The sequence below is a fragment of the Pelodiscus sinensis genome, chromosome 1, assembly GCF_049634645.1.
Source record: "Pelodiscus sinensis isolate JC-2024 chromosome 1, ASM4963464v1, whole genome shotgun sequence".
NCBI classification, from domain to species: Eukaryota; Metazoa; Chordata; order Testudines; family Trionychidae; genus Pelodiscus; species Pelodiscus sinensis.
The window spans coordinates 304,659,701-304,726,220 of record NC_134711.1 but is presented as its reverse complement, the minus strand read 5'-3'; the positions used below and the strand labels follow the sequence as shown (position 1 = coordinate 304,726,220).

General features: G+C 45.3%; 1 protein-coding gene across 2 annotated transcripts; it reads left to right on the top strand.

The window, feature by feature from the left end:
• Nucleotides 1-19,727: 19,727 nt before the first annotated feature.
• TMEM123 (transmembrane protein 123) lies at nucleotides 19,728-62,652 on the top strand. 2 transcript variants are annotated; one of them, XM_075919297.1, is made up of 7 exons: nucleotides 19,738-20,038; nucleotides 33,035-33,088; nucleotides 38,618-38,674; nucleotides 43,428-43,457; nucleotides 52,330-52,497; nucleotides 55,990-56,143; nucleotides 60,377-62,652. In XM_075919297.1, exons 1-7 carry the CDS (start codon nucleotides 19,957-19,959, stop codon nucleotides 60,399-60,401), a joined length of 570 nt encoding a protein of 189 aa, XP_075775412.1. In that variant the 5' UTR covers nucleotides 19,738-19,956; the 3' UTR covers nucleotides 60,402-62,652. The 2 variants fall into 2 exon arrangements, with proteins under 2 accessions (XP_075775413.1, XP_075775412.1); XM_075919298.1 differs by lacking the exon at nucleotides 33,035-33,088 and having other exon boundaries at nucleotides 19,728-20,038.
• The last annotated feature ends 3,868 nt before the right edge of the window (nucleotides 62,653-66,520 follow it).

The following is a 66,520-nucleotide window of genomic DNA, read 5'->3' as shown; positions in this document are numbered from 1 at the left end:
CTCTTTTTTCCTTCACTACTCTATAGAGGTTCTTATACTGCTTGTTGTCAGCAAGACATGAGAAGTCATTCTTCCGCTCTACTCTGCGCTGGTTAGGCCTCAGTTGGAGTATTGTGTCCAGTTCTGGGCACCACATTTCAAGAAAGATGTGGAGAAACTGGAGAGGGTCCAGAGAAGAGCAACAAGAATGATTAAAGGTCTAGAGAACATGACCTATGAAGGAAAGCTGAAAGAATTGGGTTTGTTTAGTTTAGAAAAGAGAAGACTGAGGGGGGACATGATAGCCGTTTTCAGGTATCTAAAAGGGTGTCATAAGGAGGAGGGAGAAAACTTGTTCATCTTGGCCTCTGAGGATAGAACAAGAAGCAATGGGCTTAAACTGCAGCATGGGAGATTTAGGTTGGACATTAGGAAAAAGTTCCTAACTATCAGGGTAGTCAAACACTAGGGCTGTGTCTAGAATGCATCCTTTTTCCGTAAAAGGGATGCAAATTAGACACATCGCAATTGCAAATGAAGTGGGGATTAAAATCCCCCCCACTTCATTTGCATAAACATGGCTGCCACTTTTTTCCGGCTCGGAGCTTTGCCAGAAAAAAGCGCCAGTCTAGACGCGGATCTTTCGGAAAATAAAGCCTTTTCCAAAAGATCCCTTATACCTCTTAAAAAAAGGAATAAGGGATCTTTCGGAAAAGGCTTTATTTTCCGCAAGATCCCCGTCTAGACTGGCGCTTTTTCCAGCAAAGCTCCGAGCCAGAAAAAAGAGGCAGCCATGTTTATGCAAACGAAGAGGGGGGGATTTAAATCCCCGCTTCATTTGCAATTGCAATGTGTCTAATTACATCCCTTTTACGGAAAAAGGATGCAGTCTAGACACAGCCTGGAAGAAATTGCCCAGGGAGGTTGTGGAATCCCCATCTCTAGAGATATTTAAGAGTAGGTTAAATGAATGTCTATCAGGGATGGTCTAGACAGTATTTGGTCTTTCCATGAGGGTAGGGGCCTTGATTCGATGACCTCTCGAGGTCCCTTCCAGTCCTAGTATTCTACGATTCTATGATTCTTTTCATCCATAAACATTTTTACAGACAAAGAGAACGTGATGCAATTGACCTGGCCTTGGGATCCCCTCCTGGAGGCCCTATGGTCCGACCATAACCTGCCTAGAGAGACAATAGAAAAGTCCTCCAGGCAGACTGGAGTGGCTGTGGGAGAAGCAACCAATCAGGGCCAGGAAAGTCCTATAAAAGCAGCCGAAAGACCAGATATCAGTCAGTGTGGGTATGTCTACACTACAAAGTTAGTTCGAACTAACTTAGTTCGAATTAGTTAATTCGAACTAAGCTAGTTCGAACTAACGCATCTAGAACTAAAAACTAGTTCGAACTAGCGTTTTGCTAGTTCGAACTAGTAAGTCCACATTGAGTGGACTCTGAACAGGGCTTAAGGATGGCCGGAAGCAGTGCCGGCAGGGCATAAAAGGAGGACTTAGAGCATGGAGATGCTGTCTCAGGCTAGCCGAGGGCTGCGCTTAAAGGGTCCCGACCCCCACCCCGGACAGACAGTTCTAAGGGGTGCCCCGCTTGCAAAGAAGTTCTGGCTTGGAGTGCCCTGAGTGCCCACACTGGGCACATCACACCACTCGGCCATCAGCCCGGCTGCACTTGCCGCAGGCTGCCATCTGGGGAGAGGGAGTAATTGGGGGGCTGCAGGAGAGCTTCCACCCCCAGAAGCCCGCAGAGCCAGCCCAGTCCTCCCCATCGGGGGCTCGTACCCCATTCCTCCCTCACCTCCTTCCACTTACCCTTCCCTAGCCCCCCTTCTTATTGATGTACAAAATAAAGATAACGTTTCTCCCAACATTGACTCTGTCTTTATTGAAAAAAACTGGGGGAGACTGGGAAAAGGAGGTGGGAGAGGGGAAGAGAAAGGCTGGGAGAGGGGAGGGCAACTAACATGATCAGGGGTTGGGAACAGGTCCCAGATGAAGAAAGGCTACAGAGACTGGGACTGTTCAGCTTAGAAAAGAGGAGACGGAGGGGGGACAGGATAGAGGTCTCTAAAAGCAGGGGTTGGGTGGAGAGGGTGCATTCAGAAAAGTTCTTCCTGAGTTCCCATCAAGAAGGACTAGAGGACACCAAAGGAAAGGAATGGGTAGCAGGCTTCAAACTAGTAAGAGAAAGTTGTTGTTGACAAAGCAAATAGTTAACCTGTGGAACTCCTTGCTGCAGGAGGCTGTGAAGGCTACAACTAGAACAGAGTTTAAAGGGAAGTGAGATCAAGTCATGGAGGTTGGGTCCATGGAGCAGTCTTAGCCAGGGGGTAGGAGTGGTGTCCCTGCCCAAAGTTTGTGGAAGGCTGGAGAGGGATGGCACGAGACAAATGGCTTGGTCATTGTCTTCGGTCCATCCCCTCCAGGGTCCCTAGGGTTGGCCGCTGTCGGCAGACAGGCTACTGGGCTAGATGGACCTTTGGTCTGACCCAGTACGGCCATTGTAAGCTCAGGGCTCAGTGTCGGGGGTCTCAGTGGACCCCCTTGATTTTCATGCACACCTGGTCCTGGGTGGCCAGGCTGGCAGCTCTCCTGCCCTAGACGGCCACTTTCCTGTGCCTAGTGCGGAGATCGTGGACGAGGTCCACGATGTCCGCACTAGCCCAGGAAGGTGCCCGCCTCTTGCGGTCCAGGGCAAGCTCCCGGGAGCCGCCAGCCTGGTCCCGGCAAGAGGGGGTGGGCTGGGGGGCATCGGGTGGGTGGCTCTGTGCCGTGCCAGGTGCAGGGTCTGCTAGCTGGGTGCTGGCAGGCTTGCACCTGGCACGGGCACCGTAGCCAGCCCGTGCCCCTTTAAGGGGTCCGGGGCTGGGAGGGGGGCATAGAGTTTCCCTGGTGTTGGCCAGAGTGGCCACCAGGGAAACCTGGGGAGGGCTAGCCTCCCACTAGTTCGAACTAAAGGGCTACACAGCCCTTAGTTCGAACTAGCTAGTTCGAACTAGGCGTTAGTCCTCGTAAAATGAGGTTTACCTAGTTCGAACTAAGCGCTCCGCTAGTTCGATTCAAATTCGAACTAGCGGAGCGCTAGTGTAGCACCTATTAAAGTTAGTTCGAACTAACGTCCGTTAGTTCGAACTAACTTTGTAGTGTAGACATACCCTGTCTCTGGAGGCCACAAGGTATGCAGAACCAGGAGACAGGCTGCCTGAGAGAGTGGCAGCACTGCAGACAGCTCCTTGTGAAGAGCTATTGGCAAGTGCTGGACTGTGATGGGACTTTGAAATAAAGCCCTGAGGTAAGGGCAAAAATGCCATATTTTGGTGGGGTAGCTCTGGGGACACCACTCTCTTTGAGTGGGGAACAAACTTGAAAGGACATAAGAGAGCTAACCAAGATAGGCGCCGATTAGATGTGTACCCTGGAAGGGGTTTTGATGAGCACACACAATGAGTGAGACTCGGCCAGAGACTGTGTCACCGAAGTCAGACAAGAGAGTGCAGGCACATGTGCTTAGCCAGAAGGGGTACTCAAGAGAGGTGAATGCTGCTCTGTTACAGAGAGCAGTCCAATATTGTCATTAATTCCTGTTCATGGCTTGTTCCTTCATTAAAACCAGTTGTGTCTCTGCATATGATGTCCTTTGTGGACCCCGGGTGAGGTGAAGGGACATGGCTTCGCGCATAAGGGGTGTGGCACTTCCTCCCTCCGAGCTACCCAAAGTGTGTGGTGCTCCAGCAGCAATTTATAGGGTCTTGGGCTCTGGCTGGTTTCTTAGTATACCTGCGGTGCAGGAAACCCTATTCAGACCTAAAGGGCAGACACCAAGTCTAAGGGCCTTATGCCCAGAACCTCAGAGGTATTTCGGCTCTTAGGGTATGTCTACACTGCAGTGTTTTTCCAGAATAACTGCCGTTAGTCCAGAAAAAAATACTTGCGTCCATACTGCTATTGCATTCTTCTGACAAAAAGTTGAAAGAACCAAGGGGTTCCTCTTTCACGAGGAAGACGTCTTTGTCTGAAAGAGCAGAAGAGGGAGTTCTTTTGAAAGAAGAGGCCTCCAGGAAATAGCACAGGTGCCCTGGTGGCCACTCCGTCCAAACTAATCAGAACTCTATAGTCCCTGTCTCCGGCCAGCTCTTAAAGCTGCAGGCACCTGGGACAACACTTGTGGCAGGGGGCTGGCCCAGAGAGCTGCACCTCACTGCGTGGCTGTAACTGCCACACTAATTGGGACCCATGGCCCAGCCACAAGCCTCCTGAGACCTCTCTGGCCCTCACAGGGAGCATGACCAGGGCTCCCAGGACTCAGCCAGAGGCCCGAAGAGGTTTGTGCCATCGTGGTCCGGGGCAGAGATCCTGGCCTTCCTGTAGGTGTGGGGTGAGCAGGAGACCCTGCAGGATCTCAGCTCCCAGTGGCACAACGCCGACATATACGGTCGGATGGCCAAGGCTCGGGCCACAAGAGGCCACCACTTCCAGAACCTCATACAAGTATGGAGCAAAGTGAAGGAGCTCTGCCAGGGCTATGCGAGGGCAAGGGAGCACAGCTCTCTCTCTGGGGCAGGACTCCACTCCTAGCCCTACTACGCTGAGCTCCACCACATCCTGGGGGGTGGTTCAGCCCCTTCATCACCCCTGGTGGTGGACTTGGGGCTGGAGACGCTCATCTTTGCCAATCCAGGGCTCCCAGGCCAGGAGGAGGAATCCGACCCCGTACCCCAGGGCCTGGATGTCTTACACGCATTCTCTGAGCACGGGGAGGAATCATCAGGTGAGTGCTCTGGAAGCAGGCTGGAGACAAGGGCACACACATGGCTGCACACAGACTTAGGAGTGCCGCACACGACACATGGGAATGCCTGCACACTTGAGGCACCACCCACTTCCACGGACAGCACTGGCAGGTGTGCGTGCAGCCCCCATGGAAGAGCAGACTGCTCCAGGCCCCTCTCCTGCCCATGGCATCCACTGTGTCCGACCACTTCCCTTGCCCTGCCTGTCTGTGGGACGAGGATGGGGGGGAGCAAGAAGCATTGTCCCCTGGCCACCTCAGGGCCTCTGTGAGGCAGGGCCGATGTCCAGGCCACACATAGCCTTGCTCCTGGAACATCCCTGCCCTCTAGCCTGAGGACTCTTGTTCTCAGCTCACAGAGGAGGGCACGGACTCAGGGACAGTGTCTGCACGGATGACTGACCGCCTCTTCCTCTTTATTCTCCACAGCCGGACTAGCGTCACTAATGGGCGATCACCGCCAGCTGAGGCAGCCGCCTGACCCTGGGGGAGCCACAAGTGCAGGAGGGTCCAGGGGACCTGATGAGACAGCACGTAGTCATCCTCCAAGGCATGCAACGGATCCTGGCCTAGAAGGACCAGGAGGATGCTCAGGGGCTGTGTCTACATTTGCAAGATTTTGCGCAAAAACTTGCCGCCTGTCTACACTGGCCATGAGTTCTTGCACAAGAACTATGATGTGCCCGCTCAGGAATAAGCCCTCTTGAAGAAGTGTTCTTGCGCAAGAGGCCAGTGTAGACAGGCAACATGAATTTCTTGTGCAAGAAAGCTCGATGGCTAAAATGGCCATTGGAGTTTTCTTGCGCAAGAGAGCGTCTACACCGGCACGGATGCTTTTGCGCAAAAGCACATCTCTTGCACAAAAGTACATGCCAGTGTAGACGCTCTCTTGCACAAATACTTTAACGCAAAAACTCTTGCATTAAAAGTATTTGTGCAAAATCTTGCCAATGTAGATATAGCCAGGGTGTGTCTAGACTACAGGGGGTTTTTTTCAAAAAAAGTGGCCTTTTCTTGAAAAAGCTTCCCCTGCATCTAAACTGCTGCCATGTTCTTTTGAAAGTAAATCGAAAGAGCATGGCTGGTTTTTTAACTATGGAAAACCTCGTTTCACGAGGAATAACGCCTTTTTTCAAAAGTGCTCTTTCAAAAAAAGGTACTATGTATTGCAAACTGTGCTTTTTCGAAAGCGAGCATCCAGACTGTCTCGGTGCTCTCTTTTGAAAAAGTGTCTTGCTTTTTCAAAAGTACCGGTTGTAGTCTAGATGCTCTTTCGAAAGAGGCTTGCAGTCTAGATGGGACCCAAATATGGGCTCAGATGGTGCAGCAGAGCCAAAACATGTGTGCTACCATATATGAAATGATGGCACACCCAGCTCCTGTCCCTGTCCCTGTCCCTGTCCCTGTCCCCGCTGCTCCCACTGCCCTCCCTGCTCATGCTTCTCCTGCTGTCTCAGGCCCCACCCACTCCCCGAGGTTGCCAAGGTCCTGAGACCTGAGGTGGCACTTCCAGCTGCACCACGCACCACTCCCAGCCCTGAGTCCCCCTCCTCCTTGGCCCTATCCATGGAAGAAAAGGAGGAGTTGCACTATATGTAAGAGAGCACTAGACTACAGGGTTTGTCGACAAAAGTGGACTTTTGTCAACAAAACTATACCTGCGTCTACACTGCCGCTGAGTTCTGTCGACATAATGTAAGGATATTTAAATCCTGCGCTTCATTTGCAATTTCGGTCACCCTCATTAGATCGAACTAGGGGGCTAGTGTAGACATACCCTTCCAGAAGAAGCTTGCAGTCTAGACGTAGCCCTAAAGTCCATTGCTTTCAATGGATGTTAGAAGGCTAAATACCTTTATGGATCTGGGCCCTACTCCTACAAAATGATCCACACAGATAGATCTGTGTGTCTGCATTCATATCAATGGTACTCTACACAGACACAATGAAAGATTAAGGAGTAAAGGATATTTATTTGTGATATATCTCTTCAGACACGCACATACATGCCTGCATACACAGTAGCCCAACAGTTAGTTTGTTCTTTTAAAGAAATGATGTGACACACATAAGGCTGACTCAAAGGCAGGGACTCATAAAAACGTGTAGTGATATATGCCTGTCAACTTGTACAACTATAATCATTCGGAAATACAACTTAAACCAGTTTTATTTCCTAACATGCAGAGCACATGTAGGCAGGGAATAGCAAGCACTTTGAAATGTATCCACACACTTGGGCTACGTCTACACTGGCCCCTTTTCCGGAAGGGGCATGTAAATTTCACCTATCGTAGTAGGGAAATCCGCGGGGGATTTAAATATCCCCCACGGCATTTAAATAAAAATGTCCGCCGCTTTTTTCCGGCTTTTAAAAAAGCCGGAAAAGAGCGTCTACACTGGCCCCGATCCTCCGGAAAAAGCGCCCTTTTCCGGAGGCTCTTATTCCTTGAAAGTAGGAATAAGAGCCTCCGGAAAAGGGCACTTTTTCCGGAGGATCGGGGCCAGTGTAGACGCTCTTTTCCGGCTTTTTTAAAAGCCGGAAAAAAGTGGCGGACATTTTTATTTAAATGCCGCGGGGGATATTTAAATCCCCCGCGGATTTCCCTACTACGATAGGTGAAATTTACATGCCCCTTCCGGAAAAGGGGCCAGTGTAGACGAGCCCTTGGGGTATGTCTACACTACAAAGTTAGTTCGAACTAACAGATGTTAGTTCGAACTAACTTTCATAGGCGCTACACTAGCGCTCCGTTAGTTCGAATTTAATTCGAACTAACGGAGCGCTTAGTTCGAACTAGGTAATCCTCATTCCACGAGGATTAAGCCTAGTTCGAACTTGCTAGTTCGAATTAAGGGCTGGGTAGACCCTTAATTCAAACTAGTGGGAGGCTAGCCCTTCCCAGCTTGCCCTGGTGGCCACTCTGGCCAACACCAGGCAAACTCTACTGCCCCCCTCCCGGCCCCGGAGCCCTTAAAGGGCCACGGGCTGGCTACACAGTTTGTGCCAGTTGCAAGGCTGCCAGCACCCGTGCCAGCACACCCTGCACCTGACACCCATGAGCCAGCCACCCGATGACACCCAGCCCTCCCCCTCTTCCCGGGACCAGCCTGGCAGCTCCCAGGACCCTGCCCGGGGCCGCAAGAGGCAGGCGCCCGCGTGGTCTAGTGCGGAGATCGTGGACCTCATCGAGGTTTGGGGGGAAGCCTCCAATGTCCACGATCTCTGCACTAGCCACAGGAACACGGCAGTCTACGGCTGCATGGCTGCCAGCCTGGCCACCAGGGGCCACCAGCGCAGCCGGGAGCAGGTGCGCTGGAAAATAAAGGACCTGCGGCAGTCCTACTCCCGGGCCTGCCTGCCAGGGGATGATCCGGAGGCGTGCCCCCAGTTTTTGGCTCTGGACCACCTCCTGGGGGCTCATGCCATCCCTGCCCCCCGGGACGTGATAGACCCTGGGGCAGTGGGACCGCTCCAAGAGACGGAGGAGGAGGAGGAGGAGGAGGAGGAGGGCTCCGAGAGCCAGGAGCCTGCCAGCAGCCTGCCCAGGACCCGGGATCCCCGAGGTACCCCACAGAGCCGCTCGCCTGTGTCGTCTGAGGCCGGGGAGGCGTCCACCTGTGAGTACCATCGTGCTCCCCTTATGTGTACGGGGGGCTGGGGCGAGAGGGAGCCCAGGGACCGTGCGCCTGGGCCTTGTCCACCACGGAGCAGCAGCTGGGGATCCTGCAGGAGCCCTGGCCTTGCAGAGGGGAGCTGGGTTTCACACACCTGGGCCCCTGGGGTAATTGACCGCTGTTCTTGTTTCACCACAGCCGCAGCACCTGGGCCTGCAGGGCGCACCACCCCGCCTGCAGCAACCACCCACGCTCGGGCCAGCAGGAGAGCCAGGAACCAGGATGAGTACCAGCGGCAGCACCTCCGGTTCATGGAGCAACAGCTCCGCATCCAGGAGCACTGGGTCCAGGAGGACCTTCGGCTGCGCCGGAGGAGCTTGGAGGCCCTCAGAGGCCACCTCCAGAGCCTGCTGGACCACTTCCCAATTCCTCCTGCTCCTGCTCCTGCTCCTGCTCCTGCTCCTGCTCCCCCTGCTCCCGCTCCTCCTGCTCCCCCTGCTCTTGCTCCTGCTCCCCCTGCTCCCGCTCCTCCAGCTCCCCCTGCTCTTGCTCCTGCTTCCTCCACACCCCCCATCCTTCCTGCCTCACCCACCGCAACCATTCCCCACCGATGCCCCCGGATCCGCAGTGTTGCGAGACAGGAGAGGCAGCCGGACCCCCACCCCTGAGCTTTCCTTTCCCTTCCTCCCTTCCCTCCCCTTCCAGCTCCCTCGTCCCAGGTTTCCCCCTCCCCTCTCCCACCCTCATTCCTCCCTCCCCCCACCCCAGTTATGTGAAATAAACAGACGTTTTTGTTTGAAAAACAGGTGTCTTTATTTTACAGTAGGTAGGGAGGGGAAAGGGGAAGGGGGGTAGGGTGGAAAAAGGCCCCAGTGGGGCATGCAAGGGAGAGGTCAGTCCTCCTCCTCCACCAGGAAGCTCTCCCACAGGGCTTCCCGGATCCGGACGGCCCCCCGCTGGGCTTCCCAGACGGCGGCGGTGCGGGGCTGACCGTAGTGGCCAGCCATGCGGTCAGCCTCAGCCATCCAGGCTGGCAGGAAAGCCTCCCCCTTTCTCTCACACAAATTGTGGAGCACACAACATGCTGCCACCACGGGAGGGATGTTGTGCTCGGCCAGGTCCAGACGGGTGAGGAGGCATTGAAAGCGGGCTTTCAGTCACCCGAAGGCCCCTTCCACCACGATGCGGGCCCTGGTCAGCCTGGCATTGAAGGCCTGGCGGGAGGGATTGAGGTGCCCCATGTAGGGCTTCATCAGCCATGGCCGCAGCGGGTAGGCGGCATCCCCCACCAGGCACATGGGCATGTCCATGTCCCCTACCCTGATGTGGCGATCGGGGAAGAAGGTCCTGGCCTGCAGCCGCTGGCACATGGAGGAGTTGCGGTACACCCGGGCGTCGTGTGCTTTGCCGGACCAGCCCACATTAATGTCCATGAACTGTCCCCAGTGGTCACACACGGCCTGCAGGAGATGGAGAAGTACCCCTTGCGGTTCACATAACGGGATGCCTGGTGTTCCAGGGCATGGATGGGGATGTGCGTCCCGTCAATGGCCCCCCCCCCTCCCCCGCAGTTGGGGAAGCCGAGGGCGCCGAATCCCTGGATGACGGCATCCGGGTCGGTGAGGCGGACCACCCTGCGGAGCAGCACCCGGTTGATGGCCTTGACCACCTGCGGAGAGAGACACAGACAAGCGCCAATCAGTGGGGCGCCCGGGTGGCTGGGAGCGTTCGTGCCCTGGCAGTGCCTCACGCCCCACTCCTGGAAGCAACCCCTCTGGCGGCGTGTAGTACGGCCGGGAAAGATCGACCCCTCCGGTGCGGGGCGCTTTCGCCTCTTCCCGCCCTCCCCCCCCTTTGTCCCTGGTGCAGCCCATCCCCTCCTTGCAGCCCCCCTCCCCTCCCGGCGCAGTGGCCGACGAGTGCCATACCTGCATGAGCACCGCCCCGGCGGTGGATCTCCCCACGCCGAACTGGTTCCCGACGGATCGGTAGCTGTCCGGCGTGGAGAGCTTCCAGAGGGCGATGGCCACCCGCTTCTGGAGGGGGATGGCAGGCCTCATGCGAGTGTCCCTTCTGCGCAGAGCAGGGGCGAGCCACTCGCAGAGCTCCAGGAAGGTGTCCCTCCTCATCCTGAAGTTCTGGGTCCACTGTCTGTCTTCCCAGCGCTCCAGGACAATGCGGTCCCACCAGTTGCTGCTGGTGTCCAGACGCCAGACGCGGTGGGGCACGCCGGTGCCGGGGCGCCGCCGCGGCTGCTCCATGGCCCCCAGGGCGGCCAGGTGGAGAGGCAGGGGGCTGATGTGTACCAGGTGGTGCCAGGCAGCCTCGAGCCATTGGTGGCAGGCTTGCAGCAGCAAGTCCAGAAAGTGCACCAGAAGGTGCATGGCAACCTCTGGCTCCATGTTGCCACCTGCAGCGGCGGCCCGAAGGGAAGCACCAACACAGATGGGCACAGAGACCAACGCTTTGCTGTCCCTCGGCGAGGTAGGCAAGTAAGCAGAAAAGCTGAGAACCAGCTGTCCAGGAGGGGTCCTTTTAAGCTTGAGCCTCAGATAGCCTCAGACAGCAGCCACACAAAGCAACTACTGACCTGATGCCCTGCCAGAACCGGTTTCAGCTGCCCTTAAGTGCGCCCCAGCGTCCAATCAGTGTGGACGCGCTAGTTCGAATTAGCAAAACGCTAATTCGAACTAGTTTTTAGTTCTAGATGCGTTAGTTCGAATTAGCTTAGTTCGAATTAACTAATTTGAACTAAGTTAGTTCGAATTAACGTTGTAGTGTAGACGTACCCTTGCTGAGCTGTATATGGAGAGCGACAGTCTACATCCATAAACTCCAAGGCTGGCATGTCGGATCCAAAGCAATGAGCAAAAGTCTTAGTGTCATCAACTTCCACAGATGTCAGTGGGAACTGCAGATACTGAGAGCTTCTCAGCACAATATGATTATCTATGTGTGTGGCCAACTTTAGCAGGATTTTGTTTTGTTTAGTTTTGTTTTTCCTCCGAGCCCTAGCTCTTGGATTCATGATTATGTACAACTCAGTTTTTGCCGTCAAAAAGTAAGTTTCTATCCGTCATGATTACAGAGAAGTTTAAAATATGACATGAGTTCACCCAAATGGCTCAGAATCCAGAAAACAGTCCAAAAATAATATTTTTTAAAAAAACCTCATGATTTTTAAGCCAAATGAATGACTTTTTTCAGGCCTGACCTGAGATATTTGTTATGCTTGGGTTTAGAAATATTAATAACATGTTAGAAGCAATTTATATGCTGGGCTCTTGCAGTGCATTAGAAAGCCTGATGAGTGCTATCCCACGAGAAGTACTGTTTTCCAACTGAACAGGGGAGAGGATCTGTGGGATCACGTGAGGATTACTTGTATTCCCTCCTTCTGGGGTATCTGGTGTTGGCCACTGTTGGCAGACAAGATACTGGGTTAGATGCACCTTTGGTCTGACCCAGTCTGGCCATTCTTATGTTCGTATCAAGCACCCATGCTGAGTGAGAATGTGAATGGAGCAGACAGGGTATGTCTACTAGGGATGTTAAAAGTTGATTAAATAGGTAACTATGTGACCACTGAAAATCTCATGGGCAACATGCTGCATGCTCTTAAATAAGCATTATATTGCTGAGCCCACAGGGATGCCTCCCTGAGAGCAGGCCTGTCAGCCCCTGCTGGCCTGGCTCCCAGGGAAGTGGTTTCCCTGCCACAGTGAAGCTACATCCCTGGGAACTGCCTAAGTTTAACCAACAAGCATCAACTTATCCGTTAAACAGTTAGCTGGTTCCAATCTAACATCCCTAATGTCTTCACCAGTGGCCTCCAATCTTTCTATGCACAAGAACATGTTTTAAGTATTAGGGCAACTCAGGATTTACCCACCCTACCCCTGAGGCTCCACAGACTTCATTCCCTGCTCTCTCCATCACTTGCTCTCCCCACACACACACTTTCATTAGGCTGGGACAGGGGGTGCAGGCTCCAGGCTGGAACCAAGAGTTCTGGGAGCAGGAGGTGGTAAGAGATGCAAGCTCTGGGAGGGAAACTGGGTGCAGGAAAGGGGCGCTAGGCTGGAGCACAGTGTTAGGGTGCAGGTGAGGTATAGGGTACTGAGCAAACACCCAGGCCAAGGAGAAAGTCTCGGAATGCTTATGGGAAGCAAGGCTTTGCATTTCCCCCCTCAGTGACCCCTAGCATGCAGGACAGCTGCCTCCCAGGCTGGAGGCCCAAGGAAAAAGCCTGTGTGGGTGGGCGCACAACAGGGCTTGGTGCAGTAATTTGCTTGACCACAAGCCCTCTAATGGGGTGGTCTCGGCTACTGCCTAACTCCATCTGCACTGCTAGCCAAGGCAGCACCTTCTCCTCAGTGCTCACAGGCTCCAGCCTCAACTCCCCTGGGCAGCTGGATAGCCAATCTGTTTTAATCTCCACTCCCTCCCCATCCTATCATTCCAGACTCCCTGCTGAATGCACAGGGGCAATCCCATCCCCTGAGTCTGTGGGGGCCGTTCTCAGACAAACACCTTCCTGCTGGCCAGATCCACCATATGCCACAGCAGCTGGATCAGCTCTTATCAGATCCCAATCTAGACCCCCCAGCATCAGCAGTCTTCCTGGACAAGATCACAGAGTAGTTAGGAGGGGAGGAGGGAGAAGCCTGTGGTAATAGCAGCAGCAGAAGGCAGCAAATTGATGGTGGAGACAGCTAAAAGTGGGAGAAAGCACCAGCAAATGGGTGAAAGGGCAGGAGCAGAGGTGGCAGCAGCAGGAAGGATGAAAATTAGATGGGTCCCAAGAGAAGAGGGAGGAAAGAAGTAGCAAAAGAGAGGGATAAATGGATGAGAGGCAGCAGGAGACAGAGGAGCCAATAGCATGGGGAAGGGCCAGCAGTACTTGGTAGGAGAAGGCACTTCTAGCAAATGGCAAAGTTGTTTATGAGATCAACATGTCTTCTAGTGCCCAAAGGAGCTCAGCTGAGACCTGGCCATCCAGGCTCTCGCTCTGCATGGTCATTGCAAATGGCCCTTCTCCCTGCTGGTGAAATGTGAACAGCTCTGACACCGCTGTGTGATCATTAAATACTGCCAATGCTGTTCTCTCCTGGGACTCTATGAAAGAAGAAAGGAGGGGCTTCTGGTTTGTCATGCTGGGGGAGGTTCAGAGTACATCATGCCAGCCAACCAGGGTTCATTGGTTAATGTTCATGGTTACACGCAGGTTGCTGGTACGCACAAGGAACCAGCTTCAAAGCCAGCTCCTGCATGAAATTAGGCATGTTATCTTACATGCATTGGCGTAAATCTGCAACTGCTGGATTGTTTGAAACAGTTACATGTTTATAAGTGGGGAGGGGCAAGTGGCACCTGGTGCTCAGCTGGCTCCCCCTGAGCACAGGCTCCTGACATCTACCCTGTGGCCTCTGTGGAACGGAGCCCACTTGGATGGGGAGCCAGCTTATAAACTCCTGTCCATGTAATAACCCCCCCCCCCCCCCCCCCGCCAGCCCCACACTCTCCTTGCTGAACACACCAGGAAGCGACTGGATTTTTTTCAGGAAGGCCAAGGCACTTTTCCTCCTCTGTCTGTTAGTACAAGCTCATCCCTGCTAGTCCCTTTACCTCTCTCCCTTATTCTTATTCAGCATTCATGTTACGCAAAAGGGCTCGCTCATCATCCCAAACTAGCAAAATGAATTTTGGTGGTGTTCCAGTTAGGACAATGAATGACCTAACAACAAATACCATTTGGAATTCACAGGAAGCAAGTAACCGTTTCATCCCCCTGCCTGGCTGGGAGCACCGGGCTCTTTGCTGGAAACAGGTTGGGCTCCATTCATGGTATTTCCAAGCACCAGTCAGGAGACAGGAGTGTTTCATTTTGTGCTGTGGAAGTTACCAAAATGGCTGTGGTTAACCCTTTCCAGCCTGTCATGCTTAGGCTGCTCTCTGTTTGGGATGGGGTTGACATGCACCTTGCGCATGTGTGGCTTAACCTGTCTGAGGCTTACTTAATCAAAACTGCTCTGAAAATGGGGCTTCCTTTGACCAGCAACAGAAATTCCTTTTGTTCTTCTCTCCCCAGCCTTACAGTGACTGAACTACTGGGGATTCCCTCCCTTACTGGCAGTGCAGGGAAGCTGTGGAGGATTCCCACCCCTGCTCCGTGCTGCAGCTAGGGAGCCTGCAAGGACTGGGGAGCTGCCGGGGATTCCCTCTATGTACAGGCAGTCCCTGGGTTACGTACAAGATAGGGACTGTAGGTTTGTTCTTAAGCTGAATTTGTATGTAAGTCGGAACTGGTAGATATTGTAGGGCCATGGTCACCAACCAGTAGATCACAATCTACCGGAAGATCTCAGGGGCTCCAAGAGTAGCTCTTGAGCCCTCTCTGAACTGCGCACCTGCGCAGTACATTTACATTAGATTTCCTCATGTAATGTAGGCAGGGCTTCAAGGAAGGGGCAGGGCAGTAGATCTTCGCCTGTTCTGAGACTTAAAAAGTGATCTTGGGTGTAAAAAGGTTGGAGACCACGGTTGTAGGGGAAACTCTAGCCAAACATTTCTCCAGAGCTCAGTTTTATTCTCCCACACCTCACTTCCCTCAGTCCTTTATTCTCAAGCTGAGGTGTCTGCTGAGAAAAGCCGCTCCGCGTCTCCCTGGTCCGCTGGGGGGGGGGCGCTAGCTTCATGTCTCCCTGGTATGCTGGGGGGAAGCAGCTAGTGCGGGGTTGCCTCACCCCGTTTGTAAGTAGGGATCTGATGTAAGTCTAATCCATGTAACCCGGGGACTGCCTGTATTCTCTTTGGTTGGCTATGGAAAGGAAGCACCCTGATCCACTGGCCATTGCTGGAACTTGTTCTATGCTGCAGACACAGCTGATGGACAGTTTTTTTGCTGACTCCTCTTCAGGAGGAGGGAACCTAGCAGCAATTCAAAACAATGAGCCCACCCCATGCCCCTCTCAACACTTCCCTGTCCCTTTAAACACCATCTAAATGTTTTGTGAGTCCTTAAAGTGCTATTAGACCAGTGGTACATAACCCATGGGTCGCGACCCCCTTGGTTCTTAAATCTAGCTAGCCAGGGGCTGGGCCCAGCGTGGGCCACACAGCGTGTTAGGATTGAAAGTTTTATCCTTTTTATTTTTGTATTTTAGGTTTAGTAATGCAGTAATGTAAGGTAATATATAATCATATTTAATATTGTAGTAAGTCAAACCCTTTAGTTAAGTATATATCTCCGACATTTCCGTGTTCTAAAGTGTAGTGAGTAAAGAGATATAGTTTTGGTATTGTGTCTGTGTTAATGAGACTAGAGGAATGTTGAAGGCTAAGGACTTAATTGTTTGATTTGCAATGCCTTTTTGCCTTGCCCAATGCAGATACTGATGTTATGCTTTTTCTTGTGAGTCCTTGTAAGAGATTGTTTATATCTGAAAGTGGTATGCATGCATCGAGATAAAGGTGCAAAAGTTATTGCTCAGAACCAGATGGCCGAAGAAGGAAGGCTGAACGTGGGTGAAAACTAGACTACCAATCGTCGAAGAAGGACCATCTATAACCATTGATGTGTACCCCTACTCACAGGATGATTGGATTATTGACAAATTGATGGCCTTAAAGCAGAGCCAGCACTCCTGAAAGACGATTGATTACAGGATGAGCTTTGGAAGGCAGATTTTGATAAGCTCAGAGAACTTGTAGGTAAGGTCCCATGGGAAGCAAGACTGAAGGGAAAAACAACTGAGGAGAGTTGGAAGTATTTCAAAGGGACGTTGTTAAGGGCCCAAAAGCAAACAATTCCGCTGTGTAGGAAAGATAGAAAATATGGCAAAAGACCAGCTTGGCTTAACAAGGAGATCTTGCATGATCTCAAAATAAAAAAGGAGTCATATAAAAAATGGAAACTAGGACAAATAACAAAGGATGAATATAGGCAAGCAACACGGGAATGCAGGGGCAAGATTAGAAAGGCAAAGGCACAAAATGAGATCAAACTAGCTACACGCATAAAGGGAAACAAGAAGACTTTTTATAAATACATTAAAAGCAAAAGGAAGACCAAGGACAGGGTAGGCCCACTGCTTAGTGAGGAGGGAGAAGCAGTAACAGGAAACTTGGAAATGGCGGAGATGCTCAATGACTTCTTTGTTTCGGTCTTCACCGAGAAGTCTGGAGGTGTGCCTAACGTAGTGAATACAAGCAGAGAGAGGGTAACTTTAGAAGATAGGATACACAAAGAACAAGTTAAAAATCACTTAGGAAAGTTAGATGTCAGCAAGTCACCAGGTCCTGATGAAATGCATCCCAGGATACTCAAGGAGCTGATAGAGGAGGTATCTGAGCCTTTAGCTATGATCTTTGAAAAATCATGGCAGACAGGGGAGATTCCAGAAGACTGGAAACGGGCAAATATTGTGCCCATCTATAAAAGGGGGAATAAGAACAACCCAGGAAACTATAGACCGGTCAGTTTAACGTCTGTCCCAGGGAAGATAATGGAGCAGGTAATTAAGGAAATCATATGCAAACACTTGCAAGGTAATAAAGTGATAGGGAATAGCCAGCATGGGTTTGTGAAGAACAAGTCATGCCAAACTAATCTGATAGCTTTCTTTGATAGGATAACGAGCCTTGTGGATAAGGGAGAAGCGGTGGATGTCATATACCTAGACTTTAGTAAGGCATTTGATACGGTCTCGCATGATACTCTTATTGATAAACTAGGCAAATATAACTTAGATAGGGCCACGATAAGGTGGGTGCATAATTGGCTGGATAACCGTAGTCAGAGAGTTGTTGTTAACGGTTCTAAATCCTGCTGGAAAGGAATAACAAGTGGAGTTCCTCAAGGGTCTGTTTTGGGACCTGTACTGTTCAATATCTTCATCAATGATGTAGATATTGGGATAGAGAGTACGCTTATTAAGTTTGCAGATGATACCAAACTGGGTGGGGTTGCGACTTCTTTGGAGGATAGGAACATAATTCAAACTGACCTTAGCAAGTTAGAGAAATGGTCAGAGGTAAACAGGATGAGGTTTAATAAAGAGAAATGCAAAGTGCTCCACTTAGGAAGGAACGATCATTTCCATACATACAAGATGGGAAGCGACTGTCTAGGAAGGAGCATGGCAGAAAGGGATCTAGGGGTCATAGTGGACCACAAGTTGAATATGAGTCAACAGTGTGATGCTGTTGCAAAAAAAGCAAATATGATTCTAGGTTGTATCAACAGGTGTGTTCTAAGCAAAACTCGTGAAGTCATTCTGCCGCTCTACTCTGCACTAGTTAGGCCTCAGCTGGAGTACTGTGTCCAGTTCTGGGCGCCACATTTCAAGAAAGATGTGGAGAAATTGGAAAGAGTACAGAGAAGAGCGACAAGAATGATTAAAGGTCTAGAGAACATGACCTATGAAGCCAGGCTTCATGAACTGGACTTGTTTAGTTTGGAAAAAAGAAGATTAAGGGGGGGACATGATAGCAGTTTTCAAATATCTAAAAGGGTGTCACAAGGAGGAAGGAGAAAATTTGTTCCTCTTGGTTTCTGAGGACAGGACAAGGAGTAATGGGCTTAAAGTGCAGCAGGGGAGGTTTAGATTGGACATTAGGAAAAAATTCCTAACTGTCAGGGTGGTCAAATATTGGAATAAATTGCCAAGGGAGGTGGTGGAATCTCCCTCTCTGGAGATATTTAAGAACAGGTTAGATAGACATCTGTCAGGGATGGTGTAGGTAGAGCTTGGTCCTGCCTTGAGGGCGGGGGGCTGGACTCAATGACCTCTTGAGGTCCCTTCCATTCCTATTATTCTATGATTCTATGAAATGTTTTGGGAACAACGACATAAAAAAGATAACACTCTGGTCACAAGCTGACACAGCGGAATCCATAGACTTCAACAGAGAAAAGGATTATAAAAGCAGGGTGCTTTGCTATGGAACTTTGGGTTCGTCTTGCCACCAACTCCAGAGGAGCATCAGATCGATCGACCGACAGAGGCCCTGCTCTCCCTCCGATCGATCCAAGTGGCCACTAGATTGATACAGAATCTGGACTGGTAACTATGACATTGTCTGGCGGGACTTTGTATGCATGGTGTTTGTGTGTGTGATTGAAAAGCATATGCAACTGTTGTATTCTCAATAAATGTAGCAAACTACCTTTTCCCCTATAAAAGATCTCGTATGCTTTGTTTAAACATAACAGGCGCAGCCCTTAGATCCGGACAGCCAGGGGCTGGGCCCTGGAGTTGGCAACCCCCGCGGTGTAGGGGTCGTAGATAAAAAAAAGTTGCACACCACTGTACTAGACTATTTGTTGTTTTTTAAGTTTTTTCAAAGTAAAGACAACAAACTGGCGAGAAAGCATCCAGCAAATCAGCCTGGGGCTAAAGCAGCATGCAGGCTCTACTTTGAGTTCAGCTGAGGCTTTGTTAAAGGGCCATTTGCTACTGGAAAACAAAGGGAGAGGAGATGAGGACTGAGACAGAGATCAACTCTCAGAGCCTCCATGATGAACCAATAGATTGCCATTGTCTGGCTGGGGACAGCTGGCCTGCACAGCACTTTGAAGCAATCTTCCCAGCCTAGTCAACAGACTGGGCTAGTGCTCTGCAAAGAGTTGTAGAGAGAGACCTTTGAAGTTGTGGCTTGGGCTGGAGAACTGGGGAGTTAGGCTTCAGAGCTAGAGCCCAGCCCTAGCCTATACAGCAGAGACTTAGCACTAGCGCAAGTCTGATAAGCCAGGCTGGAAGGCTCCCTCCAAAATGCTGTGTAGACACACCCTCAACGCCAGAGTAGCAGGCAGCGACACGGCTCATCCTCGCTGGCCAGCTGGCCTCCAGGGCTGGCTGACTTCATCTGGGAATGAAATCAAGGCCCCCGTGGGGAAAGACAGGCCTCCCGCTGGGGTCGCTGGCAGAAGGGACACCCCTGCCACTTCTCGTGGGAGTCCCGAAGGGTTTCCAGGGTCCGGGAAATCCTGAATCCAGCCCAGAACGAATGAATTCTCCTCTCCACCCCACCCGTCGTGCTGCCATGTCCACACTGGCCCCTCGCCCTTTCCACAAGCCGCGCGTGGAAATGCCCCGTAGTCAGCCCCGCGCCTCACTGGGATCCCTAAGGCAGCCGGGGCGGGCAGGGCCGGGGGGACAAAGTGCCCCCCACGGAAGGCGCGCAGCACATGGTGGCGGCAGCCACAGGCGGCCTCTCTCCCACGCTCCGCCCCACCACACAGGCCGGGGCGCGCCGCTCCCTGCAGCGGGGCGAGGGAACCGCTAGAGCAGAGCAGCGCAGCTTCCTCCTGCTGCAAAGGAAACCGCCGCCACAGCTTGTCCCGCCCAGCCTGGCTGCGCCCCGCCACCCCCGCCCGCTCCACCACGTGAGCTGCCTGTGCTGGGCCCCGCTCCGCCGCCCGCCCCGCAGAGAGGCGCGGACTGGAGGTGAGGAGGGCGCAGCCGGGTAGTGCCTAGGTAGCAGCCGCGCCCGGCCCCTGCCTCCTGCGCTGGGGGTGGCAGACACGGGACAGATCCCTCTTCCTCCCGGGACCATGGGACTCTCCGCTGGGGCGGGCAGCCCCTTGCGCGCTGCGGCGCTGCTGCTGCTCGCTGTCGCCTGTTTCTCCGCCTCCGGTAAGTCCGCGCCGCGGGTCGTGGTGCGCCCCGAAGAGGCCTTGCCCTACGTGCCTGCACCTTGCCCCCAGTGGGGACCCGAACCGGCCCCGGACAGGCGCTCCACGTGGGTGAAGGGCCCCTGGCAGAGCTAACTAGAGGGGGCGAGCTAGCCTTGCGTTAGCTCAGTTTTCTCAGCCTTTTTGATACTGCTGTGCACAGGCTTGCTGCTTTCCTTTACTGTGCCAGGGATGCCACGGGCTGGGGCCAGTCCACGGACAGATGGCTGAGGCAACTAACTCCTTGCCTTTCCTATGCAGGACTGTTCCCTACGCGGTGGCTGTCACGTTAGCTGTTGGGGTAGTACTGGGTTGAGATCCCAGTTTAAAACTGCCTTTTAATTCGAGGGACTGAGTGAGCTTGGTGAGATGTAAATCCAGCTTTTATGAAAGCGGCGAGGAGTCCTGTGGCACAAGACTCCTCGCTGCTTTTGCAGATTCAGACTAACGCGGCTACCCCTCTGATACTTGACATCTTTTATGAGAGTCCCGGAAGCCACGGGTCAGGCAGCAGGTTTATAACATCATGGTTCCGTGTAGTACAGCTATAGAACTGGGCGTTCCTATCGAACTAGAGCATTCATGAGTTTCGTTTTGTACTGGGGATTTTTAAGAGAAGGGATCAAATACCGCTATAGCAGAAATGTGTTGTGCCTTTCATAGACGTGTGATAAAGATGCTTTTCACCCTTCCAGGATGATCTAATCCAGAGGTTCTCAAACTGTGGGTCACAGGACCCAAAGTGAGTTGTGATCCTGTTGTAATGGAGTCTCCAGGGCTGGTGTTAAGACATGTTGGGGCCCTACCGGTGGGGGTCAAAGTCCAAGCCTGAGCCTCACCACTCCGGCTGAAACCAAAGTCTGGGGGCTTTAGCCCTGGTTGGTGGGGCTCAGGTTACAGGCCCTTTACTAGCTACTGAAACTCTTGGAGGTTCAGCTTCTGCCACTCTGACCAGGACAGCAGGGCTCAGGTTTTGGCTTTGGTCCCATCTCCAGGGGTCATGTAGTAATTTTTGTTGTCAGAAAGGAGCATGGTGCAATGAAATCTGAGAATCTCAATCTACTGTTATCCATAGAAGGCTACTTTATGTGAAAATCACACTTTGTAATCAGGATATGGTTTTACAGTGTGCAGAAAGGTTTATGATCTGCATTTACTAAGCAATGGTTTTGTATTTATTGGATCAATTGTGCACATCTTGTCCACTCTGTAAATGATGACATGCCAAGCTATGTCCCAATATAATTTTACTGCTTTATGAAAGGACTCAGGGAGTGGACCAGGTGCGCCTTTATCCTCGGACAAATGCTTGCTATAGATGGCTTGGCCAAAATACAAAGTCCAAGAATCTATTGTGCACACTTCCAAAACAATCCTAATTTCAAACACACAGATTACCATTGGCTTTATCGTGTTTACTGTTTGGTTACATTGTAAACTTGTTTCCTAATAAAATCTGAACTATAGCACTGAGATGATTTCTGCAATCTAAGAACCTAACATGTTTACTCTGACCTGCAAGATGTCTAAGGTAGGAATTGGAATTGGAATAAAATATCATTAGCTTTTGGGTCAGCGAAGAAAAAAATCCCAGAAAACCAAACCAAAAATTACTGTATTAGAGAAACTAGTCACCTATCTGTTTAAAGGTATCCAAGAAAAGAAAATGGGTTTTGATGTATAAAAAGGCCCAAAGTGTGTTTGCTTTACAATGGAAATCCAGGTCATACCTTCTCAGTTTTACTTGAGGATCCTGTAGATCAGTGATTTCCAATAAGAGCGGGGTACAGGCTCTGCAGGGGATGGGGGAGTAGAATTTTCTCACAGAACCCTTAGTTTCACTTCACGGAACCTCAGAGTTCTGCAGAACATTATTTGGGAAACACTGCTGTAGAAGACTAGTAGATTTTGATTTCACAGATACCAAGGAAGTGAAACATGATTGATTAAAAAACACTTCTCCTCTTAATTGTACTTAGGACCTTTCCAGATTTACAGTCATAAATAACATGTCAAGAACTGTGAAATCTGGTCTCCTCCCATGAAATCTGCTTTTTTGTGTGCTTTTACCGTTTACCAGGGACCATAAAATCTTGCAGGTAGGCTGTGGGCTAGGGCCTCGCCCTCCCTCCCACCAGCGAGGAGCCTGTGCTGGTGCTACAGCCCCACAACCCACCCCCTCTCCCCGAGAAAACCACTCACCTGGAGGTTTTTTCTGCTGCTCCCATTGGCCAGAATCATGGTCTGCGTTGAGGGGGCTGAGCCGTGGACAAAATAGTTCAGGCCTACTGCCCTATACTGTACTGGTTTCCTAGGGGAGACCAGTGTTTCTCTAACTGGGGTTCCTGACCCAAAAGGGAGTTTCAGGAGGATCACAAGGTTATTTTAGGGATGGTTGAAGTATTGACATCCTTCAGAGCTGGGCAGCTGCAGAGCAATGGCTGTTCGCCAGGCATTCAGCTCTGAAGGCAATGCCCCATCAGCAGCAGCTCAGAAGTAAGAGTAGCAATACTGCAACCCTCCCTATAATTACCTTGCAATGCTCCTCCCTTCCCCCCACCCAACTCCTTTTTGGGTCAAAACCCCTACAATGCAACACCATAACATTTCAGATTTAAATAGATGAAATCATTTTATTTATTATTTTTAAAATCCTGTGACACTGAAATCGACCAAAATGGACTTTGATTTATTAGACATTTGAAGCAACTACATCTTAACCGAAACCAAACAGAAAGTTTCAAACAGTATAAGTAGAGCCCTACCAAATTAAAAGTGAGATCATTAATAAAAGAATCAACTTCTAAACTTTTCAATTTATAGCTGAAAGTTCCCAATCGTACCTGTGATTCCTCTAAAGGAGACCTCCAAAAAAAGGGAAGACTAGACTTGATATTTTTGATGATTCTACAGAGAAAAAAAAACCCTTTCTTTCCCTTAAAAAAGTCCTGGTAAATCTTGTACATAGCATGAAACAACTCCGCTGTTTATTTTTTTATTCACCTTTGAATTTCACTATCCACTCTTTCCCTCAACAAAGAAAAGGACTGATAGATAGAGCCCTGCACAGATTGAGAGGTCTACCCGTGGATGCAGCTATCCATGGATAGATATTGGAATCTGCAGAGAGGAGCATGGTTCCCTCATGCCCGAGAGCCAGCGCTCCACACTAGCAGTTTCTTTGGGCAGTGTGGCTGCACCGCCCCCACCCGTGGCATCTCCTGTCTGGGGTCATACAGCCCTGCTAGCTGGAAGCGGTGCAGCTGCACTTCAGGGAGTAGCTGCTGGTGTAGGGCACTGGCTTCTGGGTGCAATGGGACCACACGCCTCTTGCTGGTCATACTAACTCTTTGGAGTAGAACTCTGTGGCTCCTGATGTCTGTCTGCAGATATCCTCATCCATGGGTGGACATTTCTAGCCACGCAGAACTCTACTGATAGATCTGGGCACAAATAGAAAGAGAAGATACTTGTATATGGCGTTAGTACAACCAAAACCATAGTTGATAGAATCAACAGGAACAGTGGAACAAGGCATAGATCAAGCTCCTTCTAATGAAATCATTTAGGGACCTGTCAGAGAAGGAGAAGCAGGGGTCATAATACTCCTGGCCAGTTGTGTAAGAAGATCCCTAGCTGAAGATCAGTAAATGTACTAAGGCAGCACTACATTTATGGCAAGACTGTGGTTATCTACTACTGTTGTGAGTTTGTAAGGAAGGGCCCCTTTTTGTCACACATTGCTCTGGTGCTTATGATGATTAGGAATGTTAAATGCATGTAGTCTATAGCATTAACCTATAAGCTTTTGCTTATAGGTTAATTGGTTAAGCAACTACACTATTACATCCCTAATGATGCTGTCTCTTTCTAGTGGCTGATCCCTGTAAGTATATAGATTCCCCTCTGACATCAGATGAGCTATTTAACTCAAGAGGTGAAGGCACCAAATTCAATTCACACTGATAATCCTATGAAAACAATCTTGCCACAAGGATGGCTGTAAAAAGCTAGACCAATAGAATGCCAGAAGAAAATGCCTTCAAGGAGTCCTACACAAAACACAACAATTTTGTTTAAATTACCAAAATAATATACAAATAAAGCAACCTGATATCAGAAACTAAAGTGCAATTTTACTTAGCCTAGCAATCTTGAATTGTGTCTCATGTTGTAGATACACAATTTAGGGATGTAATAGTGTAGTCAGTTAACCAATTATCTGATAAGCTAAAGCCCCAGGCAGGGGCTGTTGCCACCCTGCACTGCTGCCTCTGTTTCAGAGGCAGCAGCTCAGGGCGACAGGCAGTCAGTCTATGAGGGGAGCTGTTTTTAAACCGTCTCTGCTTGTGGACCAGCTTCCACCTGGCACCCCGCGCAGAGTGGCAAGGGACTCCTCGGGAGTGGAGCCGGAGTGCACTGGCTGCCAACCCTGCCCCCAGGGACTATAGAATAGTCGACTAACCGATAAGAATTCATGAAGTTATGCGACTATTCAATTAACCGATATTTAACATCCCTAACACAATAAGTTTGTACAGTGAATTTACTCTGGCAAAATTGCAATGGAAAATAAAATTTAAAAAAACAGGGGGAGGGATGTGACAGCTTTAAAATCTCATTTTCAGTAGAAAATTCTTTCTTGCTTAAAAATGCTCTTCTCATGAAATATATGCTATATCCTGTCTACTGTCTTGTTTAATGCGTTATGATCCTGTCATACAATGAAACACTGCAGGAGGTCCTGTTTTATGTAAGGAACAGCATGGCTAGTCTTTGTAAACAAATACAGCACCCTGGTAAGCAAGCAGACTGGTAAATATTGGTTAAATGTTGTGCGAAGATAGTTCTGCTTTTATTATCTGTATTTTCCATGCACTGTAAAGTAGCATTTTCAATAAATGTGATATATATGAACTGTGCTTAACTGACTGTGTAGAAAAATAAGCATTTAGAGCCTGATCAATAGAAAGTTTCAGATTGCTTCAGTGAGCTTCTGATCAGGCCATTAATAATATGGTGATAAAATTACAAGTTCTATTCCAAGTTGAATAACTTCATTAGGGACAGTGTCAACTTGAAGGCATATTGATTGAGGGATTTTGAATAAGTAAGTTTAAAACACTTCCAGTTGCTTAGGGTATGTCTACACTACCCCGCTAGTTCGAACTAGCGGGGTAATGTATGCATACCGAACTTGCTAATGAATCCCGGGATTTGAATTTCCCGGGCTTCATTAGCATAAAGCCAGCGCCGCCATTTTTAAAAGCCAGCTAGTGCGAACCCCGTGCCACGCGCCTACACGCGGCACGGGCTAGATAGTTCGAACTACGTAGCCATTCCGAACTATCCTCGTTCCACGAGGAGTACAGATAGTTCGGAATGGCTACGTAGTTCGAACTATCTAGCCTGTGCCACGTGTAGCCGCGTGGCACGGGGTTCTCACTAGCCGGCTTTTAAAAATGGCGGCGCCGGCTTTATGCTAATGAAGCCCGGGAAATTCAAATCCCGGGCTTCATTAGCAAGTTCGGTATGCATACATTACCCCGCTAGTTCGAACTAGCGGGGTAGTGTAGACATACCCTTATAGAGTATCCTGTAAATATTCTGATTTTTGAAAATGTAAATTCTGTTAAAAATGTTGAGGGTTTTTCTGTTCCCCTGTTGATATTTTTCATTTCAGCAAGGATGAAAATTATTCACTCATTGACAGTACATGAGAAAGTGTGAAACTATCATAAGAATGTTGTCAAATACACAAAGTAAACAAACTAGGAGAAAATAGAGGCTGCGTCTACACTGGCATGATTTAGCACAAGTACTTTTAACGGAAAAGTTTTTCCGTTAAAAGTATTTGCGCAAGACAGCGTCTATATTGGCATGTGCCTTTGCGCAAAAGATTTGCTTTTGCGCAAAAGCATCCATGCCAGTGTAGACGCTTTCTTGCACAAGAAAGCTCCAATGGCCATTTTAGCTATCCAGCTTTCTTGGCAAGAAATTAACATTGCTGTCTACACTGGCCTCTTGCGCAAGAATACTTGCACAAGAGGGCTTATCCCTGAGTGGGAGAGTCAGAGTATTTGCGCAAGTAGCACTGATTCTGTACATTACAACGTCAGTGTTCTTGCGCAAATACTCGCGGCTATTGTAAACAGGCGGCAAGATTTTGCGCAAAAGTGGCTGCTTTTGTGCAAAATCTTGCCAATGTAGACACAGACAGAGAGAAATAGGTGTTATAACAATAGTGGATACAGAATTTTCAGACCAAAGCGTCATTCCAAGTTAATGGTGTCTCTTTAGCCTGCTATTAAGATTATGCATGTTCATCAAATATTTAAGAGAGAAAACTTAATTAGAAAATGATGGTTAAGAAATAAAAAATCAGTTCACAAATGTTTGAAATCCCGGAGATTGAGTTACAGTTACATTTAAAACCAAAGTGGAAATGCAGAGTTAAGGAATATCAGACAAAACTTTACTCTGTGTTGTATCCTTACCCACCCTATATCCACAGACAGGGTAACCGGATGTTGACACATTATAAATGTTCAACATAGACAATGCCAGCTACTTACCCCTACTGTGTCCCTACATGCTATGTTTGACATATGGACATGTTCGCTTGCTCATGAGTTGCTGACACCAAGCCCAGTGATCACTTCTCAACTTGCGAGCCCATGACCCCAGAGTAGTCATGACTACCTTCCCTGTCTTTATCTCTAGATGGGAGCGAGGAAGCAGTTCCTCCCAATGTTTTTAAATATAAGAACCGTCATGCTGAGTCAGACCAATGGTCTATCTAGCCCAGTATCTTCTCTTCTGACAGTGGCTAGTGCCAGGTGCTTCTGAGGGAATGAATACAAAAAGGCAATTACCTAGTGATCCATCCTCTGATATCCACTCCCAGTATCTGGCAAACAGAGGCTAGGGACTCCCAGAGCATGAGCTTGCATCATTGACAATCTTGATTAATAGCCATTGATGGATCTCTCCTTCATTAGCTAATCTAGTTCTTTTTAAAATTCTGTAGTAGTTTTGGCCTATACAAGATTGACAGTGTATTGTGAAGAAGTACTTCTTTTAGTTTGTTTCAAACCTGCTGCTTATTAATTTCATTGTGAAACTCCTGGTTCTCGTGTTAGGTGAAGGAGTGAATAACACTTCATTACTTAGTTTCTCTACACCAATCAAGATTTTATAGGCCTGTATCACATCTCCTCTTATTATCTTTTCTTCAAAGCTGAAAAGTCCCAATCTCTTTTCATATAGAAGCTGTTCCATACACCTAATCTTTTTTTTGTCCTTCTCTGTACCTTTTCCAATTCTAATACAGGTTGAACCTTTGTGGTCCAGGACTCTCTGGTCTAGCAATATCCATGGTCCGGAAGAACTATGAATGTTGCTGGACTAAAGAGCCCCTGCACAGAGGTTGCTGGCAGCTTGGAGCAGAGCCAGCCGGTGGGGCCAGCGGGAGTAGAGTTCACATATGGCGGAGCTGGAAATCCGGCAGAGCCTCTTCCCTGGTCCAGAAAACTCCCTTGTCCGGGACCAGTCAGGACCCAAGGGAGCCAGACCAGGGAGGTCCAACCTTTATATCTTTTTTCTGAAGTCATTCTTGATAGACTTTGGAGCATCAAGATCCTTGTATTCTGAGTTATGTCGGTAGAAGTTGAGTGACTCAGGGCTGAATCTAACCTACCTTGTCCTTTTTCTCTCCTAACAAATGCTTTAGTTTTGGTACAGTTAGATTAGGACTCTGATGAAAACTAACCTCATCCTCACTGTCCATAATGTGAGATTATATATAGTGCCAGCTCTATACAACACTTGGATTATTCCTAACCACTCAGGCCCTGATCATGCAAACACTTCCACAAAATGTTTAATTCTCCGATCTCAAGCACTGATTAGTGATCTGCAGCGAAAAGGAGTACCTATTATAGCCCCGGGGCAGAGCTTTTAACTCACTGTCATCTGTAGCAGCTCATGCTTGTAACTCTGGAAGCCTGAAGTTCTGTCCCCCAGGGTCAGCCAAGATAGTAGCCAACACTATCTTTTGAATCCAGACCTTCCTGAATATGTAGAATAAAACATATTATACGTTTTGCTCCTCTTTGTTTTATGCAAATGACAGAAATATGCATATCTCAGTACTTTTTGCCCAACAAACAATTCTGTTGCATTTTGTTCCATCAACCAGAGCCCAAGGTACATCAGAATTAATGGAGGTTGTTCATAACTGTGAAATGTTTGTAACTCTGAACAACACATTATGGTTGTTCTTTTAAAATTTTACAATTGAACATTGAATTGATGCAACTTTGAAACTTTGCTATGCAGAAGAAATACATCCTAATTTAAACGAAACAAGCACAAAAACTATTTCCTTACTTTTTCAAATCTTTTTTTTATTCCCCTCCCCTTTTTTTAGTGGTTTGTTTAACTCAGTACTGTACAGTATTTGCTTATGTGTGGTATTTCTCTGTGTTGGTGGCATGCTTCTGGTTCCAAATGGGGTGTATGGTTGATTAGTCAGTTCAAAAATCTGGTGTTTATAACTCTAAGGTTCTGTTGTGTAAGGGAAGGATATTAGGGTTGCTGGGAGTCCTAAAATGGAGGTAAATAGAAGGTTGACACACAGGTAGCTTGTGGTAGGGATGGAAGAATGCAAGCACCTGGTTTTGTGCTGCGAGCTTAGCCCACAGAAGCAAGAAAGTGCACTACCCTCTAGTTATGCGTAAGTTTAACACACATGAAGATTTTCCTATTCATATACTCTCTCACTCAATTTCATCAGGACATTCATAGAAATAACTATTGGAAATGACTCAAGGACCATTTTCACATAAAACTACAACAACTGATTGATTCTGTGTGTATGAAAGTATGTTTCTGGTCTACTTGAGTTAATTTGTATCAGATATTTGATACTATGTGTGGTATAGGCCACAAGAGTTTTAAGGAGATGGAAATAATTCATAGTGACAGACACCATCTTATGTCTGCACAGGAAACATTCTATCCTTTACACTAGGCCCACTTGATACAGCTGATCCACCTCAGCAGAGCAGACCACAAACACTCATGTTTTCAGATGTATTTACAGATGATACTAGCACAAAAAATAGCCCATAAGATTGCTGATATATCAGATAATAAATACACGTTTTCATGAGTAAAAACGGATCCTTGTGCCAAATACAAAGAGCATGTATATAAATGTCATCACTAGAACTTATAAATTGTGGCTATTACATTAACTGAGACACAAACAAGGGATCTGAAAGTTTACACGGTTAACTGATGAGCCTGGGTTCATCAGTTAACATGCACAGCTACACGCAGCCTTCCCCCCCCCCCACATGTGTAACCATATAACCGCTGTTTTTTTCAGCTGTTACATGATTACATAATTCACTGCATTTTAACATTTCTAACACAAACTATTGCAATAAATTAACTTCTAACAGAATTAAAATCTATTCTTTGGATTGCAATGAAAACTAGCTTTATAACACCCCATTCTCTTACACTCTTGAGTCTGAGTAAGTACTGCAGGATTGGGTCCTTTCTAGAAAATATATTTTAACTCTGCTCCCATGTTGCTGTGAAGATAACCAGTCTGGTACATTTCATTGTTATTGTAAACAAGTATTCTTCCCATTTCTTCAGTATATAAATGTTGAGCACTAGTGCACTCTGCATGGGAACCTGAGCTTTAAAATACAGTGGGAACTAGTTCACCTCACTAATTTGCAAGCCTGATCATTCTGAGATCTTTACTGGGAAATAAGAGTGGATGTTTCTGTGACGGTTTGGATCACAGAAGTTCCCTGGGGATTGTCACCTGGTGAGCTGATCAAGCCACTGAACCTGCCTTCCTGTCATCTGGGGCTTTCCACCATCCTATCCTGGTGGGCCAGAAGCTCTGGTCTCCCCCAGCCAAGATACAGAGTTGGGGTTACTGTCCTCCTACAGAGCTACACAGACATTTAACCAGCTCATCTCTTAGAGGACCCAGCTATAAGGCTACTGATAGCATCCAGGTAACCAATCCCCAAAAGACACCAAAACACCAAATAAATCCATCTTACACTGTGTAAAAATTGTTTTAAAAAGAAAGCTCATGAAAATGTTTGTTCCCTTTAACAATGAAAGAGAGAGATGCACAGTGGTTGCTTCCCTCATACGTAACAATTATTTACACTGGTCTTTATAACAAACAAAAATGTTTTTATTAAATATAAAAAGTAGGATTTAAGTGATTGCAAGTAAAAACACAGATCAAAGTAAGTTACTAAGTTAAAATAAACAAAAGAGGGCAGCTAATTCTAATGAACTAAGAAATACACATTCTTACCCTAAACAGTTGTTCTTATCTGCAGGGCCAGCTGACTGGGGGAGGGACAAAACGTGCAGTTGCCCTGGGGCCTGGTGATTCAAAGGGGCCCAGGACTTCCAGCTGCTATCACTGCCACAGTAGTAGCTGCCAGAACCCCAGGCTCTTTAAATCGTGGCTGGAGCGCCGGGCTGAGGGGCATGATCTAGGAAGTGCTGAGGGCTGGCTGCCTCCAGTCCCGCTCCTTCTGACCTAGGCTGTGTCTCTTCCAAGAATGCAGAGCCACTTCATTCCTATATTGCCTGGAAGCTGTCAGCTCTCCTGGCCTCAGGCCAGAGTTGATCTTTTTTTTTACCTGGGCTAAGAACACTCTTTTACCTGGGCTAAGAACACTCTTTTGCTACAGTCTTTCCAGGTCTCTTCATATATATCCTCTTACAGAGGGCAAGGCAGTTTCAAAGGCCAACTGAAGACAAAGGATAGATTGCTTTCCATTCCTTAAATAGACTCCACCACTACCACCCACCACCAGGACTAGATTCAAGATGGATTCCAGGGCCATGTGGAATGATCACATGTGTTTCTAGAACCAACCACAGTTTGGGTTTTCAGGACAAACAAGACCATTCACAATAGGGATGTAAAATTTAGGTGGTTAACTGGTTAAACAGTATGTTTAACCAATTAAAGGTGAGTGTGGAGAGAAGCTCCCCGCTGTGAACAAGGCCAGTGGTGAACCTCACAGGGCTGGAGCATCCCCCTCCCTCTGGCCATCAGGGAGCTGCTCCAGATCCTATTGGTTAACTGGAACAGGTAAGCCTCACCCATTAAGGTTAACCATTCACATCCCTAATTCACAGCTTCTTGGTTCGAGTACTGAGCCATTAAGTTCCTAAACTATCACTAATGACCTTCATTAGCACATTTAGATTTAAAAACAGAGTTACGCTTCATATTTCTAACTTAACATACAAGAATGTTACATGCACAAACAGGATAGACTCACTCAGCAAATTGTAACTTTAAAAATATGGTACATGAGATATTAGCATAAAACTTTTGAGTTATGCATGTTCATATTCATAAGCCAGTTTTCATAAAGCATGCGGGGTGTGACAGCTTCATTATTAAAGCTTCTGTCTGAAGTAAATTACAGCAGGGTTTTAAAGTTGGGTCGCAGGCCTGTCCAGGTAAGCTCCTGGCAGGCCGCAAGAGGCTTTGTTTATCTAAGTCCATAGGCACTAGGGATGTTATATTTAAATTAATCAACTAGAATTTCCGTCGACTACTCAATTAGTCGATAAGGGGGCACTCACTATCCCGTTGTGCCTCTGCCTTTGAAATGTAAAAGTCACCTGCTCCTGTGCCTCAGCTCTCGTACATTTCAAAGGGAGAGGCACAACAGTAGGGACATCACTGCCTCCCCTGCCCCCATGGAGATGGTGCAGGGGGGAACTGGCTTTTAAGATGGCCCTCCCCAGCACCGGCTCCTGCTTCCCCACCAGTCGCTTACATCCCTATTAGGCAGTGAGTCTCGCAGCTTCCATTTGACTAGAAATAGGCTCTGTGCATATGGACACTTAGACACTTTGTTTATCTCACGGCCCATCAACGGCCCATGACCTAACTTTGAAACCTCCTGGATTACAGAACATTGGCTTGTATTTTATTGTGTATTGGTGTATATAATTAGCACTAAGCAATGCTTGTTAGAGCAATAAACAACAGTACATTTTGCAATGCAGGATCATTGATCTCTTCCATTGTGTTTGTTTTCATGGTAAGTCACAAAAATCAGTAACCACCACAAGTCACTTGTGCAAACTCAGCAGTTTGTATTATGTGCATATGTGTTTTCTCTCCCCTTGTAACAGTTGCATGTACGTAGACCATATTCTAGCACTAGGCTGACCCTGTGAAGTTAAAGGGAACTGAAACCTTGTGTGGGTGTTCTCATTCAGAGCTGGTTTCAGTAGCTTAATACTCTTTAGGATTCAATTTATACCTATCTCATAGAGCTGGAAGGGACCTTGAGAGGTCATTGAGTCTAGTCCCCTGCCCTCACAGCAGGACCAAGTACCATCCCTGAAAGATTTGCCCCAGATCCCTAAATGGCCCCCTCAAGGGTTGAGCTTTCAGCCCTGAGTTTAGGAGGCCAGTGCTCAAACCACTGAGCTATCCTTCTTCCAGCATTAGCTTTATAATAATACAGTAAACTTCTGATAATCTGGCACCTTTGGGACCCAGGGAATGCCAGATTATCGAATATGCTGGAGTATCAGGAGGTACTCCAGAAGGGGGGCTGTGAGGGGTCTGGGGGGAGAGGGCTCAGTGGGGAACAGCGCGGCGTGGGGCAAGCCCTCCGCCGTTTTGCAGGGAGGTGGGTGAAGCCCCACGCAGCTGCCGGCGACAGGCCAGCTGGGGCTGCAGGTATCAGCGGTGACTTGGGGAAGCGGCGGGGCAGAGCAGCTGGGGTGCTGCCGGGTTGGTCCCGCAGCGCCACTCCTCACCCCACTTCTTGGCGCCCAGCAGCACCCCAATATTATCTTTACCAATATTATCTATTTTGAAAATCAGAGTAAAATAGCTAACACACAATTTTTCCTTTTTCCCCCAAAGAAAACACCACAACAACCAAGTTCTCCCCATCTAGTCCAAAATCTTCAACGCCAGGTAAGCCTCTGGTTGAGGGAAAAACAGGTCCTGCGACTTCTACAAGAATTTCCTAAGACAAAAAAGAACATTAGAGATTCCAGATGTACTAGATAATTAGTATAATGCAGCCAACCCCCGCTTCTTTCATGGATCCTGGAGCAGCAGCATGCAGAGTACTGAGAAAATACAGTGGGGTGGAAAAATTAGGAAGAGGAATAAAATATGAAAACGTGATCATTTAAAGAAGTGGTTCTTAACTTTAATACATCCTGCACCCCTTTGGTTCTCAAAATATGTTCTCGCTTATTAAATATTAAATTATTTAATTTAATTATTTATTTCATTTAATTTTATGTAATTAAATATTAAATTAACATATGTTCAACTTATTAAAAATTGTTGAAGTAGGTCAGTTTTAAACCTAAGATATATCATGAAAATATGGCACGTCTTGCACCCCTAGAAAGGGCATCTTGCACCCCCAGGTGTGCATGCACCCCCGGTTAAGAACCACTGATTTAAAGCAAGGTGTCTATAGCTACAGACTTCCCATAGTGCACAATTAAAAGGAAAATGCAAACATACAATTGGCAGGGTCATTCACATTGGCTGATGAGGGAAGGCATCCCCTCTTAATGAAGGTATGGGTGAAAATAATTAGTTCCCAATTTCAATTTGATTTTTAAATTGAAAATAAAATGGAATAGTGGCTCTGTTCCAGGTATTGTGCAGCTATGGCTGGATCTCCAAGAGAACATTAAAGGCTACATGTTGTCTATAGGCACAGCCCCGAGCAATGGGTGGTAGGGTAGATTGATTTAAATCAATGATTTAATTACTGATTTTAATTATTTGTACTTTTGTTTTCTGAACAAAGGTTGATTCTCATTATTCGGTGACCATGAATACATGTTGATTTACAAATAAATATATTCTACTAAATGTGGTGCTTCTTTTTGCTAACCGGGAAGATACACTGTATCTGCATGTATTTAGTTAAGCAGTTATATAGCTTATCTTACATTTATTCAGATTCTTAATTTTTACATTTTTAATACATAAAAATTGTGAATGATTAATTTTTATTTACTAGATTAATTTTTTACTTGTGATTGTGTCTGGCTATTTGAATGGAAACTCAAATTCAGTTAAATATATACAGGTGCATTTTAATTTTATTTAATAAAATTATCTTAAGTGCTGGCAGCATAAGGAAAAAATTCAAAACATGTTTTGCATTTAATACAAATTAATTTATTAAATAAAATATTATCTGAGGCTAATTAATTGATAGGATTGTTCTTGCGCAAGAACACTGACGTTCTAATGTGTGAAATCCGTGCTTCTTGCGCAAGAACTATGATGCTCCCACTCAGGAAAAAGCCCTCTTGCGCAACTGTTCTTGCACAAGAGGCCAGTGTAGACAGGCAACAAGAATTTCTTGCTCAAGAAAGCCAGACGGCTAAAATGGCCATTGGAGCTTTCTTGCACAAGAGAGCGTCTATACTGGCACAGATACTTTTGCGCAAAAGCACATCTCTTGCACAAAAGCACATGCCACTGTAGATGCTCTCTTGTGCAAATACTTTAATGCAAAAACTCTTGCGTTAAAAGTATTTGCGCAAAATCTTGCCAGTGTAGACGTAGCCTATAGGTGGCAAACAGAATGCATGGAAGTCATTGTTATGAAAATTGCCCAGCAAACTGTGTGTGTACATGCTTCCTTATGTGTAATTTGCTTAATATGTTTTTAAATGTTAATCTACTAAATGCTGTGTGTGGAGCTGTTATGGAATCATGTGAAAGGGAGAGGTTTAGAGTTAGAGATTACAAACTGTAGGGAACTCAAGACCTTTTAAGAAAGTCATGCTTGCTTCTCTTAGCAAGGAACAATCAGTTTCACATACAGAATGGAAAGCAATTGTCTAGGAAGGAGTACTGCAGAAAGGGATCTAGGGGTCATAGTGGACCACAAGCTAAAAATGAGTCAACAGTGTGACACTGTTGCAAAAAAAGCAAGCATGATTCTACGATGCATTAAAAGGGGTGTTGTGAGCAAGACACATGAAGTCATTCTTCTGCTCTACTCTGCACTGATTAGGCCTCAGTTGGAGAATTGTGTTCAGTTCTGGGCACCACGTTTCAAGAAAGATGTGGAGAAATTTGAGAAGATCCAGAGAAGAGCAATAAGAATGATTAAAGGTCTAGAGAACATGAACTATGAGGGAAGACTGAAATAATTGGGCTTGTTTAGTTTGGAAAAGAGAAGACTGAGAGGGTATGTGATAGCGGTTTTCAAGTACAGGCAGTCCCCGACTTACGCGGATCCAACTTACGTCGGATCCGCACTTACGAACGGGGCTTTCTCGCCCCGGAGCTCACAGGCAGCGGTCCGCCACCTCGACCTCCGGGGCGAGAAAAGCTGCTTCCGGTGCCCCTGGTCTGCTGGGGACCGTCTCCAGCAGACCAAGGGCACCGGGAGCAAAGCCGCAGCCCCAGTGGGTTTGCTCGCGGTGTCCCTGGTCTGCTGGAGACGGTCCCCAGCAGACCAGGGGCACCGCGAGATAACAAAGCCAGAGCAAAGCCTCATAAGCACGGGACCCCGCCGCGGCTGCGGCTTTGCTCGCGGTGCCCCTGGTCTCCTGGGGACCGTCTCCAGCAGACCAGAGACACCGGGAGCAAAGCCGCAGCCACAGCGGGTCCGCGCCAGAGCAAAGCCTCAGAGGCGCGGCACCCCGCCGCTGCGGCTTTGTTCCCCGTGTCCCTGGTCTGCTGGGGGGGGGGCACAACTAGTGTGCTCCCCCCCCCCCCCCCAGCAGACCAGGCTTTTGTTGTGGACCCTGTGGCAGAGCAGCTGGGGCACTGCCGGTTGGTCCCGCGGCGCCGCTCTCGGTGCTACTGAACCAACCCGGCAGCACCCCAGCTGCTTTGCCCCAGGCGTCCTGATTCAGCCGCTGCTGGTCTGTTTCAGCAGCGGCTGAATCAGGACGCCTGGGGCAGAGCAGCTGGGGTGCTGCTGGGTTCGTCCAGTAGCGCCGAGGAGCTGCGCTACTGGAGCAACCCAGCAGCACCCCAGCTGCTCTGCCCCAGGCGTCCCCAAGTCAGCCGCTGCTGAAACTGACCAGTGCTGACTACAGGAAGCCCGAGGCAGAGTTGCTCTGCCCCGGGCTTCCTGGAATCAGCCGCTGATCAGTTTCAGCAGCAGCTGACTTGGGGACTTGGGGTTCTTAAGTTGAATCTGTATGTAAGTCAGAACTGGCGGTCAGTTTCAGCAGCTGCTGAATCTGGACGCCAGTTCCGACTTACACACAGATTCAACTTAAGAACAAACCTACAGTCCCTATCTTGTACGTAACCCGGGGACTGCCTGTACCTAAAAGAGTGTCACAAGGAGGAGGGAGAAAAATTGTTCTCCTTGGCCTCTGAGGACAAGAAGCAATGGGCTTAAACTGCAGCAAGGAAGGTTTAGGTTGGACATTAGGAAAAACTTCCTAACTGTCAGGGTGGTTAAACACTGGAATAAATTGCCCAGGGAGGTTGTGAAGTCTCCATCTCTGGAGATATTTAAGAGCAGGCTGGATAGACATCTATCAGGGATGGTCTAGACAATGTTTGGTTCTGCCGTGAGGGCAGGCACTGGACTCGATGACCTCTCGAGGTCCCTTCCAGTTCTAGTGTTCTGTGATTCTCTGTTCTGCTCCTAATACCTCCAAACATTCCTCTCCCTCTTTGCCCCCAGGCAGCTCTTTTCAGTATGCTATCTCTTCAATCATTATGGAAAGAAGTGGAGGGCAGTAGTTGTGTAGCACCAGCAATGTGAGGAAAGAGAAAGAACATAGGGCAGCCACAACTTCCTTAAATGAGGAGAGGAACACAGAACAATTCTGATGGAGGAAAAAGTGGGGAATGAACCAGTAGCCTCAAATCTGGGTGAGGAGTTACAGCCCTACAAAGATATAAATACTGAAGAGCAGAGACACCCCAATAAGGGTGGACGGGGCAAAGGGGAATAGCATGGAGAGAACAGGAAAACTGAAAAGAGAGAAGGGATAAGAAAAGCGTGTTAGGAGAGTGCAAAAGAAAAACTGAAAGAATAGGATTGTCTTTCTATCCTAGTCAGCTAGTCAACTAACTGATAAGCAGGAGATTATCTGTTAGCACTGTCGACCAGTCGCATTCCCCCTTCCTCCCTCGCCTCTCTGCATTAGAAGGGGTAGGGGAGCCGGCGCACGAAGATGCTGGCTCATTCCCTGGTCCCAGGTCACTCATTACACAGGATAGACCTCCCCACACTTCCCCTCTGCCACTCTGCATTATAAGGGACAAGGGAGAGGGCATACGAAGATGCTGGCTCAGTCTCTGGGTCAGCATCTTTGCGCGCCAACTCCCCTGTCCCTTGTCATACGGAGCAGCAGCAAGGAAGGAAGTGGTTATGCTGTGCGATGAGCGACCAGGGACTGAGCCAGCATCTTCACAGGCAGGCTCCTCTGTCCCTTGTAATGCAGAGCGGCAGTGGGGGAGGTTATGCTGGGACCAGGCACAACCCAGACTAAGAACTGTAATTGCCTACCCTTATCGACTAATTGAGTAGTCAATTAAAAAAATCTATCAACTACTCAATTAGGAAAGTAACCGCATTTTAACATCCTTACTTTCTATTCTGCTTTAGTATGGCACCTGGCACGGTGAAGTGCTGGTCTGTTACTAGGGCTCCTAGATGTTCCAGGAATACAAACAATAAATAATTTTTAAAAATGAGATATGGAAGTTAAGGAGAAAATGGAGATGTAAAACCTAATCTGCATCCTTGCAAACCTTCCCAATATAGATGCCCCCTCTGCTGTTGAAAAAGTGATTTTTCCCAGTATAAGTTCCCCTGTATCAGTTCCCTGAGCTAAATAAACTCAATAAATAACCTTACAATCTTACACTAGTATAACTGTTTACACAAGGGTTTGCCAATATAGAAATGTCATTAAAAAGCACACCTCTAACTGACATTACTATTTTTACTGTAGACTTGGCCTAAAACAAATTCAGAAGCAGGAGAGGAGAGAATGTGCTAGGGGCAGTGAAAGATAACAAAGCCAAAATACGTAAAAGCTAAACTAGAATAAAAAGGGGAAAATTCAAAATGCCAGAGTCCAGACGTGGGCAGTCAGAGCGCTAGCAGATGCAGCAGCTGCAACAGAGCACAATGTGAAGGGGAGTAAGAAGAGGCAATTAGTAGAAAGGCAGGTGAGCAGGACTCCAACCTATCAAGGGTGGGGATCATGGGACTTAAAGAATGTGGCCCTGATCTTACTGAAAGGGAAATAAATCAATGGCAAAACTGTCATTGCCTGTAGTAGAACAAGACCCACCCATTGTGTGACTCTGCTTTCTGCTCTGACCCCAGTCCTGGCCAGCAGTTGGATATCCTAAAAAAAGGGTGTGCATAACATTGGGAGTTGCTTCTTCAATTGCAGTACATTATGCTTACACAAAAATGGCTTGTTTTTAAAGCTAGAGAACTTAATTCTTTCACCATTTTCTTTTTTCTTGAAGGGCCTGCATCCAGTACAGCCACAAGCATGCATTCCATTTCAAATACTTCAGTACACAGTAAGTATGATAACCCTTTTCCTTCTGGCACTATATAGGCAAGCACAAAAAATATCCAAACATTAAAATCAGACAACATTCCATAGACCATGATTGAAACACTTCATTTTATGGGGACGTTAACAGAATGGCACAATTAAGAGACCACTCAAGATTTTAACTTTATAGGTCAAATTAAAGGTGACACTATTCCAGTTAACTTGCTGGCCATGAGCACCCCAATGCGATAAGCTGAGAAAAATCAAGAAAGAAAAATCTAAAGCTCCTTGATTAATTTTCTTGGTTGTTCTGAACTTTAGCAAACACATTCCATTTTAGTGCAGAAGGACAGTGAATAAGCTGCTGTGCAAACAGCGAATATATGTTTCAGTTTTCCTACTCTGCAGTAGTCTGTGAATGTAACCAACAGGTGGGAATCCACGTGTCTTGGGGGAGGGAAAGAAAGATATGTTTCTGTTTGGATGAGGCTCCGAGGTAGCTGCGCCATGGAAACATGTTCTGTCTCCATGGAGCCTATAATCACAAAACCCTGCAGTTCAAGCAAGATATTTGCAATAAGAACAAGTCACTCTATTAAAGGTATGCCACCAGCTTTCATCCTCCATTCATTGAGGGAAGAACCTTAATGCATAGAGGTCCCCCAATCCTTATTTATAATACAAGTTATTCAGACTTTAATGATCTACCATTTGAGGGAGCAAGCAGGATCATAACGCCAGGTGTCTTACAGTAAAAGAAGTCAATGTGTGTAATTAATGGGTGGGAACTGTAGACATAGAACCTTGTAAAACTCTGCCCTGCTACCCTAGACACCTACCCCATATTTAGCAGGGCTGAAGGTATGAATTTTCAATGTAATTTTTATTCTGCTACTAAAACAAATTATCCATCTCCTTTGTCCTGCAATATTCCAGCCTTGGTTTTGCTGCAACATGAAAATATTAAAAGGGAACAAATCATGGCAGGAGAACTGAGAAACCCAAAATCATTTTCTGTGGGAGCTTGGCATAGGCTTGTTTCACATGTTAGTAAAGGGTTGGATGAGAGTTTACATATCATACCACTTCCCAGCATGTGTTGATTAAGCATTAGAAAATAATCTCTTTTGTGGCCCTCTGAAATCTTACACTTAAAAGAGGAAGGAGAAGGAAGTCTAGTTTCTTCCCCATGTGTCTATTTTTGTCATTTATTATTTGCTTTACTATCGCAAATAGAATACCACTTATTTATTATTTGGATTCTGCTAGCATCTAGGGCAGGAGTGGGGAACCTTAGGCCGAGTGGCTGATGCGGCCCCCGGCTTGCCTGGGTCTGGCCTCTGAGGCTCAGCACTGGGGAGCCCGCACTGGCTCTCCAGCCCCCCCTTACACCTACCCACAGGGCTGGAGCACACAAACTCTACTAGCCTGGCCCCTCAGGCTCTGGTGTGCAAAGAGTATGTGGGGAGTGTCTTTCTCCTTCTCAGTCACTGGCTTTTCACTTTGCTTCTCACTTGTATGCAGCCCCTAACTGATTTTTCTATGGGTCAGTGGCTCCCAACCCAAAAAAGATTCCTCACCCCAATGTAGGGGCTCCAGCCATGGTCCAGGATCTCTTTGCAAGCTAGGTGCTGTACAAACATGGAACAAAAAAGCAGTCTCTGCCTCAAAGAGCTCTATAAATGAAGGAGTTGTTTTCTTTGGTAAGAGCTATGTCTATGTCAGTTAATAAGTACCCAGTACTCCTATTTCTTTGGGTGTTGGTGATTACCAAGTAGCCCTGAGACCTGTAGCAGTGAAGGAGGTGAGCAGTGGGCTGTGAACATTCTCACTTGGCTCAGTCCTAGATGTTCTTGTTGGATCTTGAATATTGTGCTGCAGCATGAGGTGATTCATACAGATGAAATGCCATCTGTACTTTCCGCAGCCATTATTAGCATTTTGACTTAAGGATTCAGTAGTGGATACGAAGAAAAGGAGAACAGGATGTAATCTTACCAAAGTTGGGTTGCCTTCGGTAATGATAGAAATGGTGCACATTTTAATTTCATTGTTTGCAGAATCTCTGCTCAGGCATACAAGCATAGGCATGAATGAAAAAGAACAGAGAGGTTAGTATCTTAGTTACCTTATCCGTAGTAGAGGTTGATATCAGATTGGAAACCATTGTCACGCACGTTTTTAGTTTAGATTGTGTGTACTCTCTCAAGATGGTTCTTAAATCCAGGTAGCCTGAAGATAAATCCAGGTAGCTTTATTATTATTTTATTATTAATTTTATATTATTTGTATTGTGGTAGAGCCAAAGTCCCATTGTGCTAAGCACTGTACAGATCTAATAAAAAGACTGTTTCTGCCCAAACAACTTACAATCTAAGTAAACTCGCTCACCCCCATTTGAAACACATTTGTAGATTTTAAGGACAGAGGGAACCATTGTTATCCTCTTGTTCAGGGCTACTGTACTTTGGAAGCCCCGGGGACCACAACGGTACTTACAGCACAACTTAAATGTAGTTGCATATACATGCAAATATATATGCAAATATATGCAAATAGTTTCTTTCACAGTTACAGGCATAAATACAAAGATTAAGCCTTAAGCCGTGGTGCCGGACCCAAATGTGGTCAGTGTGAGCCAGTCAGCACCTCTCAGGCTCTGCCCACAAGGCTAAGCAGCCAGCACTCTCCACAATGCCCCAGCACTCCCAGCACCTTCTCCGTGGGGGCTAGAAACACCGACACTCTGTACCCATCTGTTCCAGCCAGCCCGTCCACTTGTGTCTTTCGGTGCTCACCCTGCCAGGGAGACACCTCATCGTTGTGGAGTATGTTCTCAGTGGAGGCCATGTTCAAAGGATCCCACCCACAGGCTGCATGTTGAGCCACACATAAACCCAAACTGCAACGTGGGCTGCAAACAAATGGGCCCTGCTCTAGTCTGACCTCTTGCACGTCATAGGTCATAGAACTTTCCTGAATTGGTGATTCAACTCCAAATTTTGTCATTTAATTTTTCACTAGACTAAGGCTTTTACAGTGTTGGTGAGAAAATTCTCAACTTGCTAGCAGTGAGTAGAAGAACCCTGTTTCCTTCAGAGAAAATGGGATTTGTTTTGTTTTATGAATCAGTCACAATGATAATTATTGAGTATGTCATACTGTGGTGCTTAAAAATTATAGATGCATTTGGACGTATCACTAGGTCTTTTTTACACTATGGTAAGTCGGAATATGCATTACAAATTAGTTATTCAGAACTGAGGTGTTCTTTATGCATTCTGACTATTTGACTGAAAGTGTCCATCTTTAAACATGGGTAATCTATCCTGCATAAGAACTGAGATTCATTTTTTAAAAACAAAACAAAAGCATGCAATATTAAACTGCATCATTAGTTGTTTTCCTTTATGTAATAAATATGAAATAATGCAATCTAGGTATGTTTAGCATTATGAGTGACAAGTACAGCTGGTCTTTTACGGAGAAATTAATATATGAAGTGGAAAGATAAAAGGACAGATGTCTGTCTTCTATTGTTACCAGATGTTCTTTCATCTAGGATTGGCTGGTAAAATATTATGGATAAGACTTTCTTTACGGGTAAGGCACAGAAGAGAAGCTGACTCTCATTGACTTACACTGTTTCCCCTTTGTGCCTGTGAAAACTTTGCACTTCATGTATGGAAATTATTGAAACTAAATAAATGGCAAGAGGACAGTTTACAGAAAATATACCTCTTTTCTGCAAAGAAACAGATTACTGAGTCTTGGTACAATGAGAAAATAAAGATAATTCAGCAATGGGACTGAGAGTGCAAACATGCTGAGGAACGTTATCAAAATGCCTTTAAATAAGCACAGATTTTTTTGTATATTGTGGTTCAGGGTGTCTGCTCATGGCCTAGAAACCACAGCTGTGTAATTTTATTTATATATAGACACACACACACATTGAACCACAGAGATAATATATATTACTACAGTGTCAGTTTGGCATGTTTGGAAGTTATATGCTTTAAAAAAAATTAAAAACCTATTACTTGAAACCTTTTTGCTGTTTTGCTTGTTTTTGAATAGACTCCTGTTCTGGTTTTTACCTTTGGAATTAGAATAGCAACTGTCATTGATGTATGATATAACTCTGCATGTCTGAAGATCAAGGATGTCTGAAACCTTCATGTAACAGAGAGTCAGTTAGGAGGCACTGTTCCAGTTCAACCCCAGAATTCAGTGAAGATGATGTCATTTTCTTGAAAAGTGGCTACCTGGTGTCTTCAAAGAAAGGCTCTCTATATGTCCGGCCAGCATCATCTTCACTCTCCCCAGGGTTCAAAAGTGCAGCCTGTGTATCATATAGGAGGCATAGCCAGAGTGGAGTTGTTGAGATGACACATGGTGGGGAGAGGATTATTTGTGGGTATTGAACAAAAATCAGCATCTGTGAGGAATTTTCTTCCTTTAGCACTTGAACCAAAGTCTCTCAGTCAGTGGGAGTCCTTCCAGTAAGCGTTGGAACGGGACATTAGGACACATCCACAGCTCCAGTTTCTGTTAATGGGACTTGCACAAAGATATCAAGTGTAAATTATAAACTAGTGTTTCACCATGGATTAATTATGTAGCAAAAGGAGCTGCAGCCAGGCAGTCTGCCATCTTCAAGTCAAAACAAGGTGTAAGCAATAGATAGCTGCATTTTAATGCCATAATACTTGATTCTTATATCTAAGGATTCAAATACTTGTATTTATTGATTTTCTTTTTCTTCCTTTTAGATAGTAATGGGTCTCTCACAACTACATTGGGTGAGTTTAACTTAAATTGTCTGATAACCCTTTTAATTGTGCTTTAAAACTTTTTTTAACGATGCAGTCAAATTCTTAATCTTAACTAAATTTGCTATTAAAACCTACAGTTGATCTGGCTAGTGTTCATATATTGTACATTTTAAATGATATTTGATTGGTTTAACCACTTCCTGTTTTAGATTAGTCTGTGAAATACAGTCTATTGCATATGGTTCCACGACTGGATTCGTTCTCTTAGAGGAGAAAGAGCATATGGTATTGCTAAAAAGGCTGCAAGTTGAGTATGCTACAATCTAGATTGGTCTCTAGTGTCTGTATGTGTCTCCTTCAGTTGCTCATGATTCCTTATTTTAAGGAATATAGACATAAGCATAAGGAACATAGTTAAGATTTAGATTTCAACTTCACTATTGCATTTTTGTGACATTTGAGTATTTGATTTATCAAACTGAGTGTGCTATCAGTAACACCTGATGGTTGCACAGAATTTTGTCATTTTTATGTCTGAATAACTGCCATCAGTAATATGTTCCATTTCTGTTTTCTCTGTGGTTAAAAGTACGGTGAACTTCATTAGCTGACATGCATTAGTATAAGAAAACAGTCCTTTACATTGATTTTTTGTATTCCAGATTACTTCAAAACACTTTTCAAACACAAGATATGACCACTATTTATGGGTGCTTGGGAACAGTAGGTCATGTGCAGCAAAATATTGTAGCCAGTCATAACTTTGGGGGGAACTTAAACAAAATGTAGATAGCCACAATGAAAATTATTGAAGACTATATTCCCATATCAATTGTCACTGACCACAGGTTGCTACATCTCATTTACAAGGCAGTGACTGGTAGCACAGTATCCCTATCACTGGGTTAGGGCATTGGGTCAGTATTCCTTCAGTAGGAAGCCAGACTGAATTTGCTGCAGTGTATTATGTCGGAAGGATTATAGGCTCTTCTTGGAGCCTCCAACTTCAGTGGTATCCATGCACTCTTCAGACCAGTTATATAAAGACAGGTGTAATTGTTATCGGGATAATTTGGTCTGCAGACCTTCTATTATTGGTAATGATGGACTTTTATTTGACTCTGGATTTTGACTTGAGATATATGTTAAATCTGGGGCTGGATTAAGGGGGGGGCTAGCCGGGCAGCTGCCCAGGGTGTCAACCTATGGGAGAGCGCCTAATTGAAGCAGTAAGGGGCACCCGGGGGCGGGGCCGTGCATACGCCGGGTGTGCGGCTCCCCTTACCACTTCAATAAGGCGCCCCCCCATTGGATGGCACCCAGGGGCGGGGCCGCGCATGCGCCATGCGCCCGGGGGCGCTGCGCCCCTTACCATGTCAATCAGGTGCCACGTATCCGGGGTTAGGGCCGCACATGCACCACGCACCCACTGTCCGGGGCGCAAGTATAGCTTGGTCCAGCACTGGTTAAATCCTTGGCTCGGTGGTAGATTGCCTGTGTTGCCACAGGCAAGTCAATTTCCAGCCAGTGTCTTGGTTTTACATCTGTAAAATTGGAACAGTGCAAAACAGGTGTGTTATGAGGATAAATTTACAGTGTCATCTAAATATTGTGGCAGCATTTCTCAAAGTGGGCCATGGGCCCCCTTTGGGAAAGCTGCTAATGGACTGCTCTGCTTTATTTATCTAAAGGCTCTGCAGCTACAGAGCCTTGTTGCTCCCATTGGCTCCGGTTCACCATTTGCGGCCAAGGGGAGCTATAGGACGTGGCCACAGCACTTTCCATGGCTCGTCTTGGCAGGAAACAGTGAACCAGGGATAATGGGATCTGCGAGGCTCCGTGGTTGCGGATCATTTAGATAAACAAAGTGGAGCGGCCTGTTAGCAGCTTTCCCAAATTGGACCCGTGGCAAAGATATGTTCCTGTCTTTGCCACTGGCCTGCTGGATGATCTTGAGCAAGTCACTTCCCCTCTCTGTGCCTCAGTTTCCTCATCTGAATAATGGGGATAATGATATTGGTCTCATTTATAAAGTGTGTTGAGCTCTGATAAGTTCTATAGAAGAGCTAGGTATTATTTAGATAGATGCACCAAGTAGAAAGAACCAAGCTCAGCTTTCAGAGCCCAGGATGTAACATGGTATGTCCAGGATATGGGTGACAGTACAATCCAATGAATGCAAGTGTGTCTTGTCACTGATTCTTATAATCATAATACACCTCTCCCTCTCCACCCCTTCCCCTCCCCAGTAGTTGTGGATGTGTTTAAGACCTTCTCTTCAAAAAAAAAAATGCCAGCAAAATCAACTAGCGACTGAAAAGTCTGAAGGTCACAAAGATATCTATCTCATAGGGTACACACAGTAGTGGTCCTGCCAGTCCACCTACCAGCAGTACGAGCCTCATCCCACTGTAGTCCACTGTACTGCATTATAGGTAACAAAGCTCTGTGCTCAGCAGCCCTTCTGGTATCTCAACATTATTTTTTGTCAACCCTCCTCTGCAGGTTCAAGCCCTATGGCAAGGGCAGTTTTGATATTTACAGATGATTGTGCCATTTGGAGGGTTTGCATATCATTTTTAAAATGTGTTCTGTATTTTACTCAATGTGTTTTACACATGCTTCAGAGAGGAGCTGAATTTCCTAATTGCTACAAGGTAAGCATGTGAATGGAACAAAACCAGATATTTAATCTGAATGAATGTTGCCTTTGAATTGCACAAGAGATATTATGTACCATCCCATAGTATAAAAGTGATAGAAATGTAGCCGTGTTAGTCTAGTGTAACTGAAACAAAAAACGGAACTACGTAGCGCTTTAAAGACTAACAAGACTAATAAACCATCTTGTTAGTCTTTAAAGTGCTACATAGTCCTGTATTTTGTTATACAGGCAGTCCCCCGGTTACGTACAAGATAGGGACTGTAGGTTTGTTCTTAAGTTGAATCTGTATGTAAGTCGGAACTGGCGTCAGCCGCTGCTGAAACTGATCAGTTTCAACTGTGGCTGAATCTGGATGCCAGTTCTGACTTACATACAGATTCAACTTAAGAAACCCAGGCGTCCCCAAGTCAGCTGCTGCTGAAACTGATCAGCGCCTGATTCCAGGAAGCCTGGGGCAGAGCAACTCTGCCTTGGGCTTCCTGTAGTCAGCTGCTGGTCAGTTTCAGCAGCGGCTGACTTGGGGACACCTGGGGCAGAGCAGCTGGGGTGCTGCTGGGTTGCTCCAGTAGCGCGTCTCCTCGGTGCTACTGGAGCAACCCAGCAGCACCCCAGCTGCTCTGCCCCAGGCGTCCTGATTCAGCCGCTGCTGAAACTGACCAGCAGCGGCTGAATCAGGACGCCTGGGGCAGAGCAACTGGGGTGCTGCTGGGTTGGTCCCGAGCGGCGCTGCGGGACCAACCCGGCAGCCCCCAGCTGCTCTACCCCAGGGGTAGGCAAGAAAAGCCTGGTCTGCTGGGGGGGGCGGGCACTAGCTGCAACCCCCCCCCCCCCCCCCAGCAGACCAGGTTGACACGGAGCAAAGCCGCAGAGCACGCGGGCAGCGGGACAGTCCAGGCACGCCGCGGCTGTCCCACTGCTGGCGTGCTCCGAGGCTTTGCTCCCCATCTCCCTGGTTTGCTGGTCAGACCAGGGAGATGGGGAGCAAAGCCACGGAGCACACCCGCAGCGGGACAGCTCAAGCGCGCCTGGGCTGTCCCACTGCGGGTGTGCTCCAAGGCTTTGCTCCCCGTCTCCCTGCAGACCAGGGAGACCGAGAGCAAAGCTGCGGAGCACGCCCGCAGCGGGACAGCCCAGGCGTGGGCTGTCCCGCTGCGGGCGTGCTCCGCGGCTCTGCTCCTGTCCCCCTGGTCTGCTGGGGGGGGTCCAGCAAAGCCGCTGGACCCCCCCAGCAGACCAGGGACACCAGAGCAAAGCCGCCGCCTGGGCTTTGCTCGTTTGCCCAGGCGGCGGCTTTGCTCGGGTGTCCCTGGTCTGCTGGGGGGGTCCAGCGGCTTTGCTGGATCCCCACCAGCAGACCAGGGAGACCGGGAGAAGCTTTTCTCGCCCCGGAGGACACAGGTGGCGACCCGCCACCCATGAGCTCTGAGGCGAGAAAAGCCCCGTTCGTAAGTGCGGATCCGACATAAATCAGATCCGCATAAGTCGGGGACTGCCTGTAGTATAAAAGGAGAGTGATAAATAAGATGTATTATGCGGGTGGTGTAGTGTTCTCTACAGTATATGTTCTAATATTTTGATAAGTCCAGGTTTAAATGTCTCTAGGAGTGAGGTTTCTACCACTTCCCTTTTCAAGTTTTATTTCACAGTCTCATAGATCAGTACTGCAGCCTCTCAATTCTCTTTCTTGTTCTCAGCTGTGTTTGAAGCAATGTTACTCAGTCTTTGGGAGAATCTCATTCCTAAGATCAAAATATGATTTCTCAGGTTTTAAATAAAGCTTTGTTCATCATAATGCCATTCAGTAAGAGGTTATATAGTTCTAAACGGGAAAGAGTGCAAGCTGAGTGCCCATTTGTGTATGTAACTAAATTGAAATTTTTATTTTCATTTGATTCAAGAAAGCATTAGCATTACTGTACATTTGAATAAACTAACATACAAATATTCCATTTTATCTGGATGAACCTTAGATGCCATATGATTATATAAGTAATGCAAAGGTAGCCAGCTATGAATAGAGCTTTGCATATAGTAATTTGGGGAGATAAATAGAAAACTGCTTTGACCAATATTTTCTGTTTGGGAAAATTTCAGTTATACAGGTTGAACCTCTCTAGTTTCAGCACCCTCAGGACCTAATTGAACCATGGGAGGTCAGGTCAGTTTTGTCTAGCAGCATTACCAGCTCTTTCACTGTTGACTGGTCTCTTAGAAGACATTTAGGGTTAAATTAGAGCTAAATAACAGCACAAAACACTGAGAGCCAGGACTGATGGCTGTAAACAAACTTTATGGGACCATGGAAAACTTGGCCACACCCAGTAAGTGGACATCCAGACAACTAAAATCATTGTGGACTACGGATTTCGCCGGATTAGAGTGTGCTGCATTAGACAGGTTCAACCTATCTAATGTTTCAGTTTTACATTAATGTTTTCTTTTAGGATTTACATTTCTCAGTATTTTTCTACTCTTCTACCTCTGTATTCAGGATTTCATTACATCAGATACATCATATTAATCTATTCTATTTTGTATCTTTCCCTATAGTATTTTTATTCTGAACAGTTCACTGTCACTTTCTTAGGAGAGAGAGTGTTTGGTAAGAGTAGAATCAAAGTTTTTAAAAAATCATGTCAGCCAGAATTTGTGAAACAGCATTCCATTCTTTGAAATTCAGCAAGTTCATCCCTCTCTGCAGTAGCATAAATAGCTGTTCCTCATGTAGTAGTACTTAGTTTAATTTTCACCCTAATAGGGAGGACCATAAGAAATCCAGGATCTAATATGAATCTGATGGGTATTCTTTTGTGCTGTGATTTCAGATGTAATAAAAAAAGCCTTATGGATATGAGGAAGTGGTAGATATGATATTTCTTAACTTCAGTAAAACTATTGATACTGCCTCATTCGAACTTTTCATAAACAAGAGATGCAACATAGATGGAGCTACTATAAGATGGGTGCATAATTGGTTGGAAAAGAATTCCCAAAGAATAGTTATCACTGATTCACATGTGAGCTGGAAAGGTTAGCAAATGGGGTCCCACAGAGATCAATTTGATTGGGTATTTTCATGATTGATTTAGATAATGGTATTGAGAATACATTTACAAAATCTATGGACAATATCAAGCTGTGAGAGGGATTGCAAGTGCTTTGGAGGATAGGATTAATGTTCAAAATTATCTGAAAAAATTAGAGAAATGATGTGAAGTAAATAGGATGAAATTTCATAAGGACAAATGCCAGATATCCCACTTAGGAAGGGACAGTCACATGCACACACACAAAATGGGAAAGGACTTCCAAAGGAATAGAGTGGAAAGGGATCGGTGGATCACTAGCTAAATATGAGTTAACAGTTTATCACTTTTGCAAAAAAACAAACATCTTTCTGGAATGTATTAAGAGGAGTGTTGTAAGCAAGATACAATAAGTAATTTGTGCGCTCAATTCTGTGCTGAATAGGTCTTAACTGGAGTACTGTATATGGTTCTGAGTGGCATATTTCAGGAAAGATGTGGATGAATCTTTCCTGAGAGTCCAGAAAAGAGTAATAAAATTATTAAAGGCCTAGAAAACATGATCTAGGAGGAATGACAAAATAATTTGGGGAACATAACAGTTTTTAGGTACATAAAAGATTGTCACAAGTAGAAAGGAGAAAAATAGTTCTCTAGCCTCTGAGGTGAGGACTAAAAACAATGGTCTTAAATTGTAGCAAGGATGATTTAGGTAGACATTAGGAAAAAAATGTTAACTGTCAGGTTAGTTAAGCATTGTAATAAATTGCCAAGGGAGGTTATGCAATCTCCGTCATTTTAAGAGCAGATTAGACAAACATCTGTCTGGGATGGTCCAGCTCTGTGGTTCTCAGAACACAGCCTGCTTGAGGCCCAGACAGCAGACAGCTCCAGCGTCTGTGGCATCATCAGTGCTGTAACTAGAGTAGGGCATGACAGGCACCTGCCCCAGGTGAAGAGCTGGCCAAGAGGATATAAAAATGCGGTGATGCAGTATTAATCCCAACATCAGCCGCCTCGCAGGATCAGGCCCAGCGACATCAGCCCCTCCCCATCCTGGCAGCATTGGCACTAGGCTGAGGTGCTCAGCACCCCCATGCCTTCCAAGATCACGGAGTGAGTGACCCCCACTGAAGTGGGCTTCCCAACCCAAGGACCAAAATCCCAGTGCGGGTTGGATGATGGTGCAGCATTTCCAGGGGGAGGGAAGTCTGAGGAGGGTTTGGGTATATGGAGAACTGTCTCTGGTTGGAGGGCACCAAGCAGGATTCCCCATCTTTGCAAACAGTCTCTGCAGCTGTGCTCTCCAGGCCTCAGTCCAGCCAAACTACCAGCAGCCCCCCAGAAGTGAGGGTGGTAATATACTGTGCAGTGTAGCCCTTACAGTAAATTAAGTTTAATAATTAATCTTTTGATTTGTTTTGCTAATTTAAATGCTTTTGGTAGATATTTGCCAGTGTTGAAATGAAAGATTCTATATTGATTTTAATTATATTGCTGTCTTACAACACATACTAAACCCTGGTTTTTGGTGGGAGGGGGGGTTGTTTTGGTTTTTTGGTAGCTGTCCAGGTAGTGTATATATTGTGTGGATGTAACCCACACAACGTATAGAGAGCTGCATAGGTAGGTACAATGGTAAATAAGTTGAGAACCACTGGGGTAAATAATACTTAGTCTTGCCAAGAGTTCAGGGGACTAGACTAGATGACCTCTTGATGTCCCTTCCAGTCCTGTGATTCTATGAATAATTAAGATTTGTCATTTTGAAATCTTTAAGATCTCAGTCTTATAATCACTCACTCAAAGCCCTGATTCATTATAGGGATGTTAGTGGATAGTCGACTAGTGGATTACCCGATAAGCATGCATAAACTTATTGGTTAGTCGAGTGGAGTATTGACTACTCACTTCCAATAGGAGCCGGTACTGGGTGCTCCGGCAGCAGCCCCTGTCCACAGGGATCCCATCAGGCAGTTGTCCTGCCTCACCCTGGACAGGAGCCACCTCACATTTTAAATGTAGCAAGAGCCTGGTGGCCCTTACTAGATTTAAAATGCAGAGCCACAGCACGGGTGGCTCCCAGAGCCAGCACAAGCTGGGGACTGCTCAATCCCAGCTTGAGTTGGCTCCTGGAGCTATCCCCTGCAGAGCGGCTCCTGTAGCTATCCTCTGCAGAGCGGCCCTTATAGACTGATCATGTAGTCGATACAAATTATATTTACTACACGATTAGCCAGATAACCACAATTTAACATCCTTAATTCAGTAACGTGTAAGAATCTGCATAACTTCAACTATAAATCATGTGCTTAAGTGCTTTCCAGAATAGAGTTGCTTTCCTAAACTGAGGTCATCATTAAGAATAGGATTGGGAACAGAAATCTCTTTATATAAAAACAGCTTTGACACACCTGCAATGTAAGTAGAGTCAGTGTCATCATCAAGAGTAATTTATGAATTTAGGGATAATCACTGAAGCCTGTTGGAGTTTTGCCGTGGACTTTAATTGGAGCAATGTAAAAAGTATTGGCATTTTATAGTAAAATTGTTTTTCATAGCTAGATGTAGATCAGTGCAAATCCAAATTAATGCTGTTGAATTCAGCAGAATCACTAAAGACTTTAACACTTGTGAAATTGATCAGAATTTTTCCTCATGTGTTTTCTTTTCTTTTTGCTGACAACAATAATCTGTATTGACAATATTTTCACCTAATGGATAAGCTAACAATTTGCAGAAGTCAAACCCACTTCTCTTCCTACTACCTCCAAAGCACTGTCATTGCTCTGAGCTCAAGTTAAGAAAAAGAAAAAGCAGGTTGAAGAAATTCATTGTGCATAATAGTCTCCCAAATGTGGGCTCTAACTAGGCGTAGGATAGAGCAGTTTACCCAGCAGAGGCCCCTGTCATCCATTCCTGGAGTTGAACACTGGGCACTAGCATTGGGAAGTGCACGTGGGGAGGTGGTCTCTAAGACCTGAAACAATGTGCTGGTAGCATAAATGCTTACAGGAGCAGAACATGATAAATGTGATCCCTCCTTTCTGAAGGGATAGTTTGCCATTTTGCAAGGGAACAAAAATAGATTTTTTTTTTACACAGAATCTCTCAAAACTGTCAATCAAAAGCTGCAATTTGAGTTATGGTTAGCATTGTCTTTTTAAATGTTTTTCCCTGTATTACCATTATTGTGCACTTTTTATAGGTTCTACCAAAACAACCATCACCACCACCCAGATAGTCACCACTACCAATACCACCATACAGACAGCTAAACCAACCACCGCCTCAAAGCCCAGTACAACAACACGATCCACAATCAATGTCACAGTGACCACTTCCAAGACTATGTCTCCTTCCACCTCTGTAACGGGTACGTACTATAGACTCCTGCCTATTTCCCACAGTGTGCTAACATATATTCTTCTGTTACCGACATTGTTTGGCAGTCTTTGAAAGCTAGCTTTAAGTATCTCCTTTAGGAAAAGGCCATTTGACCCAATGTGCATTTGGGAGTTTTTAAATGGCACATATTGGTGAATTCATATTCAAGAAATAAACATGCCAGACTTACCGTTAATTATAGTATTATCTGATTGGCTATCTTATACATGTTTCTCCATTGTTTATGAACTGCAGCCGTCAACATTTCCTTAAAAGAAAAAAGAATCTACTGAGTTACTAGAGTAAATCTTGGGTTACTCCACAGAAAGATTTACAGAGCTATAATTGAGGTCAGATTCTGACCTGCCAACACTTAAATAAAAATGAAGTTTTGTTCAACTGAGTTAAAAAATTAAAACTCCAAGTCAGTTTTGAAAATGTTACATGGGACCTTGGAATGGGCACCCTACTCCTTTACTACCTTTTAAAAATCCAATCTTCAAGCTAAAAGTTAATGAATAATTTGACTAGGGTTTTTTGTAGTGATATTAAGGAATGGAACTACCCTGTATACTGTGATAGAAATGTAGCCGTGTTAGTCTGGGGTAGCTGAAGCAAAATGCAGGACAATGTATCACTTTAAAGACTAACAAGATGGTTTATTAGATGATGAGCTTTCGTGGGCCAGACCCACTTCCTCAGATCAAATAGTGGAAGAAAATAGTCACAACCATATATACCAAAGGATACAATTAAAAAAAAATGAACACATATGAAAAGGACAAATCACATTTCAGAACTGGAAGGGGATGCAGGGGTGGGGGGGAAGGAAGGTAAGTGTCTGCGAATTGATGATATTAGAGGTGGGGAGAGTGGGATGTCTGTGTGCTAATGGTATTAGAGGTGATAATTGGGGAAGCTATCTTGGTAATGGGTAAGATAGTTTGAGTATTTGTTCATTCCTTCCCGGAGAGTGTCGAATTTTAACATGAATGACAGTTCAGAGGATTCCCTTTCAAGTGCAGATGTAAAAGTGCAGAATGCATTCTGCTACAAAGACCTTTTACATCTACACTTGAAAGGGAATCCTCTGAACTGTCATTCATGTTAAAATTCGACACTCTCCGGGAAGGAATGAACAAATACTCAAACTATCTTACCCATTACCAAGATAGCTTCCCCAATTATCACCTCTAATACCATTAGCACACAGACATCCCACTCTCCCCACCTCTAATATCATCAATTCGCAGACACTTACCTTCCTTCCTTCCCCCCCGCCCCTGCATCCCCTTCCTGTTCTGAAATGTGATTTGTCCTTTTCATATGTGTTCATTTTTTTTAAATTGTATCCTTTGGTATATATGGTTGTGACTATTTTCTTCCACTATTTGATCTGAGGAAGTGGGTCTGGCCCACGAAAGCTCATCATCTAATAAACCATCTTGTTAGTCTTTAAAGTGCTACATTGTCCTGCATTTTGCTTGTATACTGTGTTAGTGGTAACTCAGTATTTTGAGTTCAGAGACACGAGTTTTACAAGAACAGTTATTTGATGAGAACTTGATTTGTTCATGATGGACTAGATCATTTATATTGTCCTTTCACCAGGGTCCTTTTTTTTTAGCAGTTGTTCACCAGACCTTTGTATGACCAAAATATGTACCTCTCCCCTGCTATGAAAATTGAAACTGAAAACTTCAATACAAACATAATAGATAATGATGGTGCATTGAAAGGGTGACACACTTTAGATAACCTGATAAGTCCCTCTTCTCTCCAGCTTCTAGGATTCTGTGTTGATATCAGCTAAGCCTGTTACACTTGCTGAGTTCATTTAGTTGATGATATACAGCCTCCAGATGCTGGAGAAGAATTTCTAAGAGTTTATCTCTGTACCAACAACAAAGGGAAAATGTATAGTGACAACACCATCTTACCATCTGGCAATAGTTATGCAGTTAACATTCTGTGAGCATGCTGACGGTGAAGCCAAGAAAGGCCCTACTTGTTTACTAAAAATATGAGACATTCTCTCTCCTACATGAGACCCATGTTGGATGAAAGCCTGTTATAGAAGATAGCATGAACTCATCAGGAGGCTAAAGAACTCAGCTTCAATATTTCTGTCATTCCTTCCATTCTTTTTTCTCTGAAGGCAGTAATTCAATTTGGGAGAGGATTTCATTATCAAGTATCAAATCTAAACTCTCAGTTGAACTCAATTAATATTCTAAATGACCTGTTTTCGTGTAGTATAGTTCCTATGCATGACCGTTCCATTTAGGAAGTATAGGTCCTAATGAACTTATTTAATACCACAGCTTTGGATGGATAGTTGGCAGCAGGGATTGAATTTGGGACCGCTAGTTCTGAACACTCGAGTCTCTACTTCCTGAGCTGAAAGATGTAGCTCTGTTAGCCAAAACTGTAGCAGACTCAGGAACTTCTGTGTGTGACCTGTCACCAGAGGAGGTGGACATAATGCCACACTGAGTGGGTTACACTGCATATGAGGGAATATTATCAGATGTGAACATAAGGCTCGCAGTGTCAGTGTTCCTCAGCAGGCAGCTGCTGACCCAAACCACTCCCATAATTCCCACATTGACACTTACAAGCAGATTGTATGCTTCCAGTTAGCTGAAGTGTTTTAGTGTGAGAAGAGCCTGTTAATATCAGCAGGTGCCAAGGAACGTTGATTGGCTACAGCAGCTCAAATTGCATCTTTTGACTGGGATCCTCAGCAGTTAAATCAGTTTGGGATTGGAATTATCTGGGTGAAACTGGGGGATGAGTTACCCTGGTACATGATCTCTGGGGCAGGACTCTCATAGGCAGAGGCTGATTATGCAGGTTTCTGTTATGCTGAATAGCTGTATCTCAAGGTGAAAAAAACCCAGTTTTTCTAAGTCTGAGTCTTGATTCAGATAAACAAGAGGAGTCGCTGTCTAGTCATTTCTAATAAAAACAGTGTGGTGAGAATATATCATAGCATGGGAATCTAGGCATGCAAATGAGTATTTGGTTATGACTGATCAGTTTGTGTTTGGTGTTCTAAAGTCCTAGCTCTTCTGTGGATCTCTAGAAAGCACCAACCTGGAAGAGAGTCTGTTGCATTCCCCACTCCATGCTTGGCCAGTTCCACTAATCAGGGCAGAAAGGTGTTGTGTAAAAGAGGGGTTGCCTGCCAGTTGGACTCTTACCGGACCCTATGCAGGTGTGTTAGGGAGCAAAGCAGGTCCTAGTGCCATCCTCCTCATTCATCATATGTGCTGAAGCTGGCCATAATCTGGCACTTAGGAATGTGCTCTGGATTAGTATTTCACCAACAGTACTGAAGAAAATTGTCACCTTAGGTCCTTGGATGATATGATGGTTGGACAGAAGGTATATAAGAACCTAGACAGTAACTATAGTCATGATACATTATAGTAAAAGTTACAAACATTGTAAAAACATCTTTTTGTTTTCATCTTAGCCACACCAAAATCTGCAGGTGTACTAGCCAGAACTTCTAGATTTGATGTGGGAAGTTTTGTTGGTGGCATTGTGCTGACACTTGGACTGCTAGCCATTCTCTACGTTGGATGTAAAACATATCACTCAAGAAGAGGAGTTCAGTACCGAACTATGTAAGTATCCCCCTCTGAATTTGTTGCTTTCTTGTTGGAAATGAAGGGAAGGAAATGCTTTATTTTCTTATTCAGTGAAGATTTTTTAAAAGGTCAGTATCTCAATCATGTAGAGCTTTCATCATTTTCACCTCTTCAGCTGATCCTTTATTTGTGGGGCCTATTTTTATGGGGGGGTTTATTACTTAGATTTTCGGTTCCTTGTTCATATAATGCCTAGCACAATGGACCATTATGCTAGGCATTACAATAATACAAATAAATAATAGGATTGTGAAGCGATTTAAAAATTTAATTGTGATTAATCGCACAATTAATCGTGTGTGCTGCCCCTTTGAAATGCTGTCGCAGCGTTTCAAAGGAGCAGCGCTGCAGAAGCCTGAGATCAGCTGGAGTCCCCAGCTGACCCCGGCTCTCTGTAGCGCTGCCCATATGAAGCACTGCGGTGGTGCATTCGGAACCTGGGATCAGCTGGAAACTCCAGCTGATCCCTGGCTTCAGGTTGCAAAGCAACTTTTAAGCGCTGCAGCGGCACTTCAAAGGGGCAGCTCAGCATTAACACCAGTGATTAACATGTTAATCCTGTCCTGCATTAATTGCAGGCATTAACGCATGTCAGTTGACAGCCCTAATAAATAATAATGCTAATTTGTTCCGTAGAATCCTTCCCTACTCCCCCTGCCCTTTTGCTAGTCTAAGTTCATTCAGTCTGCTTTTTTGTTGTCCTTATTTATTTCATGGAAAGTTTTGATTGATTTCTAATCTTGTTTCCTCTTCCTTCTCCATTTCCACAATAAAGGTTACGGTTGGGATTTTAGTGGGATCTTTTGAGAAGTTCCTCAGAAAGATATGTTGATCATCTTTCGTTTTCTGCATTCCTCTTTTGCATAGTTCTGTTATGCTGTAATTGTGCTGCCTTTTAGAACCCTCCAGCCCTCTTTCAGAATTTGGCATGTTAATATTCAGCAGTGAAGAATTCTAGTAAATATTTCTTTTATGAACTCTGATGTCTGAAGAATTCTCTGTCACCCACATCCATATCTCTTTCACAAATAACACCAGTTTTACTATTTCTTTGTGTTCTGCATGTAGCTGCTATTCCTCTATCTCCCTCTCTATCCCTTCTGTACTTATTGTACCCATCTGTAGTAACATTCCTACTACCTGTATGGCCATTAAATACTTCTTCCTGGTTTTTCATTTGCCCTCTATCTGCGTATAGATTCTCTTGATGGCATCTTTTCTTTTTCTTCATTTTCTATAGTAGAACAGCTCCATCTTCTGTGTTAACCTAGCTGTGTGGGATGCACGTGCCAGATTCTGGGAATTAAATGACTATTGCTCTTTCCCTTTTACCCTGTGCTATAATTTACAGACTGGTTTCCTTGTTGTAGAGTCACTTATTAGGATTACTTACCTCTGCTTTCTTTTTTAATCCCATGCAGTACTTGTTTCTTAATTACTGATCAAGCTACTGCATGTTTTTTGGCTTATTAGGGTATGTTACCCCTTGGAATAATAGCTATTTTGACTGCACTTTTTTGTCAGGACATATTTCAGATGTATAGGTTAAGAGAATGTCTTTTGCTTTTCTTACTAAGATGCCTTCTTCTCTCTCTCTCTTTTTTTTTTTAATTGTGCATTTCTGTCCAAACTAAAATTTCACCCTGGGGTATCAGACCCGCTTGGTCAGAAGTTGAGACATCTTTACACTAGACTGCTTTACTCCAGTGATAGTGAGTGGGCCACTTGAGTGGCCATTCTTCATCTCAATGAGCCGCAAGATTGTCATAACCAAGACAATCTCCCAAGATGGGTGGTTTTGCTCATTGCACTTGCATGCCTGGAATTTGCAGGAGGTGCCAATTGAATTGTAGTAGCACTTTGACTGGGTTCAGAGGGAGTGCCCAGCTCTCACAGTCAATGGTGTGCAGTCAGTGCAAGCCTCACTTCACATGCCTTTGCTTTAGGTGTTTGTCGATTTAGTAATACTGGTAGGAAAAAACTATGCAGACGGAAACTAGTGGAATCTGGCAGCCATGTCACGTGAGCAACAATAAACAAAATGTCTCACAAGACACGCAGAGAGCCCCAAGGGTCACATGCAGCCCATGGGCCACAGGTTGCTCACCACAGCTGTACTCCCTTTGGTTTCCATTCTCCATGTCAATTGGTGGTTTTTGTTTTACTTGAGCTGACTTGTTGGAACTTGATAGTGTCAGGGAATTCTGGTATCTCTCCCTCTTTTGACATCTGTTTGTTGATCACAGGATCCATCGAGTTATAACTCTACCCCCTCATTTTTATCTTCCAACACTCTGCTGTTCATCCAGCCCCCTCCAAATAAAGAACCACATGCAAGAGTCATCTACTAACTCTTATTTTCAGCCATTCCTTTCCCAGTATAGCCAATTCTAAGTCTTCAAAAATCATGTATGAAGTCCCGCCACCCCATATAAAAATAGCTCCAAAATCATGATTTTTTTTAAAAATGGGCATTCTTTATTTGCCTTTTGTTTTTGGAATCTTTTGATTAGTGTCTTTTCATCTTTTCTCCACAGCAATGGGGGCTGGAAACTTCTTTGTTTAAAATGAAAACTAGGATGCCTCATGTACTCACATGACTCCAGGGGTTGGGCTTTGAGAATAGCATCATATAATTTGAAAGTCGTGATGAAATTTGGAGTTGGCAATACTGCATTTCAAAGCACTGTAGTGATAGTTGCTCCTGTCGTTTCACGAAAACCACTCGGTGCAGTACTCCTGGCTGATCACTGATACTTTTAAAAAACAGTCTTGTCTTGATTTTTCTCATTAGATAGGTGTTGATGCTTAGGAAATAATGACCACATTGTCAGAATAACTATTGATAAAAAGCAGGTAAAATGAGGTACTTCCTAGATTGGAATGTACGTTATGCCAGTTAGTGAATCTGAGCGAATTTTTCCCCTGATGTTAAGAGCTGGTTAATGAACCTATCAAATGAATAAAATCTCTTTTGAAAAAGGTGTGGATAACTGGAAAAGTATTAGAAAAGAACAGGTTGGACCTTCCTGGTCCAGCACCCTCGGGACCTCACTGGTCCTGGGTGAGGGATTTGGCCAGACATGGGGAGGTCATGTCTGGACCCCCTGCTGCCAGCGCCCCATCTGGCCTTCCAGTGACCTCCTCACCTCCTGCTGGCCCCGTTGCTCTGCCGACCCCGCTGGACACATCACTGCTGTGGCTTCACGTTGCACCGGGCAGCTGCGCTGAGGCTCTGGGTCCTGCTGGGCAGCTAGGCGCACACTGTGGATCCCTGCCTCCCTGAGCTACCGCGGCTCTCAGCCTTACTGGGCAGCCACATGCCTGTCTCTGTAATGGGCTGCCTGCAGTGAGCAGACCTGCCACGCGCTGGATGGCCCGTCGTCAGCTCACTGCAGGCAGCCCATTACACTGCTGGCCATTCACCAGGACTCTCTGATCCTGCAACATTCGTTCCAGACCATATATTTTGCTGGACTAGGGAATCCCAGTTAAGAGAGTTTCAACCTATAGAAGAAAAACCAAGTGTATCTGAAGTGGTGCCCTGGCAGTGGTGCCATTTGACAACTTTAAGTCCAAATCTAGAAGAAATTGGAGACAATCAGAAGAATTTTCAGGAGCCTTGTTTACACAGCACCTAGACTTCAACTAGAGTTTCAGATGCTCAGCACTTCTAAAAGTTTAGGCCAGAAAGGATAACACAACTGTAACCAAGAAGCAATACAGGTTTCCAGAGAAAAATCAGGCTAAACAAACTGAATTGTTTTGTCTGATAACATTTCAAAATTATTGATTATAAGAAGACAGTCAGCCACCAAAACCCACAGGGCTCTTGCTACATTCCAAAGTCTGATGCGCCGCAGTCAGAACACGCTTGCCCCGTGTTCCCCTCTGCTCTTCTTCCTTTTAAAGAGCCATCTCTTACTACATTTAAAAGGCTGAGGTGCACCCAGGATAGTGAGCACCCCACCTGCCCCTTATTGACTAATCGAGTAGTCAATGGAAATTCCATCAACTACTCAATTAGCTGATTCAACAAAATTTAACATCCCTATTTTGGGTATTCAGCACTTGCCAGAATGAGTGCCTTTTATTAGCCAATAAACCTTCCTAGCAGTAAAGTGGATAATGATATTCTGAAACTTTTGATATTATGCTGTAGATTATTGATGCTTTTGCAAAATAATAATTACTGTGTTTCTGTTACAGTGATGAACATGATGCCATCATTTAAAGATACTTCAGGGATGCAAATGATGAAAGCGAACTCCACCGCTGCTTTCAGAGCATATGTTTGAAAATAGTTTTTCCTTTCATAGCGATGGTCCCAGTCACTCTAATGCATCTGTAGATCTGATTCTGCACAGTGTCAAAATTCTCCCAAGCACAGTGAGCTCCCATTTCTTCAGTGGGAGCTGGAAGAAGTTACCACTTTGCAGAAATGTGCCCTGTTATTGATACAATTAAAACAAATCTTTGAAGTTCATTATCTAAAGATGAACTGAAATGCTTTTTAAAATAAATGCATACAAATTTTGAGATACCCAATCATTACCATAAAGTGCCACATGACATTAAAATTGTGAATACATTTGATTATTGCCTACATACTCCATAACTGCAAATAGTTCTGTGTTGGTACAATGGGCTGAACAAATAATAATAGTCACAGTTAATGAAAAATGTAATAGATTTGGCAGGTAAAATACAACAGGAAGTGATTTTTCTACAATTTTATATTAAAATGTATTTATTAGTCATTTAAAACTTGAGAACACTTCTGTTAATGATTTGGGAATCTTAAACTTTGTCTTTAAAAAATATAGATCAGGGTTGATACTAGTAAAGTTATGTGATTTGATAATGTTGTAAACTGTAGAGAAGAGGATGATAGAAAATGTGTAATTAAAATATGGTCCTCAGATGACACCTTCTTTGATGGGTCTGCCCAGAGATTACACAGAACTGTTGATAGTTGGGGTCTGAATGTTCTGATGGCATGCAATGGAGGGACATATGAACCCTGGCTAAAATCTCACGGGGCACGTGACCCTTTGTGTGCTTCCTACCATTGCCTCTGGGTCTGCAGAATGGAATAAGTGATAATCAAGTTGTGGGGAATTGGTATGGGAAGGAGTTACGGTCCATGAGAGGACTTCTCTCTTATTAAGTGGTGTACAAGTTGAAATGGACTAGATAATCATTGTACTATACGCTTTATTTAGAATTGAATTAGTGGTTCATATCCAGCAAGTCACAATGGTGTGATTGAGATACAATTGTATTTTAAGAAAAAAAGGTTTTCTCCTATTGTGAAGATGAAGATCTCCACTGAAAATTGTTCTAGCTTGAATATAACTTAAAATCCCTGCTTTGTTTTAGTAGGAAGCTTTATAGAAGGGTTTTATTAGGATTTTAGGAACCGTTGGGAGTAAGTAATTCTTCAAATGCCAATGGTAAAGCATAATAAGTAAGCTAGCATTTAAAATATGTATGTATGCCCTGCAGTCTTAAAACTGCAGGACCTGGTGTATCTGTGCTTTCACATTAGGGACTAGTACAAAGTCCAGTGAAGTCAATGAAAAGACTCCCAGTGGGCAAGACCAATGGAATTTTAATCAGCTCCTCATTTCATTGGAAGTCATATGCAAGGGGCCTGACACTGATTTCTCATTCCCTTCTCATTTATACTGATGTAATGTTTACACTGAGGTAGTCCTGACTTTAATTAAGAAGATTCATATGAGACTCAGACTGCAAAGACTGGAGGTTTCAGATTATTTCAGTGAGCTAATGTTCACTGCTAGTCAGTTTCTCTTTGCACTAGCCCTGTATGGAAAAGTGCCTGTAATGAAGAGCTGCTTTGATGGTTACTGCTAATGAGAACTCACCATCTTAGACACAACCACATAATTATTAGACAGCTGTTGGATAGTTTGGCCAGAAGCATTTTTCCATGCAAGGTGGCTAGTAGTGTTTAGTGCAGCACTTTGGTGGAAACAAGTCTTATACCAGTTACTGTTTTGTTTAGAAATGTTCCACTCTTTTAAGTCTTGTACTTTCATAGGAGTTTATTAAAAAAAAATCTGTCATGAAGATAAAATTATTTCTGTATATAAGACCCAGACCTGCAAACCCTTGCCGCCAGGGGTAGTCCTCTCTCTCACTCTGCAATCAGTAGTTACTCGTTTGAGTATTCCCAAGAAGAAGGGTTTGTAGGACTATGCTATTAAACTTCTTTTCTTTAAAAAAAAAAAAAAAAAAAAAAAAAAAAAGTATTTTAAAGTTTTGTTAATTTCACGGTATTGGGGAAAATCTTGTCTATATATAGATAGATACAGTTTGCAAATTGTTCTACAGAATTACAGCTCGTTTTTTGTAGTTACCCAGAGTTTTACTGTATTCAGTGCTACTCAGTAGAGTTACTGAGATCCTCTGACCTCTTGTACAGATGAATAATAAAATGTTTGCCTTTGCTACCAGAATGTAGGTCCAGTGTATTTTTTATTTTATTAAAAAGTGTTGTAATTCCTTCAGAGTCATTCAAAAAAAGTTGGATGAAAATGTGAATATACAGGTATTTAATGATGCTCTTTTTTAGATGGTAGAACACAAAAGAGCTTAATTTTTTGCCAGAACTTCTGCAGTTTAAAATGTATTTTATTTTATTATTTGTAGTTGATGTGTGCAAAACAATATTACTGTCTCCAGTTAAGATGTAGCAGTATATGATTCAAAGAAAAATTAAATTCCTTTAGGTGAGTGCATAGGAAGTAAAAATTATGGAGTCCTACTCACAACTAAGGGTCAGAATTTACAGTCTAATGATATCTGCCCATACGGAGTAACTTGAAGAATCAGGGCCTTAAAATGCTTAGCTATTTAGCAAACTTGATTGTCTGATCATTGCCTAGCTATTGTGCTTATCCTACGGACATGCAGCTGATATAGCAAAAATGGGATTACATCCAGGTTCTCAACTCTCTAGGCTGAGTTGCTTTGTTGTAAAGCTCTTTTAACTTAGCTTCAACATTTCCAGAGTAGATGCATTGTGAGAACATACAATGGAAAGGTCCAAAGATCTGTCAATTCATCCACTCTGGAAATGTTACACAGAATATGCAGATAGTCTTACAATTGTAAAATTGACTTCCTTATAATGAAATACAAGATGTTAAACCCCATACAAGTTTGTGGGGTTTTGTTGTTTGTTTATTGTTGTTTTTTAAAGAAAACTACAGTGCAGGCATCAGATTTGAGATTTTTAATTCTCATAACTATTCAAAATACATTCTATTCGGTCATGGCTTGCATTTTTTATCTCAGTGTCATGTAAAAAATGAGCCTTTGGTCTATCTTCAGACATCACTCAAAATATCTGTATGCAAAATTTCTAATTAAATTGTATATGGGAAAAAACATTTTGGGGTTTTCCCCATGCAGATAACATATAAAAGGACAATCTGGTTTTGCTCAAACTTCCATTTTTAAAAAACAAAAATTTGAACTGAGCCCAAAAGTGCAAAATTGGACTACAAAAGGAATCTGAAAGTTATATTTAGCTGTGGATGTTCTAATAATTCAAAGAGTTTACAGAACAAAAAACAGGCAGGGCTAGAGTTCATGAGTTACTTGGGGGTTTTAAACTTCTGTATATTTGCCTTTATTTTTTCTTTTAAACTAAATTCACCTTTTGTCATAGCCAGTGGGCAAATCACAGCCTAAAAATTCTGTTCTCACTTATGTACACAGCATTCCCATCTTCCACACCTAGCAGAACAGAAGCTTAGCTGAACTACGTTATGCACATTTCAGAAGCTATCTTTCCTCAAAACAAAATCTGCCCCTTCTAACTTAGTTTTCTAAAAATCACATTATAATTCATCAATTTTTGCACCCCAGCTTTACCTTAATAAAATTAATCTTAAATTGATGCTAGCTGTGTGATTTCCCCCTCCCCCAACTGCAAGTGTTATTTAATCTTGCATTTCAGTGGAGTTCCTGTTTTTGAACTATGTACTGGAATAGCTGTTTCACTCTGCTGCTCTATTTTTATCTTCAGGAAGTAGAAAATTAGTGACGTACAACTTTGCTTTTCTGAAGATAGTACAACAGGATTTTCACTTCTGGGTTTCAGCTTCCTAAAGAAAAAGCTGAAGCATACCTCAAAATTGTTAAGGTTATGAGTCCTTAAACTACTGTAAGCATGGGGAACAAGAACCAGGGCTCCTCATTATGTAGCAGTTGCACACCACCTGCTCAGTCTCATCATTGTGCAGGGATCAGAAATCCCAAAGTAAGCCAAGCAACAAAGGCTGAAGATCTTAAAAAAGAAAACAAAAGCCAACCAACATTTCCTCTCTATATATAACACCACTTCCTTACCCCCCCCCCCCTTCCAGTTCCACTCCCCCACACACTCCAGTAGGGAGGGAAGTCGCTGTGTGAGAAGCCTGTCAGAGCAGTTTCAAAGGAAACAATTACAGGTCACTAATTTTCCCAAGACATAGTAGCTAGCTGGAGTCACATCCCTGGAGAGTAAGAAATTTGAGGGCCTATTATAAATTCACAGACTCTAATCTATACCGGGCATCAGTCTCTTGGCTGTAACCTCTTTAATGGGCTGGGTCCCTTGGCAGCCCTGTGTCATCCAAGACTCTGAGACAGGGCCTTTAGTACCAACAATCCCTGTCTCTGTGATTAAACCAGTCAAGGCAGACTCCTGTGGAAGGCTCCTTCTGTACCACAAAGCTCTCATTCAATCTGTTCTTCTACAAAGGAATTTCACAAGTCAACTACAGAAAGTGTGTGTGGAATTGACCTTGATATGCAAATTTGACCCACTTTCCCTTGGCCCAAACAAAGACACTAACTGGATGGCCCATTATAAAACAAGCTTTCCTTACATTTAACACCTGATTGACATCAAAAGTTAAGCGTGGGACACTTCCACCCACTCAGCCTCATTAGCACCGGCACTACAATTGACAGGTATTTTTCCCCTCCATTCTTTTTCTGTTCTGAATTCTCCCGTTTTCCTCCACTCGAGCTCATCTGAAGAAGTGGGTTTTGCCCACAAAAGCTCATGATACTATATATATTTTTGTTAAGCTCTAAGGTACCACAGGACTACTCATTACAGTTATAGACTAATATGGCTACCCTCTGAGACTTTCAATCAAGATAATTTATTGGTCACCTAACTGCAGAAATTGAAAGTCCTTGGAATAGCTGAGAGGCCAACCCAAAGCCAAGATTCCTAGCTTTCTGGTCTTAGGCTTTCGCCCAAAGCTTCCACTTTCTTCTAGCAGCCAATTCTATATCCACACCTGTCTACAGCTCCGTCCTTTGTTCTCCAGGCAGGATCATGCTGAGTTCACAACTTCCCCGGCCGGAGCTTCCAACTGTAGAGTCCATTCATGAGTCGCTGGAATTTGCATTGTCTGTCTGGACCCCTTGCTGATCTGGGTAGGTTTCGGCCAATTTTTGAGGCCTATTCATTCCATCTAGGCAGGGAGATATCACCCATATACAGTTTTTTAGTCTGTCCTCAGAGCAAACTTAATCATCTCCACCCACAGACAGACAAATGGAGACGTGTGTAGGATTAATTTTATTATAAAAAATTCCAACTTCATGTCTTCTCCCTTCAAAGTCAAACTAAGCAGGGTCACTTTAACCAGTGCCCTGAGAAGTTTGAACCCACAAGTATTAGCCACAGATGCAGGGGCTTGCCCTCCCCAATAATCAGCGATACAGAACTCTGGTGCTAGGGCAGAATCCCTGGCTGACATATACTACTTGCCTGGCAAGGGTGGGATTTTGGGAGGAAGGGGGAAAGATGAGATGCAGGGAGCAGGGCCTTGGGGCAGGAGGAGGGGCTAAGTCACACATCCCTGAGCCTCAGGCAGGGCATTGGAAACAAATGTACATTTCAGGACTCTCCCACCGAAATAGGAATGGGGGAGATGATTGGTGTAGGCATTGGTACTGACTCCATGAATGCTTGGGGGCTGCAAAAATTGGTGCGTGCTGAGCAGTCCACCAGCAGACTCTTATCAGCTCTTGCCTGGGTTTCCTTCCTGCTGGCAGGCCCAGTAAATCAACACCTACTCCTCCCTCCCTGTGCCTCTTATATGCTGCAATCAACTGCTTTGCAGCATTTGGAACTGGAGGAGGAACAAGGACACAGCATGCTCTGAGGGGGCGGAACTTGGTGGGAAAAGGCAGGGCAGGAAGAGGTGGGGCCATAGGGAAAGTGGTGGAGGGGGAACAAGGCCTCGGGCAGATCCAGAGATCAAGCATTGCCTGGCACTTTTCAAAGTCAGTGCCTTTAGGTTTGTCTCCCTGCAA

Excerpts from the sequence above, each read along its gene's own strand:
- TMEM123 (XM_075919297.1), top strand. The coding sequence starts at position 19,957 with ATGGGACTCTCCGCTGGGGCGGGCAGCCCCTTGCGCGCTGCGGCGCTG. Across the intron at positions 20,039-33,034 it reads CGCCTGTTTCTCCGCCTCCG|AAAACACCACAACAACCAAG; the intron begins GTAAGTCCGCGC and ends TTTCCCCCAAAG. Across the intron at positions 43,458-52,329 it reads GTCTCTCACAACTACATTGG|GTTCTACCAAAACAACCATC; the intron begins GTGAGTTTAACT and ends CACTTTTTATAG.